This window comes from Cryptomeria japonica, chromosome 5 (assembly GCF_030272615.1).
Source record: "Cryptomeria japonica chromosome 5, Sugi_1.0, whole genome shotgun sequence".
Classification (NCBI taxonomy): Eukaryota; Viridiplantae; Streptophyta; class Pinopsida; order Cupressales; family Cupressaceae; genus Cryptomeria; species Cryptomeria japonica.
In genome coordinates this window covers 932,593,896-932,665,984 of record NC_081409.1, presented here as the reverse complement: position 1 = coordinate 932,665,984, position 72,089 = coordinate 932,593,896, and positions in this window count along the sequence as shown.

The following is a 72,089-nucleotide window of genomic DNA, read 5'->3' as shown; positions in this document are numbered from 1 at the left end:
AAGTAATACTTTACAAGATGCTTTAATCTTATGTTTGGATAATGTTAATGATTCTTGGGTAATAGATTCTGGGGCTTCATTTCATGCTACACTCCATAGAAAATATTTTCTAGATTATGTTCAAGGTGATTTTGGATAGGTATATTTGGGTGATGATGAGCCCTGTCAAATTGTTGGAAAAGGAAAGATAAAGATCAAGTTGTAGAATGGTAATGACTGGTTTCTGCAGGAGGTAAGACATGTTCCTAATTTAAGAAGAAATTTAATTTCTGCAGGGCAACTAGGTAGTGAAGGTTGCATAGTTACCTTCTCAAACAGTATGTGGAAGGTCACTAAAGGATCATTAGTAGTAGCTAAAGGTGCGAAGGTAGGCACATTATATCTGTATACTGGTAACACTTACTCCACCTTAGCTGCTACAGATAAAGTTACTACAGGGACAACAACAATAAATGTTGCAAGAATAGATTCGATAATGTGGCACCATAGGCTTGGGAACATGAGTGAGAAAGGGATGAAAATCCTTCACTCTAAAAATCTATTGCCAGGACTAAAGAAGATTGATTTAGAGTTCTGTGAAAACTGTGTTTATGGTAAACAGAAAAGAGTCAGATTTCTCAAGGTTGGGAAAGAGAAGAAGAGTGAGAAGTTAGAGCTTGTACATTCAGATGTATGGGGACTGGCTTAGGTATCAGCTCTTGGTGGCTCTTGTTATTATGTTATTTTTATTGATGACTCAACCAGAAAAACATGGGTATATTTCCTAAAACAAAAATAAGATGTTTTTGAAACTTTTAAGAAATGGAAAGCTTTGGTTGAGAATGAGACAGGAAAAAAGTTGAAGTGTCTCAGATTGGATAATGGAGGTGAGTATTGCAGCAAAGCATTTGAAGATTACTATTCCTTAAATGGGATTCGAAAGCAGAAGACAGTTCCAGGAACTCCACAGGAAAATGGTGTGTCAAAGAGAATGAATAGGACCATCATGGAATGTGCGAGGAGCATGAGATTGCATGCTGGATTGCCCTTACATTTTTGGGCAGATGTTGTACATACTGCTATCTATTTTATAAATAGAGGACCTTCAACCCCTTTGGATGGTGGTATTCCAGAGGAGGCATGAACTGGTAAAAAGGTAAATTATTCTTTTCTAAAAACTTTTGGTTGCGAAGCTTTTGTCCATGTTGATAAAGAAAACAAAACTAAGCTTGTTGCTAAATCTCAGACATGTACCTTCATTGGATATGGGATAGATGAATATGGCTATCGATTATGGGATTTTGAAAATAAGAAAATAATTAGAAGTAGAGATGTTATATTCAATGAGAAGGTTATGTATAAAGAACAGATGCAGGAAAAGAAGCATGAATAGGAAAAACAAGAATATGTGGTGTTGGATGAGATTCCTGAAAATGAAATGCCACAGGTACCTGATGCTCAGCAACAATAGATTATCTCACAAACTCTTGCAAGTGTTAGATGTTCTACGAGGACAAGTAGACCCCCTGAAAGATTTTCTCCTTCTTTGTATTCTATTTTATTAACGGATTCTGGTGAACCAGAAGAATATGAAGAAGCAATGCAGGTAGATGCCAAACAACAGTGGGAGCCAGGCATGAAAGAGGAGATGGACTCCTTGATAAAAAATAAGACTTGGGACTTAGTCCCTTTACCTGCAGAAAAAAGAGCCTTGCCTAACAAATGGGTTTATTGGCTGAAGGAGGAGGAAGGAGGTCAGAAAAGATATAAGGCCAAACTTGTGGTAAAAGGTTTTGCACAGAAAAAGGGTATAGATTATGATGAAATATTTTCTCCAGTTGTAAAAATGACTTCAATTAGAACTGTACTTAGTCTTGTGGCTGCAGATGATTTACATCTTGAACAATTAGATATCAAAACAACTTTTCTCCATGGAGATTTGGAGGAGGAAATTTACATGTTGCAACCACAGGGATATGAGGTCAAAGGTAAGGAGAACTTGGTGTGCAGGTTGAAGAAAAGTCTGTATGGCCTAAAGCAAGCATCTCAACAATGGTATTTAAAATTTGATAGTTTCATGGCTGAACACAGTTATCATAGATGTCATTCTAATCATTGTGTATATTTTAAGAGATTTGATAACGGCAGTTATATTATCCTGTTGCTTTATGTTGATGACATGCTTGTTGCTGGGTCTAACATGCAACATATAAATGATCTTAAACAAAAATTAGCCAGGTCATTTGCTATGAAGGATTTGGGTGCAACTAAGCAAATTCTCGGTATGAGGATTACACGAGACAGGAAAAATAGAACCTTGAATTTGTCCCAAATTGAGTATATAAAGAAGGTGTTGAAAAGATTTAACATGCAGGATGCAAAAGCAGTTAGTACACCTTTGGCTAGTCATTTCAAATTGACTAAGGAGATGTGCCCAAAGACACAGGAAGAGGTTAATCAAATGTCTAACATCCCGTATTCATCAGCTGTTGGCAGTCTGATGTATGCAATGGTATGCACAAGGCTAGATATTGCACATGCAGTGGGAGTTGTGAGCAGGTTTATGAGTAATCCGGGTATGGAACATTGGAATGCTGTAAAATGGATTCTTCGGTATTTGAAAGGAACTACTACGAAGGCATTATGTTTCAAAGGATCTAATGCTACTCTAAGCGGATTTGTTGACTCTGATCTGGCGGGTGATATTGATTCACGGAGGAGTACTACAGGGTATGTTTTTACTATAGGGGGAACTGCAGTCAGTTGGATTTCTAGGCTACAAAAGGTTGTTGCACTTTCAATCACTGAAGCTGAGTATGTTGCTGCTACAGAAGCCAGCAAAGAGATGATTTGGTTGCAATGTTTTCTGAAGGAATTGGGTCAGACACAAGAGGATAACCCATTGTATACTGATAGCCAGAGTGCCATTCATCTTGCGAAGAACTCTGCTTTTCATTCAAGGACAAAGCACATTCAGCTCAGGTACCACTTCATCTGGACTATTTTGGAGGAGGGCCAGTTACAGCTTGAGAAGATTCACACAAGTGAGAATCCTGCCGATATGTTCACAAAGACAGTTTCACAGGAGAAGCTGATTTCTTCATCAGTTTCTGTTGGTCTTCTTGATTGATAATTGTGGAATTATACTAGTCAAGTCCTAGTGTTTTATCCAGCGGATGTTGCATGTACAGTGGTGTCGTGTAATATTAGTCTCCAAGTGGGAGATTGTTCAGTGTGGAGCCTGATCAGTTTCTAAGTGGGAGATTGTTGAAATGTGGCGACTGATCAGCAAAGTACTGTACACTTAGCACGTATCCTCGCCGGGGTTCGGGGCGGCAGCCCCCGAGAAATTTTTTTTTGCCATTTTTTGTTGATGAAAATCGACATTGTAATAAAACCCTAAAAAGGCCAACTTTGTTTGTTGCCCTAAAAATGCATGTTATAAGCGGCTGGGATGCTTAAGGCATTGTAAGGTTGATGTACTATTTTTGCTGGATAATAAGAAAGATTGGACAGCTGTGTATGGTGGACGTAACCCATTCTGGGTGAACCACATTAAATCTCTGTGTTATCTGTGTCCTGTTTTATTTCTTTATCTTTTTGTATTTAAATCTACATATAATTGTTAGTTCATATTTGCTTCGGATTTGCTTGAAACCCTAACATGTTGGCCTCTGAAATCGGCAAACGTGATCGAATCTGTGAACCAATGCCATCACTACTGACTACCGCTGCTCTATTCTCTCTCTACACTCTGATCTCTTAGATGTGTGGATGACAATGAGGATTTTTTCCCCTCGTAGTTTATTTTATAGACTACCCTAGCCCTAGTCTCCCGAGTCAGTCTTCTTTATCCCGTGACTCTGTCACCCTATCCTATCTTGTCAATCTTTTCTAGCCTTTCTTTCTTATTGAGAGATTGTCTGCAATCTTTTCAGACATTTTAATCCAATCTCTCATGGGGGCATATCATTCCCATCTTGGGGAAAATTTGTATCAGTTCATCTTATCTTCTTTGAAACAACGCGACAAGCTGCATTGTCTTAAAGAGGGGCAAAATGTAGACACCTAAAACTGTCCAGTCTAATTAAATAAATATCTTTATTTATTTAATTATTTTGGCCTAATTCTTCCATTAATTAAATAAATATTTATTTATTTAATTAATTCATTTATCCTCTTCTAGACTTATTTCTCATTTAAATAAATACATTTATTTATTTAAATAATCATTTTCCTAAATTAAATAAATACTTTTATTTATTTAATTGATCCCACTTCCTCTATTAATTAAATAAATTTTTATTTATTTAATTAATTCATTAACCTTTTCTACCTATGACACATGTCATTCATCTCTTAATTCATACACTACCTACCCTCTCATTATTTTATTATTTCCTCTACCTACCCTTTAATCATAACCGACCATTTATCTTTCACACCTCTCAATCTTATCCCTTCATTTCTTATAGTGTCTTCTATATAAGGAGATGCTTCCTTCATTATCAACCCCGATTAGTTGACTACTCGACTACATTACACTTTCGAACTTTCATATGCGATCAAGCCTACTTGCAACCACATTTCAATTCTTTGTTGAGCTCTTGTGCACACATAAAATCTGAGAGCAAATATATCAAGCAAGATCAATGGAGATAAGAAGAATGGAGATTCAAACCCTATTGGACATGTGATTGTATAATCTTTGTGATTTCATTTGATTTGCATTGTCTTAGGTAATCTTCATATGTTATGGTGGATCTTTGTTGTTGTTAGGCTAGGGTTTTATGGTTGAATTCATTTAGCCTTTCAATATTGTTGTTTCCACTTTTCATTATAAACAAGTACATTACAATCATCATATAAAGTATATAAATCATCCACAACACACACATCACATCATCTGCATCAACATCTGCAAAAAATGTCTAGATCAAAAGCATATCATATAGCTCATCAAAATCAAAGTATCTACATCCATAACATATCATCATATATATGTGTGACCGCATGTTGATCCAAAGGAAAAACAAGGATATAAGTCAGAAACATATCATCAGTGAAGTCATCAAATGACCAAAGTCCCTAGATATATATCAATAACAAATTTTCATCATATCACGTAGCATCAATATCAAGGAAATCAATACACATCAATAAGACCATCCAAACATCATAAGGGAACATCGTTGAGTAGCATATCAATAAGCTCAAAGTACAAAAATGTATCATATCAGGAGTATCAACTTGAACACCTCCAGGACCTACCGACCAAGAGCTCAAGCTACCCGTACCTATGCTACTGCTAGGAGCATCCCTCCTAGGACCCACAACCCCCTCACTGCCCCTCTATCTCTGAGAACCCCTACGCTGAGAACTGGCAGCATAGGTAGGAGCATGTCGGTCTGGTGGTACAACCTAAAAATATAGAGTCCTGTAATACTCCACCCACCCTGTTTTCTCAATAAGAATATGGATGGTGTCCCCTGTAATACCCTATGTGGTTGCCTGCTGCAATGATCGCATTGTCTCCTCTGCCTAGCCGCATCGCTCTATCTCTACATCTCTCTCTGCCCGAGCAGTATCCCGCTCTAGAAACACTATCACCACCTATCTCTGTAGCTATGCAGCCTGTGCCTGGGCTTGTGTAAGCTGAACCTGTACCCTATACAACAAGGATTGTAATGCTACTATCTGTGCCTACTGTTGATGAGGAGGCACTCTAATCTGCAAACCCTGTGGTTGCAAAGGTTGTGGATCCTGCATACCAACCTGTCGAGGGGTAGGAGGGGCCATATAAATCCTCCTCCGTCAGGCAAATGGTTGCACATCCTCCTCCTCCGCTGCTGCGCTTGCCAATCCTATCAAACCTACTCCTCCACCAACCTCCTCAAACTTTGTATCCTCATCAGAAGAATCACCATTCTCCTCCTCAAATCCATCACTATCTGATCCCTCCTCAACCCCCACGGTAGCAACATCCTTCACTTGCACTGGTCCTCCCCGCCCAACCCGATCCATCCTCCATCCTCCTCCTCTACCTCTCACCACTCCTCCTCTTCCGCTCACCACTCCTTCCCCATCTTCTCTTCCTGCCCCACCACCACCTCCTCCCTGATCATGTCCAACTGCACCACCCACATCAATCCTACCACCCCTCCTCCCTCTACCCCTCCTCCCACCTCAACGACCTCCACCCTGATCATCATCATCGACCTCCTCTAGTGCAGGAATCAACTCTCCTGGCCCTATCAATTGAGGGAACCTATGTATCAGAAAGTACTCCATATACTCCATAGTTATCCCTGCATCTGCTATATCCTCAAACATTCTCCATACACAAAAGGGAAAAGAATAGAACTCAGCCCAGACTATCGCAAAATCCAATGTGGGCCCCCAATTTGTCCTCTCCTTGTATACCCAAGCGTACACAGTCATCCCCTACGGCATCGACTACACACACCCAAACTGTCGGTAAACCTAAGAAAGAATAAACTGTTCTATCACATACAGTGTGCAACCCAAAATAAATCTTCTCATAAATAAATGTGGCACCTCAAAATCATCCTCTGGCCATGGCTCAAACAATCGATGGGGCCTCCACACCATTATATCCATATCATCCAAGCCCCGCCTCCAATAATCTAACTTCTCAAGCATCGGCTGGGAAGCAACCTGGTTGTACATCATCACAAAATGTTCCCCTGCAAGTCTGAACCTTGGCCCAAGAGGACGGGCCATGACAATATGCTCCCATGCCCAAATCTACAGTAGAGTGCATCCGGAAGCTAGACTGGTCGCATCATCATAAACCACCTGATGAAGCTCATGATATAAATGGGCAAGAAAATAAATACCCCACGCATATCATGTGCATACCTGTACCATCTATTAGAGCATTAACCCCATCCAACTAATAAACCATGTGACCTCCTGTCCAAAATCAAGAAGCTGCCAATCAAACCTGCCAAAACTAAGGGGAGTGGGGCATAGTTGTCTACCATGTCCTGCCACACCACTGAGTAACCTGCAATATGGGAATTGACAAACACCTCCCGCAGAGCATCGGTCATGTCGGCCTCCTCCACATCATACCCCACAAGCTCACCTATAATTGAAATCCGCATAATCCAATAGATGTCCTCCAACGTCACTGTGATCTCACATGTTGGTAAATGGAAGGTGCTATGCTCACTGTGTCCTCCCTCGGCCAACGCGGTAAGTAGTGCCCTATTCTTTCGATAGGGCAACATGTGTAACAAGTGGATGAGACCACAAGCCTCTATGACTGCCAAACCATCAACACTCAATCGATCTCGCATCACAAAAGTCTTCAGGAATTTCTCCTGAAGCACGAGAACTCCTCAACAGACCTATATCAATACATGGATATCATCCTATTAAAAATATCTATTCTACACAATCTAGCAATCAACAAATCAAGTGATGACAGTCACACAATCAACCAACATCTGTTAAATCAAGCATTCAATCAATCAATCACGCCTCATATCGACATTCAAACAACACACTTCATATCAGGACTCATATCAAAAATCAAATACCATTTTAAAATGACCAAGTTCCTTAGCGAAAATCAATCTAAAAAACAAATCAATCAAGTTTCAATCAATCTAGAAACATATTGAAATCAACCATCGTAACGCAATCAAGACCCATATCGAAATCAGACCCATATCGAACAACAATTGACTCATATCGAATCAAGACCCATATCAAAATCAGACTCATAACAACAAGTTGACCCATAACAAAAAATTAACCCATATCAAAAAATGATTCATAACAAGAACAAAACCCATATCGAAAGCAGACCCATATCGCAAATAGACTCATAACGACTTAGACCCAAATTGATCCCAACCAAAATTTGAATTGACACAACAAACTCATAATGACAAACATCAATCAATGACCAAAATCAACACATTCGATTCAAAATGACACTTTGACAGGGTGTAAAACTTCATAATGAATCTAAAAATCAAAATTACCCATGTCAAAAACTATCCAAAAAATAAAAAATTTGCTCACTGTGTCATATGCGCTAAAATAGTCATCAAATACGCAATTTTATATGCTCTATTTAATCTATCATATGCACTAAAAAACACATCATATGCGCTGGACAGTTTCTTGTATGCACTATATTGTTCTTCATATGCATTGTTCTAACAATCAAATGCGCCATTCTAAAAATCATATGCGCAAAATTCAAAATCAAATGCGCTACGATAATTGTTAAATGCTCAACAAAAATCATCACATGTGCTAAAAAAAATCAAATGTGCAAAAAGAAGCAAAAATTAAAAACACGTGGGAAAAATCCCTAGCTAGCCTAAAAATTCAAAAAATTTCCAAAAAAGCCTAAAATCTAAGCTAAAAATTTACAACACGGGTTAGAATATCAACTTACCGGTGGTTCGTACTCTGCTGGCCTCTCGAATCGACGAACTCGCTTAAAATGGTAATGATGATAGGGGGTGCCATCTCCTCTCTCTCCTCCAAGCTCCAATGCTCCAAAGACAAGTGTGCAAATGAGGTAGAAATGGGCCCTTGAAGGCTTATATAGCTCATGTGGCTGTGATGCCTCGGTGGACGTGTGGGGCATGAACGTGCTATCCCCACACAGTCTTCACCCCATTTTTTCCATATCCTTTTTAATAAATCTATCAGGCGATAAAAACAAAAAAACAAAATCCAAAAAGATCAACATTTTTTTTCCAAAATATCGCCGTACTTTGCGTCGCTCCCTCGAAAAATGCAATTTTCTCAATTTATCGCCTGAGGGGGTATATCATCATTATCATAATCAATATTTCAATATCAGCTCCAGCATCGGTTTCATATTGACACCAGTTCCATCTCGGCATATCATATCAAAATCAATTTTCATATCCAGGGAATCAAATTGACAACTTTGGCGGCAACATCATATTGAAAAATTTTGACGACAAATTGAGCGTTTTTCTTTGAATCAACACGTAGTCACACGTTAACTCAAAGAGGGGGAAAATGTAGACACCTAAAAGTTGCACAACAAATTAAGTGAATTTAATTCATTTAATTATCCCTATTTCTTCCAATTAATTAAATTAAAATTTAATTAATATCCCTATATCTCTAAATTAGCCTATTAATCAAATTAAAGATTTGATTAATATTTCCCTTCTCCCTCATGGCCATTTAATTAAATTTACATTTAATTAAAATCTCCCTCATAGCCATTTAATTCAAATTCCCCTTTTAGTCATTTTTAATTAAATTTACATTTAATTAAAACCACCCACTTGCAAAATAAAAAATCACATTTAAATAAATCAATATTTATTTAATCTATCAAATGCAAGTCGCAACCAAAATTAAAATAAATTAATTTTATTTTAATTAAATTCTTTTTTCCCTCACCCACTTGCAAAATCTTACTGTAGACGTATAAAAATGACCATATTCCTAAATGAATATTTTATGTTCATTTCTCTATTTGATTAAATCTAATTTAATTAAATTATCCACATTCTTCTATTTTATTAAGTAAATTACTCTATTTATTTAAATAAAATTCACTATACCCATTTAATGAATAAATCATTTTATTCAATTAAATCCCCCCTATCCACTTTTAATTAAATTCAAATTTAATTAAATAGTTATCCTAAATTGAATAAATCTAATTTATTTAATTGCAACCAAATTGAATGAAATTCTTTATTTCAATTAAATCCTATTATCCCTCCATCCACTTGCAAAATCCTACATCTCCCACTTGCCTTCCTAAACCCCTTTCTAATCCCTTCTAGAATCTTCTAATCGCTTCTAATTAACCTAACCCCTCCTCTAAACTTTGTCACATCTCTAAGCAAAGGGAAGTCACTTCTCAAAACCTCAAAGTCTTTGATAACCATTAAAGGCTTCAAGTCTTCAACCACTTAATTCCTCAAAGTCTTTGATAACCATTAAAGGCTTCCAACTTTCAACCACTTAATCCCCCAAAGTCTCCAATAACCATTAATGGTTAACTCAAACCCTCTTACATGGTTAAAACATTTGTTTTAACTCAACCTTCACCCAACCTAAGGGTCTCATCAGGCCTTTAATGCTTTGACCATGATTATCTCTTAATCATTTGCACAAAGGTTTATCCTTGGATTAACTCTTAATCTAGTGGGTAATCCTAACTTAGACTTGACCCTTACCCTCTAGATAACCATGAGGTCTTCTCAGGCCTTTAATGTCTCCAACCCCTTCTCTCAACCCAACCCTATGTTGACATTTGTCACCATTTCATTGGTGCAAATTGTGCACATGGATCCCCAACTTTCAAACTCAACCCTTGATTGAATCTTTCAATCCTGGCCATCCATTGCTCTGTTTTTGCTATAAATAGAGCTCTCATTCCTCCATTTTAATCAATCCAAATTTGTAGCATCACACTTATGCTCAAATACATTCAAGCTTTCATATTTCATTTTATGCTCATTATTTAGCCTCTTTTAAATCAGGAACTAGTCTAAATATGCATGTTTATAATACTTTCCTTATCATTTAGCTCAATCATAGACTAAATATATCATGTTAGGATAGTACTCATACTAACCTTGTCATCTTATCATCTAGTTTATTGCATTTTAAAATCATGCATAGCTTAGAATGCATCTCATATTAAAACCAACAAAAGCATCCCTCGTTCTTGCATTTGCCATCCCTAAACCATTTTGCTCAGTGATCTGAGAGTAAAAACATTGGTTTGAGGGACATTGTGAGATAGAGAACCATGGGACCAACCTTGGGAAGCTGAGCAATACATCGTTACTCCATAGCTTGCACCAAGAAGTCCTGTGTGTGTGTGTGGACTAGTATTTAGCAATATTTTCACATATTAAGTTTTATCAGCCCTATGTATAGGTTCTAATCTTTTTTGTGCAGGGGAAGGAGTTAGTTTAGAGGGTTTAAGTCTCTTTTTTTACTTTCTTTCAACAAAAGTTGGTTAAAAAGAACTCACTCTCATTTTTTGCACAAGTTAAAATAAACCTCATCATTTCATTTGGATGCATAAAATGAACTTCATGCCTTCCTTTTTGGTTTTTTAAAAAAAAATTCATCTTTCTTTATTGCATGGTAAAAAGAACAACAAAGCAAACCTTTCATTCCTGCAAGTTAGGAAAAACACTTCATTTTGGAAGCTGTAAAAAGAACCAACAATCTTTACTTTGGCAAAAGTTTTAAAAAGAACTTCACCATCCTTTGGTGTTTAAAAGGATTCACTTTATTTTGCAAAGTAAAAGAGGGAAAGTCTTCCCCTATCGACTTTAATTTTGTTGACCAAAAATCATGATTTACTTTTGTTGACCAGGCTTATTTTACAAAAGTTTTGGAAATACACACTTTGCTATGAAAGGTTAAAAAGAACATCATGCTTGTTGGAGCAACATCTCCAAATAGAAGTTAGCAAATCATTGTCTTGAAGGCTAAAAAGAACAACTTGATTGCCTTGTCTCGAAAGTGGAAGGTATATGCTCTCCCCATAACTGGGTGACCAAAAACCCAAACCACTATTAAGCTTTCTGTACTTCAAGCATTTACATCCTTTAGCAGGCCTGCCTTCCCGAGGGGTTGAAAAACTCTTAAAGCCATTCTTTGGCCGGTGTGAAGGGAATGACCTAAGTGGGGAATGACTTTGAAGCCAAGTGTTCCAACCCACTATAATCAAAAGTGGAAGGTGACGAAAGTCTCTTTCAACGGTTGTGCGCAGCGATTAGCCTTCCCCTAGTATCTTTACGATACGTAAAGCCTTTGTTCTAAAGGTTGGGAAGCCTCCTGAGGGAGTTTATCATTGACGACCGAATAGGAAGCCTGATTACGAACCATAGCATTAGAAACTTTGAGCTGAGTCAGTCGCCAAACATTGGCAATATCATAGTGCAAGGGTGGGGAAGAATCCGCCCCCAAGATCACTCGCCATATATCTCCCAAGATAACTACTCAATTGTGAAGCAATTCACTTTGAGTTAATTTCTGGAAAAAGGCAAAAAAATGGGCGCCCTCTAGGGGGTGACAAGGCTGTTTGAGTTGACGGAGTATCGAGACTAGTGGGCTATGATATTGTCAATAACCTTTGAATAAAGAGTCTATCTGATGTGTCTTTTGTTGTAGATCAAACCAGTGATAACATCGAGGATTTGAACACATCCTCAAAAGAATATACACTCAATGTTTAACATTAGGATGATCATTGTCTTCATGTGTGCTATGTATTCTTGTCACAAATGTTAAAATATCTTGCAAAGTATCCAACAATCAAACTCAAAAGTTAGTTCAAACAAGGAAGAATCATAAAGTGGAGAAGATTTCCAAATCCAACAAAGCATCTTTTGAGATGGTTATCAACATTTCAACTATCTTTAGGAAAGACTTTCATCCAACAAGATTAGGGGAATACCAAACCAAGTAGTCAAAATTTTATCTATTCAACTTAGTAAGCTTGAGTATCCAAAAAGAAATATCCATCAAAATCACAAGTGTTAAAAATTTCAAAAATCATAGAAAAACAACCAAGTCAAAATATATCAGGGCAGTTTAGCGCGTGAGAGCAACTTCTTAGTGCGTGGGGACCATCTTTTAGTGCATTAGACCTTCACCTTAGCACATTAAGTCTTAACATTAGCGATTCATAGAAATCCAATTCTAACAGTTTCAAGTAGAGCGTTTTGAAAACAGTTTAGCATGTTGAAGCATCAGCTTAGTGCGTGGAAGCCAAACTTTAGCGCGTAGAGTTTAACAGTTAGCGCATTGGTGGCCCATATTGGCGCATGAACTTTTTGAACCAAGGCAAAAGAAAAATAAACCAGTTAGCGCGTATCAGGGGGCAATGTAGCGCATGGAGTCTTTTCTCTAGCGTGTTGAGAATTTTTTTAGCGCATCTAGTCTCTGGCTTAGCGCATGATCAAAATAGAAAAACAGAGGGCAAAACTGGGAGGAATTTTAAAATTTTCAGAAACATTTTCAGAAACTTTTTTTCATCAACATCATTTTCATCAAACAAGAATAGCAAAAACAAACCGTTAAGACTATTTCTTGAGCTAATTTGTGTCAAAACAAAAGTTGTAAATTCCTAAATGAATCGCACGATAAAAGATGTCTCTCTTATCATAATGCGGAAACCTCATCATCAGTATCAATAGAATCCTTTACCATCTTACGGATTTTATCTCACAAACACCACTTGTTTAAAATTTTCAAGTTGTCAAATCAAGTTTCCATATCGGGAAGCTTCTATCCATATCATTTGACACGCTTTGTCGTGAAGGGACATCTAAACCTTCACTCTGATAAAGTAAGATTTGAAATTTTTCAAACAAGATCAACTGAATCCAAACCAATCAAAGGAAACCACTGATCACTCATGCATGACTAATCCTCATATTCTACGAAGAAAGAACCTTTATCATAACATCACGTTGAAGAAACAACAACCTAGTTTTTCCAAATTCACCAAAAGAAACAAGTTCTTATACATCAATCATCAACTATTCAAATCTCATCGGGTATTCCTTCATCACATCAAACGCTATATCCAAAACAAATCCAGTGAATTTGACAAAGAACCCTTGAAGACAAGAGCATACTGTCAAAAGTCTGCTTTTAAATCAAATCAAAACACCAGAGAAATCATTTCCAAATCAAACAAGTCAGTCTTAGAACAAAAGTTGTCAAATCCAAAACTAGCTAAAGATAAGACTTTATCCTATCAAAATCAGGTATTATCATCACCTTGATCAAAAGGTCCATCATCTAAAGGATTCTATCAAACAACATACCAAGTTTAGACCTTAAGTTGTCAAATCAAGTTTCCATATCAGGAGACTTTATCCATATCATTTGACACACTTTGTCATGAGGGGGCATCTAAACCTTCATTTGATAAAAGTAGACTTAAGTTTTCAAACAAAGTATCTCAATCCAAACATCGAAGGAAACCATTGATCATTTGTGTATGACCACTCCTCATATTTTGAGACGAACAAGTCTTCATCACAAAACTAAGTTAAAGAAGAGACAACCTAGTCCTAGGGCCCTTATCAAAAGGAGTAAATTTCTCTGCATCAACCTATCAAAAGCATCAACTTTGATCATTCATCATCAAACCGAGAAAAAGGAAACTCGGTCAAAGGAAAGGAGTCCTAACATAAATCAAGATCACAATATCATGACTTCCCAATCTGATCCCATCTTCGATCAAGATCCCACCTGTCAAGAATCTTATGATGATCCCCTAAAATTTTGGTATTCCATCCATGATGACCCTCTTTCATCTCAAGAGCAGAGTCCCATTCAACATCCATATCCTAAGCAAGAGCATGATATCCCTTCCATCTCCTCCACTATTCTAATTCAAAATCAAGAGAAAAGCACAAACTCAAATGATCCTACTCCAAGTCAAGATCAAGATCAAGGAATCTCTTCATCCTCCAAATCTATCTTAGGTCCTTTCATTCCAAAGTCAATCTCTTCATCCTCCAAATATATCTTAGGTCCTTTCATTCCAAAGTCAAACTCTTCTTCTTCTAAATCTATCTTAGGTCCTTTCATTCCACAATCAAACTCTCCATCCCTTTCATCCATCTTGGGTCCTTACTTCCCTCCATCCACAAATACATCACCTCAAATGATCCATAAGAAAGATCAATGAGGCACACATCTTTGAACTTCTTTCAACCCTCTATCTAAACATCTTTCCAAAACTATTCTTCTATCATTTCCTCTATCTATTTTGGGTCTTTCTGTCCCAAAATTCAATTTTCCTCCATCTCTTCATCACTTCTCAAGTACCAACACTCATCCTAAAAACATTTCTATCTATCCTTGCACAAATCTTCAAACATTCTATCTATTATCCAACACCTCTTTTCTATCCTTCCAACCCTTTGATTCAATCCTTTGCATAAATCCTTCATCTGTGAAATAGGAATTTGTGTCATTTTGTCACATACTTGCCCATGTTAGAATCTATTGTTCAGTCCTTTTCCTAGATATCTATTCATGAAATGCTTCAGAATCTGAGGTTGTTCCTCTTTAACATTTTCTTTTGGTTGGGATACACACTCAATCCAGAAAAGAACCACTTATCGTATCTTGGTACCGACATCTTTTGATTACTATATCTCATACACTTAATTAATTGCTCTAAATCATTGTGATCTCTTAAATTGAAGACATGACTAGTGAAAAATCTAAAATCTTGCTTCAGCACCACTGTAATTATCAGACCCATGTAAGTTTCATCACTTACAAGCCAATGCGAGAAAAAAAAAGAAAAAAAGAAAAAAATATCAAAAGCATGAGCAAGAAAATGAATATCAAGAAAAGCAAAATGCAATGAAATGCAATATCAAAATGATTGGCTATGGGAACATGCAAGTAACTCCATTGGGGCTATGGACACCTGGCTGGCAATGGAGCAATATTTGTGAGATTACAGCGATAACCTCGTCGGGGCTATGGACGCTCGCTGGCAGCGAGGCTCTATCCAGGATGCTTTTGAAGTCAAGGTAACTCATGTAGCTAGCCATGTTGGATTCTGAAGATTACAGTGATCATATGAGCCAGAATGAACCCACTTGCACACACATGGGTAATCAAAGACTAAGTACCTTGATCCAGTTTGGGATTCTTATTCCCTTTTGAGTCTGCTTCCTAGTTGCTAGAAATATTCAATTGAAATTTCCAGCAGTTCTAAGTGTGGGATGGGTCTCTATCTTTGAAAAGTTCGAGAACACTTATTCAGATGGTGCTAAATGTTGTGACAATCTTACATATCACCTCTTTGCAAATGGAAACCTCTATGCTTGGGGGTAAAGTTCATCCACTCTATTCTTCCTACCATATCTCCCATTATCCTTCCTCCAATATCCATTACCCTATCTAACTTCATCATTATCTATAATCTTGCTTCACTCTAATCCATATCCCTTATCCTATCTATTCATTTCTTCTATCATCTAATTCTTTCTACAATCTTGCTTCACTCTAATCCATATCCCTTATCCTATCTATTCATATCTTCTATCATCCAATTCTTTCTACAATCTTGCTTCACTCTAATTCATATCTATCTATCCTATCTATTCATTGCTTCCATCATCCAGTGCTATCCATATCCTATCTCTATCCAATCCTCTTTTCCATCCCTGATCTTGATCAAAACTATGGACAACAAATCTATTTCCACCTCAATGGTTCAGTCATCCATTCATCCATTCTTTGTCTTGATATACATTGGGGCAACCAAATACATCTTTCTTCTAATCCAAAAACTCAAAAAAATCAAAATATCCAAAAACTCAAAAAAATCAAAATATCCAAAAACTCAAAAAAATCAAAATATCCAAAAACTAAAAATCAACAAAATAAAAAAAAATCAAAGCATGAACACATGGACCATCCATCAAATCAGATCAACAACAGGAAAACTCTCAAAGTCTGCAATCAAACTTATCACATGTCTTGTTAATCAATTCATTACTTGAAACATCAAACATGTCTTATACAAGGACAGGTACACTCGAAACCAGACAGATCGGTCTTATACGGGGTACTCACTCTTTGAAACCAGAAATTCCTATCAATCATCAAGTCTTGATAATCAATCCATCTATCAACATCAACATCAACATGTCTTATACAAGGATAGGTACACTCGAAACCAGACAGATCGGTCTTATACGGGGTACTCACTCTTTGAAACCAGACATTCTTATCAATCATCAACCAAATCATAACAATGACATCAATCAGTATGACTGCTGGATTTTGTTCTAGTTAGCCTTATCTTTATCAATTAATGGTAGTACATGTTTCGCAAATCATATTGTACATATCATATCCACCCATATAAGGTATCACCAGAAATTCACAAATGTTTATCAATCTTGGACATACTTAGTGTAGTCACTGTCCTTGGTTTATCTGAAACAATTATCCAAATAATATCCCACCATGGCTAGGTGATCAGTGTACATATCCATATCAAAGTAGTATCAACAGCAAGGGGCAAAATCCTGACCTCACTAGGGGCATTTCGCCTTCAAGGTTTTCAACATCAGACCAAAAACGTAGCAAGACAACAAGGATCAAAACAACTAACAAATGCCAAACAACAATGCGAGAAGGCTAAACATCACACACTTGAACTAATTTCAACTAAACAAATATCTATTTGCAAGATGTTTTAATTAACAATAATATATTTCCAATAGCATGCATGCTTACTTATGGTTGTTAATTTTTGCTTATCATATCTCCTAAGTGACTCAAGGATGTCTTACGACTAGAGAAGCAAGGAAGGAATGTGATGTTTTATTTGTCTTCTATCTGTGAGTGAAGTCTTTTACCATGCAAATTTGTCCTATGAAGAAATCAGGTGGCATATCGCTGAGGACATTTCGGATTTGTATGGGACAAAGGTTAACTCTTGTATGTTTACGCAATATGCACTCAGGTCATCCTGGTTCAATTAGACCTTAACGCTTGTGCTATCTTGCAAATCACACATCATGTAAATTTTTCTCAGGTCATTATGGTTCAATTATAGCATTATGCTTGTATAAATTTTCAACATATCCTAAACAAATCAATGCTCAATGATGATATCTACAAAGAAAGCAAACAAATGGCTATATTGGATGGCAAATGCAGAATGAGGATGCTACCAAAAACATAGTTGCATATCATTTTACAATTAGTTGCATATCATATCATACATCTCATTTTCAAAATATCATTCATCATTCATCATTGCATCCCTCGCATGCATATCTATCACATCATCATGGAATCTTTCTTCACTTTCATATCTTCTATCATTCTTCTAAACTATCTTCTATCATTCTTCCAACCTATCTTCTATCATTCTTCTAAACTATCTTCATCATTCTTCCAAACTATCTTCTATCATTCTTCTAAACTATCTTCTATCATTCTTCTAAACTATCTTCATCATTCTTCCAAACTATCTTCTATCATTCTTCCAAACTATCTTCTATCATGTCTTATACAGGATGTATCTTTCTTGCAACCAGATTTTTTGATCAGCTCTTATACAGGATATATCGTTCCTGAAACCAGATATTTTGATAAGCTCTTATACAGGATATATCGTTCCTAAAACCAGATGTTTTGATCAGCTCTTATACAGGATATATCATTCCTGAAACCAGATGTTTTGATAAGCTCTTATATAGGATATATCGTTCCTAAAACCAGGCGTTTTGATCGGTCTTATACAGGATATATCGTTCCTGAAACCAGACACTCGATCATCCATATCTTATACAGGCAGTATCATTCTTGAAACCAGATGCTCAATCATCCATGTCTTATACAGGTGATATCATTCCTGAAACTAGATGCTCGATCATCCATGTCTTATATAGGAGGTGTCATACCTGAAATCAATCTTAATCTCAATCCAATCAATCTAATCAATCTTATCAAACCCATGCATGCCATCACTATCTACTCTTCTATCTTTCAAACAACATTCTTCTTCTTTCGAGAGATCATTCATGCTTTGTGTGCACGAACGATCTCCCGAGGGGGCATTATCATATCAAATCTCAACATCAAATCCAATATCAGTTTCCACATCAAAACAAAGCTATCAAAATCAAACTCACATCAACAACATGAATCCATTTGCTCATCTACATCAAGTTCAAAATCCTATCATTTCATATCAACTTGTAAAACAACTCAAGTTATCAAAAACCATATCAAAACTTGTAATACAACTCAAGTCTCCACAATCACATAAACTTGTAAAACAACTCAAGTTTCCCACCCATATCAGCTTGTAACACAACTCAAGTTTCCAACCCATATCAGCTTGTAACACAAATCAGGCTTCACACATTGAACTTGAAACAAGGTACGCAACTCATCATATCAAATCAAAAATTTTCAAAAAACAAAATTGATTCATCTCCCGAGGGGGCATCACCATCAAAATATCGAATCTGGGGCATCATACATCAAATCAAATTTGGCATCACCATCAAAATATCGAATCTGGGGCATCACACATCAAATCGAATCTGGGGCACGACTTGCAAATCAAAAGAGCGACACAAAGATTGCATTTGATCATAAATCATGATAAGGCATCATTTTCTTTGAAATAACATGTGCACACACGTCACTTCAAAGAGGGGCAAAATGTAGACGTATAAAAATGACCATATTCCTAAATGAATATTTTATGTTCATTTCTCTATTTGATTAAATCTAATTTAATTAAATTATCCACATTCTTCTATTTTATTAAGTAAATTACTCTATTTATTTAAATAAAATTCACTATACCCATTTAATGAATAAATCATTTTATTCAATTAAATCCCCCCTATCCACTTTTAATTAAATTCAAATTTAATTAAATAGTTATCCTAAATTGAATAAATCTAATTTATTTAATTGCAACCAAATTGAATGAAATTCTTTATTTCAATTAAATCCTATTATCCCTCCATCCACTTGCAAAATCCTACATCTCCCACTTGCCTTCCTAAACCCCTTTCTAATCCCTTCTAGAATCTTCTAATCGCTTCTAATTAACCTAACCCCTCCTCTAAACTTTGTCACATCCCTAAGCAAAGGGAAGTCACTTCTCAAAACCTCAAAGTCTTTGATAACCATTAAAGGCTTCAAGTCTTCAACCACTTAATTCCTCAAAGTCTTTGATAACCATTAAAGGCTTCCAACTTTCAACCACTTAATCCCCCAAAGTCTCCAATAACCATTAATGGTTAACTCAAACCCTCTTACATGGTTAAAACATTTGTTTTAACTCAACCTTCACCCAACCCAAGGGTCTCATCAGGCCTTTAATGCTTTGACCATGATTATCTCTTAATCATTTGCACAAAGGTTTATCCTTGGATTAACTCTTAATCTAGTGGGTAATCCTAACTTAGACTTGACCCTTACCCTCTAGATAACCATGAGGTCTTCTCAGGCCTTTAATGTCTCCAACCCCTTCTCTCAACCCAACCCTATGTTGACATTTGTCACCATTTCATTGGTGCAAATTGTGCACATGGATCCCCAACTTTCAAACTCAACCCTTGATTGAATCTTTCAATCCTGGCCATCCATTGCTCTGTTTTAGCTATAAATAGAGCTCTCATTCCTCCATTTTAATCAATCCAAATTTGTAGCATCACAATTATGCTCAAATACATTCAAGCTTTCATATCTCATTTTATGCTCATTATTTAGCCTCTTTTAAATCAGGAACTAGTCTAAATATGCATGTTTATAATACTTTCCTTATCATTTAGCTCAATCATAGACTAAATATATCATGTTAGGATAGTACTCATACTAACCTTGTCATCTTATCATCTAGTTTATTGCATTTTAAAATCATGCATAGCTTAGAATGCATCTCATATTAAAACCAACAAAAGCATCCCTCGTTCTTGCATTTGCCATCCCTTAACCATTTTGCTCAGTGATCTGAGAGTAAAAACATTGGTTTGAGGGACATTGTGAGATAAAGAACCATGGGACCAGCCTTGGGAAGCTGAGTAATACATCGTTACTCCATAGCTTGCACCAAGAAGTCCTGTGTGTGTGTGTGGACTAGTATTTAGCAATATTTTCACATATTAAGTTTTATCAGCCCACTTTTCCCGCATACACTTACATCTCCCACTTGCCTCCTAAACCTTTTCTAGAGCCTTCTAGATTCTTCTAAACCCTTTTAATTAGCCTAATCCCTCTAATCATGTCCTTTCTCTAAATTTGAGGAGGTCACTTCTCAAATTTGGAGGAAAGTCTTCTAAAAGCAATAATGGCTTTATCCATTCAACAAGCTATCTTGTTGAGTTCCCCCAAAATTGGAAGGACTCTTACAAATTTGTCCCCAAAGTCTTCTTAACCATTAATGATTAACTCAACCTTCCCCTCATGGTTAGAGAATTTCTCTCTAACTTAACCCTTATCTAACCCAAGGGTCTCTAATCAAGCACTTATGGCTTTGACCCTAGTTATCCTATTAACCCTCGCACAAGAGTTTACCCCTTGGGTAAAAGCTTTATCCAATGGATAAATCTAACCTAACCACAACCTTACCTCCCAAGGTAACCTTCATGTCTTCTCAAGCATTTAATGCCTCTTATATCTCCTCTCAATCCCTCTCAAGGTGACATTTGTCAACTTGAGATTGGATTGAATCCCTCTCAAGGTGACATTTTTCAACTTGAGATTGGATTGAATCCCTCACATGGATTTATAACTTTCAATTCTAGCCCTTGTTGAGATTATTCAATCTCAACCCTCCATTTCCCTATTTTCTCTATAAATAGAGCTCTCATTCCTCATTCTCCATATATCAAATCTTTTGTGCATCTAAATTATACTCACATTGTAGGTTAAGGAGATCTCTTTATCAAGCATCCATATCATAAGCATTTTTAGTTTCATTTAGCTTAGATGCATATCCTTTTCTAGCTTAATTAAGTCATCTAGTATCTGTATACACCTAAAAATGGTATGAAGATAATTAATGAAATAAGCAATTATTTAATTAATCCCCTTCCTAACTTAATTGAATTAATTATGCAATTTGATTAAATTCTCCCTTTCATCTACTTATTAATAAATCTAAGGATTTATTTAATAGGTTCTTTTCCATAGTCCCCTTTGTTTAATTAATTCAAATTAATTAATCTTCCCCCACACTTCAATCAATTATTCTAATCCTCTAATTAATTAAAACAAATCAATTTATGAGTTGTTGAGAATTAATTAGTCTTTTCCTATTTTTAAAATTTTTAAAATTCAAATTACCCACATGTCTCCTAACTTCTAACCACCTAACCTAACTATCCCTCTAACCTAACCCATTCCACCTAACCTTGGGTTTAACTAACCCTATCATATCTTGCACATTCTAATCTCCTTATCCTAACCTCCTATGGTGTGGATATTTTCTTCTTGAGACACATGGTACTTTGGCCGCATGTCTCCTCTCTTGGACACTTGCCCTTTTATGAGAAAAGATCCTTGACACTTGTCACCACAGAGATGACAAGTGTCTCCTCCTCCAACCTCTTCTCCAACTTCCTCCAATTTCACCCTTGATATCTTCAGACTCAATCTTGACCGTTGATTCCTGCCACCTCACCCTTGGCCTTGGAAATCCTATAAATATCCCCCATTTTGGAGCAATAAGGATCCCATCTCATTTTCATCTTATGCATTGTTACTATAGGCATATCCATTCTACTATATCATTTGAGCATTGTTATTATAGGTAATTGCATCTTAGATTTAGTTTAATTTGATCATTTTGTAGCATAATTGTTGAATCACATAGCTTAATCATGCATATCATTAGCTTAATTAGTCTCTTGGATCAATCTATCATAATCAATCTCATCTTTGCATATCATTATCATTTCAAATCCTCCATCTAGGTGTAGTCAAGTCACTAGGATTGCTTATCTAGATCTGAGAGCAAATCCATAATCGCATCTCTTAGGAGGTAATAGGTTGCTTTGTCATGGTTCATCTTTGTTTGCTTATTATTTGCTAACCATGCTTGTAATGATCTATTGAGTGTTTTGTGTTGCAACTGCAGGTATCACACTTCACAAGCATGACATTTTGGTTGCTCAATTGGCAGATAAATGTCAACCATTTACTCATCTATTACACAAAAAAGTTTATTTTAAGTGGGACCATCAATGTGAGGACACATTCAACAAGATCAAGGCATATCTTATGCAACCACCTGTCCTAATGTCACCAATTCCAAGAAAGCCATTGTTACTCTATGTATCGACCACTAAAGTATCATTAGGAGTTCTACTTGCACAACATGATAATGAAGAAAAAGAACGAGCCATCTACTACATTAGTAGAACACTAGTGGGATACGAGCTCAACTATTCTCCAATAGAAAAATCATGGTTGGCAATAGTTTTTGCTTCTTAAAAATTAAGACACTATCTACTATCTCACTCCATCAAGTTAATAGCTAAAATAGATCCACTGAAGTATTTACTCAGCAAGGCAACATTAACAGGACGATTAGCAAAATGGATCATGATCCTGAGTGAGTTTGATATTGAATATGTAGACAGAAAAGCTATCAAGGGGAAAGTCATTGCAGACCAACTAGCCGAGGCACCACTTCAAGATAATCATCCTTTGTAGATTGAATTTCCCGATGCTGATATCCTAATGGTCACCACAAAAACATGGCAATTATACTTTGATGGTTCATATACACAGCATGGATCAGGAGCAGGTATTCTATTCATCACACCACAAGGTCATACAATTCCAAAAGCATACAAATTAAGCTTTCCATACACCAACAATACATTAGAATATGAAGCTTTGGTTACAGGTATCAAAATGGCTATAGAATGGAACAATACACAACTTCAAGTCTTTGGAGACTCTCAGCTCGTCATCAATCAAATCAATGATGATTATCAAACAAAGGATGAAAATTTGATGCCTTATAAAAGATGGTTGATGATATCAAGAAATATTTTGTAGAAATAAATTTTCAGTAGATTCCAAGGAATGACAACAAAGCAGCAGACGCCATGGCTACACTTGCTTCTCTCCTTCAGACATAGGAAAATCAACAACATTATGAATTCCTGGTGGAAAAGTTGTTTTACCCTGCTCATAATTGTCCTGATTTCCAAACTATCTATCACCTTGTTGGGCATGATTCCTCCCGCTACGTCCAAACTTACACATACCTAAAAGATAATATCCTCCCTCCTGAATTATCAAAAAATCAAAAGAAAAACTTTATTCGCCAATCCTCCCATTACACTCTCATTACGGATACCCTATCAAAAAGTCACTCTATGCACATTACACAATTTTCAATGGATGATATCTTTTGGATAATGATTTTAACATGCTTGTTCAACTGTTCTATCTTGATTTTCGCTATCATGATTTATGAGTAACTCCAGGATGTCTCTGACTAGAGGAAAAAGGAAGGAACATGATATTTTTCTTGTCTGTTGTCTATAAATTAATCATTAATATGTGCAAATTTATCTCAGGACATGATCATCGGAGTATCATCGAAGACATTTTCGATTTGCATATTGAAATGATTAATACTGCTTGTTTTACGCAAGCAACACTTAGGTCATCTTGGTTCAATTATAACTCGATGCTTGTGCTAACTTTCCATATCAAAATCCAGGAAAGTCATGCTCAAGTCATCATGGTTTAATTATACCATTGATGTTTGCACTCACTTCCCACATTTTAAAAAGCTCAATGATGACAAAACGCAATAACCCAGTGACTGGCCTGGTCGTAGCTTTGCATTTAGCTTGCATTTCATTCTTGCATGAGATCCCGCATGCTCATTTTATCCAAGGTTAAATCTATCGTAGGAATCATCAAGGTATCATTATAAGTGTATACACAATCAAACTGATGACTCATCTCTATCCAGATATTGTCGACTCAGGGAAAATCTTATATTTCCCCCCTCAACAAAACCAACATTAGCATATCTAAATTTTCCTGCAACTTGATATCAACAAATTTTTAGTTCTTTATCTAATCAACTTTATCAATCATATCAATCGATCACATCTCATCTATTCTATCATGTCTTATACAAGATGTATCTTTCCTGAAACCAGATGTTCTGATCATGTCTTATACAAGATATATCGTTCCTGAAACCAGACACTTTGATCATCTTTATCTTATACAAGAGGTGTCATTCTTGAAACCAGACCGAATCTTGATCTTATCAATTTAATCAATCACGCTTTATCAATGATCAAGAACCACATCACCGTGATCATAGAACTCGCATTTTCATCAACCATAGTTGTAGAAATCAAATCATTTCTAATCGGGATATCAATTTCGCAAAGATCCAAACACTCCAAAGGTCATTTATGTCAATTGATCTCCCGAAGGGGCATCATCGTATCACAATTTATCAATCAATAGCTAGGGCATCCTATCGAACCAATATCATCATCAAAATGAGATTATTCTTTGAATCAACGTGTCATCACACCTCACTTCAAAGAGGGGCAAAACATGTACACCTAAAAATGGTCCGAAGATAATTAATTAAATAAGCAATTATTTGATTAATCCCCTTTCCTAATTTAATTGAATTCATTATGCAATTTGATTAAATTCTCCCTTTCATCTACTTATTAATAAATCTAAGGATTTATTTAATAGGTTCTTTTCTATAGTCCCCTTTGATTAATTAATTCAAATTAATTATCTTCCCCCCACTTCAATCAATTCTTCTAATCCTCTAATTAATTTTTTATTTTTTATTTGGAAAAAGTGCAAGCCACTGATATATATATTAATAAAAAAGAAAAATTGATTCAATATCTCAATAGGGAAAGAACCAAGAAGAAAACCCTATATCCTTGCTCAGATACAATGAAAAAGAGGAAAGGGGGCAAAGAGAAGAAGCCACCCAATCCAGAGAGAAAGATAGGGGCTGCTCATAGAATGAGTCGCTTAGGGGCCAAAATTAGAGTAACTGGTTAGGGCAAGACCAGAGGAAATCATAAATAACCAACCCCCTTAACCGGTTACCGTGGTGATTAGGAAGCGTGACTCTGAATGTCCCAGCACTGAAGAGTTGCGACAACCAGTTGTTCATTTTGCTATACCAGTGCTTTGATACCAGTATGAAGTCCTGATGACCGGTTCATAAAAAGAAAAGCATCCAATACCGGTATTAGTCGTCAAGAAAAAATGGTTCCTCTATCGGTTCTGAAATACCAGTGGCAATAAAAGCAAGAGCCAATCACCGGAAAGCTAGGGGCAGACATAACATAGTGTCATACCGGTTATCGTTAGTTTTTTCATCCATAAAAAAGAAGCAATTTTTGGATAGCAAAAACAAAGCCTGAATGACTTTACTCTTCCATGGCAGTGTCTTCCTGGGTCTGACTTGCGGGTGCATCGAAGATGGGCATGAAAAAGGAAGTCCATCCCGTGGCTTCATCCTGTGTCGGTACGTTGAGGTCAGGAACCCTATCTGTGGTCCAACCTCTTTCCACAGGTTGCAATATTTGCAAACAGGGGTCAACATTTTCTATTTCCAGGATTTCCATTAGAGCCCCAACTTTAATTTTGACCCTGTGCACAGTGTGGTCATCCAATTGTCTGCCGAATTGATGCAGACCGTTCTTCACATGGAGAAAATTTTGCCATTCAAGGCCATGCTTAATTCGGTCATAGAGTACCATGTAAGCATGGTTATATTGAATTAAGTGACACAGAAAAAGGCCCCCAAGGAGAGCCGACCCCTGCCATAGATTATATTTTGCTAGAGCTTCATGGAACGAGGCTGAGGGGAGCACATCTTGTCTTACCACCTTGAAGAATACTAATTCGAGCAGAGGAATAGATTGCAGGAGATCTAGAGCATTTGATAGAAAGGAACTGAGAAGTTGGTGGGGATACAAAATCCTTTTAGCTTGCGGGGATAGCATATCGTCACCGATAAAGTCTTTGACAACCCTTCTCAATTGTGAATTATGTAGCAGAAAAAGATGGTCGAGGTCCCTGTCAGTGATGTGTCCATGAAAAGCCACCAAGGATTCTAGAATTTGCACTGAGACCCAGTCATTCCATGGCATATAATCCCAATGAATTTGCCTGCATCCTCTGCAAGAACCGTTTTCCATATTGCAGAGCACTCGTGTGAAGTGACATATTGAGAATCCCCACGTACTTCGCACAAAATTTCCATACATACCATTAGCAAAATGCATTTAAGAGCATAAATGCAAGTGTCCTGTCAGCCTTCTTGATCACCGACACCGGTTATATGCTTTTATGCGAGTATTTAATAGGAAGCTTGTGATAAGAGTGTTGTACTTTCCTTTTGTACTAATTCGAGCAATTTGGGAAAAGAAGACAATTTAGTAGGAATTGCGACTGACTCCATAGAGATTCCATCATAGCCCATATTTGCTAACATGTCAGCAATGGAATTGTCCTCTCTTAGTGTGTGACTAATAGAGTAGTCCGAGAAAGTGTCGAGAAGATCCAAGGGGTGCTTCAAAACATAAGATAGTTGCCATGTCTTAGATCTTTTCAAGGTAATTGAGTTGATAATTACTAAAGAATCCCCTTCTATGTGTATATTGGGGAGGCCACACTTCCTTGCTAACACCAGACTGGCTAGTAGGTCATTTGCTTTCGCCAAGTTATTCGTACCCGAAGGGATTGGTGAAGCTTGGAAATCACACATTTTTCCAAAGTGGTCTCAAATGCAGACTCCAATTCCTGATTTCCTTGGATTTCCACGAGAAGAGCCGTCAAAGTTGATCTTAAAAAAATTCAGAGCTGGGGGTGTCCATTTAATGGACGACCGGTCTTTCACATGGACTGAAGACCAGTTTGGGGGAATCCCTATTGGTAAAATAATACCGTGCCAAGATTTTGCAATTGCCTTATCCCATCGAGTAAATGACTAGATGTCCTTGGAATTAGTAAGCGAAGAGTTAATGATTTCTGCAATTGAATTTTCCAGTTTGATCAAAACTTGATCCAGAGATGAGGATGTTTTTTTGAAGATCCTTTTGTTCCTCTCCCACCAGATTGCCCAAATGATGTGAGTAGGAGCACATTTCCAAATACCTGAGAAGGTTGATGTAAAAAATAAAGGAAGCCAAGAGTTAAACATATCCCATAGTGATTTTGAAAAGGGCAACATGACTTGGAGTTTATTCATGATGAAGAACCAACATTGGGAGGCAAAATAATAGTGTAGAAATAAATGATCAACTGTTTCTTCCTCTGAGTTACAAAATACACAATTAAAATCTTGTGAAATGCCTAGTTTTACTAATCTCTCCGCTGTTAAGATTCTTTTATTCAATGTTAGCCACGCAAAATAACCCGCTTTTGGTAAAACAGTGTCATTCCAACAAAAATAATATGCCCTATTACTTACCTTACTGTTGCAACCCTGCTGTAAGGCATTGTAACCTTCTTTAATTGAGTATTGCCCTGATTTTGAAGTTGCCCAAAATAAAACATCATCTCTGTTAGACATGATAACTGATCTATTCAATAGAATATTGGCCAATGAGGAAGATTACTGGAAGGATATTGGGAGTAGAGTAGGGTCTTTCCAGATTATTTTCCTTGAAAACATTTCTACAGCAGACACATAGTCACTCAATTTTGTACCCCAATGGGCTATAGTTGTATTCATAATGTCTTCCATGCTATCCAATTTAGCAATAGGAGGATGGCCACACCATGAGTCTATCTAGAAGTTAGCACTGAGACCATTGTTGATTTCCCATGAGACATACTTAGATATTAGATTCCTTGAATCCATCATGAAATTCCAAATAGCAGACCCCTTTGGAGGGTCTAAAAGTGTCAATACTCTTGATGGTTGAGTGTTGTCCAAATATTTATCTTGCATAATCTGGCACCATTTGGAAACCGGGTTAGTGTACATTTTCCAGATCATTTTCCCTCCAAAGGCCTTGTTGCGGTGCTTCAAATTGTGAAGTCCCACTCTCCCTTGGGACTTTTGACATGACATATTTTCCAGAGAAGTTAAGGGGATTTTCCTTTCATTTGTCATATTGTTGTTCCATAGGAAATCTCTAATGAGTTTCTGCAATTGTTGGATGATGGATGAGGGAGCCTTGAGGACAGACATGTAATAGTTCGGTATTGCTGTTAACACTGACTTGATAAGTAGGATTCTGCTGGATAGTGAAAGCCACCTTACTTTCCAAGCTGAGATTCGTGCTTGAATTCTACCAATGACAATAGAACAATAGGACGGTTTGTTTAATCCCATAAAAAAGGGAATGCCAAGGTAGGAGGATGGCAATTGGTCCATTGAGAAGCCCAAAGTCTTGCATATTCTTAAGGATATGATTGGGGATGTGTTGAAAATGAAAATCTTAGACTTGGCAGCATTAATTTTCTGACCCGAAGTAGAAGAATATATATCCTGAGCTTGCTTGATGAGCTTGGCTTCTTTTAGAGAAGACTTACCAAATAACAATGTGTCATCATCGAAAAGAGAGCAAGTTACTGTTATTGAGGTACCTGGAAGGGTGGCCCCAAGCCAAAGCCCTTTTGAAGATTGAAAATTGATGTATCTGCTCAAGGCATCTACCATGATAATGAAGAGAAAGGGTGACATTGGGTCACCTTGTCTTATTCCATGTGTACCCTGAAAAAACCCTGAGGGATGACCATTTATTAGAATAGAGAAATGCGCACCTGAGATACAATTTTTGATCCATTTGCACCATTTGTTTGAGAAGCCAAATTTTGATAATACTTTAAAAAGAAACTACCACTTAACCCGGTCATATGCTTTCATCATATCAAGTTTGATAACAAAATTTTATTGTTGGCTCTCATGGACAGAGTGTAAGACCCCATGTGCTACGAGGGCTCCATCCATAGTCTCCCTACCCGAGACAAACCCCCCTTGTTCTTCTGAGATGATCTTAGGTACAAGGAAGTGCATTATAAGGAAAATGGCCTTAGTTACAATCTTATATATTGTGTTACAAAGAGAAATGGGTCTGAACTCTACGAATGAAGAAGGAGAAGGGGTTTTTGGGATGAGAACAATATTTGTTGCATTAAATTTTTTTAGCATAGCACCCCTTTTCTTGGATTCTTCCATTACCTCTAAGAGGTCAAAACCAATCATATCCCAACACTTTTGAAAAAAGAGGGCGGTGAATCCATCCGGACCTGGGGCTTTATCTAGGGAAAGGGAAAATACCACTTTGTGGACTTCTTTCAAAGTGAAAGGGGCCAGAAGGGCTCTGTTGTCTTGGTCGGAGATTAGAGGTGGAATAGACTACAGTAGAAGCTCAACATTGTCCTTCCAAAAAGGATCTAAATTAGAATGTGGTGGGGCTCGGAGATTCTTAAAAAACTTAACTCCTTGTTCTTGGATATATGCTAAATTTTGAATCAGTTCCCCTGAATCCTCATGCTTGATTGAAAATATAACATTAGATGCTTTTCTTTGTTTTGTGGAAGCATGAAATAATTTTGTGTTTTTATCCCCCTGTTTCAGCCAGAGTTCTCTTGATTTCTGTCTCCAGTATTCTTCTTCTCTCTTATAGACCTCTTCTCACTCACTTTGAAGGCCCTTTTGTGTAGAGTGTAGAAGATGGTCCAAGCCCTTGGAAATTATGGTTTGGTTAACTTCTTCCAGTTGTTGAGAAATAATTTTTTTTTGAGCAAAGACATTCTTAAAAATCTTTCTATTCCATTCTTTAGCCTAGATCTTAATAAACTGAAGTTTCTTGAAAAATTGGAACATCTTTGTTCCACTACATGCAAGGGCAGAAACCCACCATTGTCTTAGTAAAGCCTAAAAATGTGGGTGTCTAAACCACATGCGCTCAAACTTGAAGGAGGAGCCATAAACTGACATGTGGTCTAGTTTTTGCCATTCCAGGATAATTTGGACTGGAAAGTGATTTGATTCAGAAATGGGAGAATGTTTGAGTGATAACTGACCTGATTGAGGTGTCATTCCAAAGGAACAAAAAACCTATGGAGTCTCTCTGCAATATGAAGGAAGCTTGATCTCCTGTTAGTCCAAGTAAAGAGACCATTATTGGGATCACATCTAGTAAGTTGTTTTCAATGGTGAAATTTAGAAAATCTTGCATAGATCGTGGGGGTGGGCAGATTCCTCCTTGTTTTTCCTTATGAGACAAGATTGCATTAAAGTCTCCTCCAATGATAAAATTATGTGCTTCCTCTTGTTGGAGTAACGAAGTCAGTTTGTCCCATAGACCTTTCTTTTCCAGAGTGGGGATGGGACTATAAACATTAAATACCGTAAAGGTCATGTCATAACATACTGCTTTCAATATTTGCCAGTTAAGATCTTGATCTATTAAGTGAACTTGAACTTTTTTAGGATTCCATAATGTAAGCAGACCACCCGAGGCCCCAACCCCTTGCATGTGGGCCGATCCAAATTGTGTCCATTTGGCCACTGATTTGTGATACATTTCTTGTGATAGCTTCCTTTCTTGAAGTAAAAATATGTCCGCCTTTGAAGAATCAAGGTGAGATTTGATTCTCCCTCTTTTTTCAGAGGCATTAATACCCCTGACGTTCCAAGAAATCATTTTCATTGTGAAGAGGGAGTGCCTTTTGCACTCCTTGTAATTATTTTTGATACTTTAACTTTTCTGTCTAAGGTACTTTGCACTCCTGCCTCTATTTCTTCTTGAATTTTCACAGAGTTTGGTTTCCTACCTCTCTTTTTTAGGGTTGTAAAGCCATTTGATTTCAAAATGGGGCTTTGTTCAACCGATAAGGATTGTGCATAGTCAAATATAATTTTTTTTTCCTCACCATCTTGTGAAGGGATTTCCACTTCTTCCTGCCTAATTTCCAAGGGGAGTTCCCCATTATCTAAGATGCCAGTAGATGAACAATAGCACCTTTTTTCTCGTAAGGGGAACATTACATTTGTCATACTAACACCTTCCTCTTCTGCAATTTACTCAATCATAGTGGCAGCTAAGGTGGTTAGGATATCGTCTGCTACTTCTCGGATATGACCCTCCTTACTTGAGGAAGTTGTCCCTAAAACTGATAAGTTCTGCATTAAATTCTGGATGTCGATCGGGGATTCGTTGAACATTAGGTCCCGAACTATAACTCTGTCACATAATTGGAGGACTGGTGTGGACAAGGAGGTAGATTTGTAGCTATCAAGGATCCAGTTGTACATGATAAAAAAATTGGTCAGCTGGTTAATCCATTGAATATAGGATGGTTCAGAGGCATCCTGAGGTTCATAGGAATCATTGCATGCTTGTACAGGATTAGAAGGCAGAACTACCTCATTCTGATGGGCAGGACATAGAAGAGGGTCTGAGCAGTGATTTTTACAGACTAAAAGCTCTAGGCGCTCATGGCCACTACAGGAATTCATGAAGTGGCCTAACTGTTGCTGATATTTGCAGATGACCTCAGCATTATCCAATGCGATGTCTTGATGCCACAAACCCCATTTTGATGAAATGGTTAGATGCTTTGGCAGTGTCTTATTTGAGGTAAGGAGAAGACATACCCTAACGTCTCTCTGGGTTGTTTCAAAGGGTATGAGATCGTGAGCAAAAAAAATGCCTAGTTGGTTGGCCATGGTCTCCACAATATTTGGGTCTTTGTATTCCAAAGGCATACTTGGAAAGGAGATCCAATGGGGATAAAATCTACAGAGATTAGCATCTGGTTTGAAGTTTGGAATCCAGGATAAGGTGAAAAGACCCGCCCCTTGACAAAACCAGCCTTTATTTTTGTGAACTGCATCTCTATCTTCTGATGAAGAAAACAGGGCTATAAAAAATTCCGAGTGGCTGTCAATGAAGAAAATATCACGAAGACCCAAGCAATGACTATTTGTCCATGAAAGCATAGTTTGAAGCGGGATTAAAGAACTAAACTTACCAATGAGAGCTGATTTAAGGAGAAAAGAGACCGACTGGGAGAGAACATGGTTAGGAAAGGATATCTTGATGATGGAGGTGTCCTCAACCGGAGCCCGAGCCAAAATGGGGAAAGAGGAGTCTGTCTCTTTAAACTTTGCCAATTTTCTTTTCCATACAGGGGGCGCTGGTTTCGACTTTCTATGATCTCCTTGTTGGTCTGCTCCAGTTTTCCTATTAGCAAGGCGGGTCTTAAAAGAAGGCTGATGAGGGGTGGAAGGAGATACTTTGCAGATGTCAAAAATTGGTTGTTTCTTATGGCGTTTTGTTCGGGATGAATTTGGAAATGGAGACTTTTTTTCAGGATTATGAAAAAAAAATTCCCGCCCAAATGAATTTTGAATTTTTTTCCCCCCCAAATGGATTTTGAATTTCCCCCCCCCCCAAATAGATTATGAATTTTTTTTTCCTGCCCGAATGAAGGTGGACGGTGGCCTGGATGTTCCCTGAGGATCTTGCGAGCCCCATGATTGAGAGATGCTCCCTGGATGCAAGTGTTGGATTATAAATGATTCTGAGGATTACCATCTGCTTTATAGGGATGGGAATGAAATGAGTGGGCCGGATGAGCAAGAGGACTATTGAAAAAAGTATCAGGTCCATCTGGCTGATCTTATAGACATGCGAAGTGGTTATGCCATCGGTTTCCTAGGGGTAAATCTAAAACCGGTTTGATAAAAGGTTTTTCTCTGAATATTTTAACGAAGGGGTTGATGTCAAATTTTGGAGATTGGCTGAAATGAGGGGCATCCTTTGGCTATCCTTGGTGAGCCTAATGGGGGACATTGAAACCTTGCCACCATCTACTGTTCCCTCTAGCCCTGCTTTGAGGCCTTGCCCCGCCCTGCCATGTTACACTATCCTCTAATTAATTAAAACAAATCAATTTATGAGTTGTTGAGAATTTATTAGTCTTTTCCTATTATTTGAATTTTTAAAATTCAAATTACCCACATGCCTCCTAACTTCTAACCACCTAACCTAACTATCCCTCTAACCTAACCCATTCCACCTAACCTTGGGTTTAACTAACCCTATCCTATCTTGCACATTCTAACCTCCTTATCCTAACCTCCTATGGTGTGGATATTTTCGTCTTGAGACACATGGCACTTTGGCCACATGTCTCCTCTCTTGGACACTTGCCCTTTTATGAGAAAAGATCCTTGACACTTGTTACCACAGAGATGCCAAGTGTCTCCTCCTCCAACCTCTTCTCCAACCTCCTCCAATTTTACCCTTGATATCTTCAGACTCAATCTTGACTGTTGATTCCGGCCACCTCACCCCTGGCCTTGGAAATCCTATAAATATCCCCTATTTTGGAGCAATAAGGATCCCATCTCATTTTCATCTTATGTATTGTTACTATAGGCATATCCATTCTAGCATATCATTTGAGCATTGTTATTATAGGCACTTGCATCTTAGATTTAGTTTAATTTGATCATTTTCTAGCATAATTGTTGAATCACATAGCTTAATCATGCATATCATTAGCTTAATTAGTCTCTTGGATCAATCTATTATAATCAATCTCATCTTTGCATATCATTATCATTTCAAATCCTCCATCTAGGTGTAGTCAAGTCACTGGGATTGCTTATCCAGATCTGAGAGCAAATCCATACTCACATCTCTTAGGAGGCGATAGGTCACTTTGTCATGGTTCATTTTTGTTTGCTTATTATTTGCTAACCATGCTTGTAATGATTTATTGAGTGTTTTGTGTTGCAGCTGCAAGTATCACACTTCACAGGCACGACAATATCATCTTAGCTTTCAATTTTGAACTCATCTAAATCTTAATCATCTAGTTTTGCATTTCATCTTCATTATCTCATATTAGAATTTCCCTAAGATCTTAGTTGCATTTCCATTTAGATCTTAGAATCATCACATATCCCTTTTTCTTTTGGTAGTCATCCTATAGATCAAGTGCTCTTCCAAGCTGAGAGCCACCTTAATTTGAAGGATCCTTGGAGATAGAGAACAATGAGACAGGCTTAAGATATTTATTTCATTTGTTTGTTCTAATGATTTTTTATCTCTAACATAATGTCCCATTGGTGTGTTTGTGTTGTTTGCCTCTCTCATGCTGGTACCACAATCTGAGAATACAGATGTAAAGTCAGCAATTTTGAATGGAGAACTGAAAGTGTAGACACCTAAAAGTTGCATAATGAATGAATTGAATTTTATTCATTTAATTATTCTTAATTCTTCCAATTAATTAAATTAAGATTTAATTAATATCCCTATTCTTCTAATTAGCCTATAAATAAAATTAAAGATTTGAATAAACCCCTTTCTTCTAAAGCCTGATCAATTAATTAAACTAAGGTTTGATTAAGTATCCTTAGCCATTTAATTGAATAAATCTTATTTATTTAATTAAAATCCCCTTTTCCCTTTTTTGATTAAATTCACATTTAATTAAAATCTTGTTTTCATTTAAATAAATTAAAATTTATTTAAAAAACCCCCCACTTGCAAAATCTTACAAATGCAATGTAAGTGACCTAGATCATAGAGCGAAGGTGGCGAATTCAGCAGAGGCAGCAACAAGAATAGGCTTCTAAGCAACGAGCATGTTGTTGTAGCTTTGATCCAAGGTATGGGAGGTCAGGGGTAGATTAGATCATGGAGCGATGAAGTTGATGAAGCCTTTCCAATCAAAGCAATGAGGAACCAGATTGTCCGCAAGTGACCAACTCTTGAGTCAACAACAAGGAAAGATCAGATCCCAGGCCGACCATGGAAGGTGGATGTACCTAATCCCATGCAGAGAAGATGTAGGGATCTAAGACCATAGAGGAAAATAGATATTAGTCATCCCTACACAAATAGAAACCTCAGGCCAATAAATTTGCAAGCATGGAAGAAGAATGGCTTTTCATGGAACAATGAGGGTTGGTTTCGCAATGCGAAGCTTCCTGCTACTGAATTGGAGCGCAATTGGAATTCAATATTAAATCCTAATTCCTCTGTATCAGAGATAGAAAGATTTAATATCTCTAATTATCATAGGAAAGGTTTCAAACCTCAACCGGGTAATGGACCTAAAAAGTTTTGGAATGGGTGGTTTAGGCAAGATAGAACTTCGCGAGCCGATCGTGCAGAGGTATGGCGGTCCATTGCTCTGGCTAGAAACCATCGATCTAACTTAGATCGAGTGAGGAAAAATGAACCCTGGCAAAGATACCAACCATCAGTTTATCTAGATACTCACAAACTGGTAAGGAAAATCTTGAGACCCACTGTTATTTTGGATGATAACAAGATCAATTTGGCTAGGTCAAATCTTCAAGATTACTATTTTTTTGCTAAATGGGGTGGAGGCAAATGGTTAAGGGGAAATTTTGAGAAATGGTGTAGATCGCAATGGGGGGAGGACATTAAACTTAATGTTCTTTTGAATGATTACTATCTAATTGAGTTTATGAAAAAAGAGGACATATGGAATGATAAAAATAAAGGTCCTTATACTTTGGATGGGATTGGAGTGCATATTATTGATTGGAAACCTAATTTCAATCCTCGGTTTCATACCTTACCAGAAAGAACAGTCTGGTTAAGGCTATACAACTTCCCATCGAACTATTGGCACATTGAGATTATTAAAGACATCTGTAAAGAGCTTGGCAGTTTTGTTTCTATTGATGACATTTTGGAGGATAGGGTTTGGGGTAGTTTTATCAAGATATGCATCAACACTGGCCAAATTTCTAGAATCCCAGAATAAGTCAAAATTATTGGTGCTGACAAGATATGGTTTCAAAGGATCGACAGAGAAGATCAGTTGCACCTTTTCCCCAAATGCTTCTTAAGGGAACATATTGGTCTTGAATGTGTAGTTTCGGCCTCTATCTTAAGAAGTTATGCTTGTGTGCAAACTAAGTCGACAGATGTGAAGTCACATAAGGAAAATACAGAAAAACTGGGAACAAATGATGTAGAACAATCCTCGATGGCCAATATGAAGGGGGTGAAAATTAATAATCCTGTTGATAATTCTCCCCTCGTTGTATCTAGCTAGCAACAGATCCATATTGACAAAAGTAATAGTGCTCAAGCTCTACTAAATCTATTGGAAGATGCTAAATCCCTTCAAAATGAAATTGCAACAGAGCTTGCAGCTTCTCTTTCTTCAGAATCCACTAAGGACGGTGAATTTAGGGTGACGGAGGATGAGAATATTCCCCCTCTACCAGTTGATCCAAACACCTCTGGTGATTTGGGCAAGAAAGGCATCACCACTGACTTGGAAGAAGGAGAAATTGTTTCCTCTACCTCAGAATGGGAAGAAGATTTTGAACCAGTTGCCAACCTTATAATGGATAATACTATGAAAGGTTTTGGGAAGACTGCTTCATATATTAATGTTCCAAACTTTAAACCAAAGGGCAAAAGGGGGTGCAAATCAAGGAAAACAATGCTGAAAAATCGTAGGTGCGGCTAGTGGGTAGTCCAAACTTAATTTAGGGAAGGGGACCCCCTTCCACAAGATAAATTCAAGGCTACTATCCTGGAATGTCAGGGGCCTTAATGCCCCTGACAAATGGCACTTAATTAAGCATCAGATTGATGAGACTAAGGGCGATATTTGGGTATTACAGGAAACTAAATGGAGTCAGGCTGAGATAGAAAAAAAATGAAAACATGGAAACAATTGAAAGGTCTATTGAGGCAATCCGAGGGGCCTCTGGTGGAATGGGAATAATCTAGAATCCTATGACTGTTAAAATCACATCCTTGGAGAAGATAAATATTGGCAACATTGTCTGGTCACTAGTTTATGCAAAAATGAGAGTTTCAATCTTTTTAATGTCTACGGACCTTCTACTGCTAATGACAAATGAGAGCTTTGGGCACTTCTATGAAACAGATTCCAAAATATTTCTACGGGCAGCTGTGTGTTTGCAGGCGACTTCAATGCTATCCAGGCAGGTAATGAAAAGAAGGGTGGTATTCAAAGGATTGGTGTGGTTCAGAGAGACTTCTAGGAATTTGTAGAAAAGAATCAGCTATTAGATGTTGCCCCAAAGAATGGAACCTTCACATGGACAAATAGGAGAACTGGTTTCACTAACATTGTAAAACGTCTAGATCGATTTCTGGTGGCCGATGATTGGCTTGAACAAAATCTTATTCTTGAATCAACTATTCTACCCCTTGTAGGATCAGATCATTTTCATATTTGCCTAAATGTGTCTTTAGGAGAATCTGAGGGTGGCATTCCTTTCCGATTTGAGATGATGTGGCTCAGAGTGTCGAAACTACATGAATTGATAGCAACATGGTGGAATGAGCCGGTACTAGGAAATAAATCGAGGTTGTTCAAACTAAATAAGAAGCTCAAGTATATTAAGATCAAAATCAAAGAGTGGAATTTGAGTCAATTCCAAAACATCCATAAGGAGAAACTCAGGGTCACGACTGAGCTGGAGGAAATAACCAATTTTGTCATAAAGACAAACATGAATGAAGAACTTTTCAAAAGGGAGAGCTCTCTTAAGCCTGAACTAAATGAAATTCTTCGGCATGAAGAAATTCACTGGAGGTAGAAATCGAGGGAACTTTCGCTCAAGGATGGGGATAGAAATACCAAGTTCATCCACAGATCGGCTATTGCCAACTGAAACGGGAACAAAATATCAGAGATTATGAGGCTAGATGGTAGTATTGCAAGGGACTATGAGGATATTGCCCGAGAAGCAGTAAGACATTTTGAATCTTTGATGAATGGTAAATGCTAGAGTGTTCAGGAAGCAAGAAACATAATTCTAGACTCAATCCCTTCTATAATCACTGAAAGACATAATAAAGAGCTCTTCAAATCTATTGACTTAGATGAAGTCAGGAAAGTTACCTTCTAGCTGAATCCTGATAAGACTCCAGGTCCTGATGGTTTTCCTATGGCCTTCTTTCAGCATTTCTAGGACATTATTTCCCAAGACCTACACCTAGCAGTAGAAGAATCCAGAAAAAGAATGACTATGCTGGGAGCTATCAATCACACCTTTCTAGCTTTAGTCCCGAAAAAGAAGAACCCTTAGCAAATGGGTGATTTTAGACCAATTTTATTATGCAATTCAATCTACAAAATAGTAACAAAGATCATTGCCAACAGAATGAAACCTCTTCTAAAACATATTATTTCAGATGAGCAGAGTGACTTTGCCCCTGGATGCTCTATTGTTGAAGGCATCATCACTGCTCATGAAACACCTCACACTGCAAGAAAAACTAAAGATTCTTGTATGATTTTAAAGTTGGATATTATGAAAGCATATGATATGGTGGATAGGGAATTTCTTGTAGAAGTATTGAGGAAATTTGGATTTTGCAATGAATGGATCACATGGGTCAAGAATTGTCTATCAACACCCAAATTCTCAGTTTTGGTTAATGGTTCATCTCATGGTTTCTACTCTTCAACAAGAGGTATTTGCCAAGGGGATCCTATGTCGCTATTTTTATTTATAATTATGGCTAAAGCCTTAGGTCGGTTGATCAAATCTCTTCACCATAATGGTCGCTGGCTGGGTGTCAATGTGGCTACAGGAGTTGAACATTCAACCCACTTACAGTTTGCTGATGATAATATTCTATTTGGAGTCTCTAGTATAAGAGAGGCAAGGACTATAAATACTTGCCTAGATGACTATTGTAAGGCATCAGTGCAAAAAATCAATTGGAACAAGTCAAAAGTTTTCTTTATCAATACTTTGCCGAATATGCAAGGTGTTCTATCAAGGATCCTCAATTTAAGAGTTGCAAACTTTCCAGGTAAATTCCTTGGGACTCCTCTTTTCATTGGCAGTAATAAGATTTGCTATTGGACACATCTTATTGAGAAAAGTAAATCTAGGCTTGAAAATTGGAAAGGGAAGTGGAAATCATTTGCGGTAAGCTTACTATGATAAAATCAGTCCTCTCTGCCATACCGGTTTTTTCCATGGCTTGCTTGAGACTACCGGTTGCCATAGAAGATGAGTTAATTACTATAATAAGGAATTTCCTTTGGAATGGGTCAGATGACAAAGGGAAATTTCCCCTGATTGCCTGGAATAAAATAAGTCAACCAAAAAATGCTGGGGGTGCTGGAATTCGACAGATTTCTATTATGAATTTGGCTATGAGAGAAAAATTGGTTTGGGAAATTTGTAGAGGTGGTAGTCAAAAGTGGGTAAGAATCCTAAAACACAAATATTTGGAATCACTTGAGCCTAAAAGGATTCTCATAGTTATCAACCCACCGAGGGGTTCAACCACTTGGAATTTTATTCTAGAATGCAGAGAAATCATAAGCGATCAAGTAACTTGGGATGTCATAAATGGGAGGAATGCATCCTTCTGGCTAGATTCTTGTAGCAGCAAAGAAGCCTTGTGTCATAACCCTGCTCTTCAATCTATAATGAGAGAAACATGTCAGATTTAGGGACACAAAGTCTGTGATTATGGTCATTCAGTTAAGGAGAATGGTATTGACAGATGGGTGTGGATTTCCCTGGACCCCTTGGACTTAGTCCAAAATTAGAAAGAGATTTTTGTCAGTATTCTAAGGAATTGAATCATTCATCCATCCCCGGATGAGGACATCATTAGATGGTGTAGCTCGTCTAATGGTAAGTACAAGGTATGTTTTGGCTATAAATTGAAAGAAGCTCCTGTAGATAAGAAGGATTGGCTGGTTAATTTGTTTTGGCACAAACATCTACTTCATAAAGCAGGTTCCTTTGCTTGGATGGCTTTCTAGAGGAAGATTCTAACTGGTGAAAGACTCCTTAAATTGGTATTAATGGGCCTAGTAGATGTGTATTATGTCAAAATCAAGAGGAGACAATTGATCACCTTCTGCTTCATTGCAAATTCTCTAGCAACTGTTGGTGGCATTTTGTGGGTAAATTAAATCTTGCATGCCCTTTTTCAAAAGGTTTGGATGATTGGTTTCTACTATGGCCTAAATCAAAATGCAGGGCATTATTTGGGTATTTATTTGTCATCCTACCCTTACTGCTGACTTGGGAAATTTGGAAAGAGAGGAATCAGAGACTTTTCTAGGATAAAGATATGGGCCAGATTGCCCTCTGTGGGAAAATTGAGAATCACCTGGTTGAGCTCCTGAACGAATCGGCTAAGTCCAAATCACTGAAAAAGAATCTATTCATTGACTGGGATTGGAAGTTAAAGCTTGCATTTCCAAATTTGATCATCCCCCTACTTTTTGGAAGTGGTAACCCTGTGATACCAGCTAATCCAAGATTGGGTGTTAAATAGGAAATCCTAGATCGAGGGTGGCATAAGATTAACTTCGATGGTGCCTCTGCAGGGAATCCAAGGCGGAGTGGAATTGGATGTATTATTAAAGATTATGAAGGCATCTATATTAAGGAAATATATGAAGATATCGGTATGGCCACTAATAATGAGGTTGAATTCCGAGTGACATTAAGAGGTTTGCAATTGGGGATAAAAAGAATCCATTTGGAGGGTGATTAAATGTTACCAATGTTGTTGGTAGTAACCAAACCCCTAGTTGGCGTCTTAACCTATGTCTTCAACCGATGGTGGATTTGCTTGAGACCGTTGAAGAATTTTGGATTAGCCATATGTAGAGAGAAGGTAATATGGAAGCAAACAAACTATCTAAGATGACAAGTGTAGATGGAGACCTTGATCCGGGGCATATGGCTAGGGTATAGATAAATTTTGATTATAGAAATGAATATGGTTAAAGTGCTCAACCTATCTTAGCAGAAGAATGAACCGACTTTGTTTCCCCGATGGTCTTGGTTTCTACCGATTTGTAGTACTTACCGGGAGATGAACTCTTATCGAGTGTGGGTTTTTCTTTGATTGTGGTATCCTTCTGGCTCCTACCGGTAGGGGTATCCCACTTGACTGCGTGACCTCTATTGGTTGGCAATGTTGTCATTTGCATAGGTCTCTTGCACTTGTCTCTTACCGGTATTTATTACGTCCTGGTAATATGGTCTTACCGGGGTCATTTACTCCAGGTTGGAGTAGATGCTATCAGGAAGATAATCTAGCAAAATTTCTGATAAGCGGCTGCAATCGGTTCTCTCCTCAAGTCACCCTGTGCGGATGGAGGCCTTGATTCGAGACATACGGTTAGGGCACAACTATATTTGATTATGGTGGTTTACGTGATGTAACCTATCTTAGTCTAAGAATGGAACAACTTTGTTTCTCTGATGGTCTTGGCCTCTATCGGTATTTTTTATGGTTCCGATAATATGATCTTACCAGGGTCATTAACTCCAGTTCTGGTGCAAATGCTGTTAGAAAGTTAATCTATTGTCCATTATTACTATTAGATATGATAAAGTCAGATGATGACTGACATCAAAGAGGCAATCAATTGCGCATAAAGGTGACATGCTTAAGTTGTGTTTTGTTTGTACAAAGTAATTTGGCACGGTTTAGCCAGGTCCTCGAGCTCCTCAACCTTTATGAGCTGTCGAGATAAATAAATGAAGGTCTACTTAGTTTAAACATATCAAACTCTTCCCCTTTCTTGCTCTACTGTTTATACAATGGATACACTGATATTGTTGGAGGAAACATGCCATCAGATGGCGTTTCTTGGCAAAATTTCTAATAAGCACCTGCAATCGGTTCTTTCCTCAAATCACCCTTTGATTTTGTACTGTGTAAAAAGAATTTTTGGGAAGGAATTCTTAATTGTATACCACAAATATAGAGCCAATGCAGACATTCCAACTTTCTTTCTAGTGATGCTGCTCTACGTGGGGACTAGCAAGCAAAGGTCGAAGCTGTTCACTCAAATGGTGTTCGAGCACCACTTCCTTGGGGAAATTGACATCGTACTAGATAATGTCGATGACAGTCTCAGAATGCCTTTCCCCAAAATTATTATATGAGTTTGGGAAATGGTGTGGAGGTGAGGAAATAGGTGATAGTAACCTCTCTTGATTTAAATACCTTGGAGGCCTCCTGGCCTTTCATTAACAGAAATATTGAGTTCCTTTTCAAGGTTGCCGAAATACTGCCCGACTTCATGACTGCCTAGAGAAAAACATATATTCAGGATGAATGGCTTTCGGGCAGAGGAGACATTGGTATTTTGGCCAACAGTGACATTGACGATGGCAACTCTTGGGGTCTTGGTCGTGGAGAAGAGTGGTTTCCAGATGATGTTCACCATTCTTGGGAAAAAGAGGAATCGATGGCTCATTTTGCTTGCAGAATGATTGCCCGGTAATATTGGGTGGTGTTGCTGCTCCTATACCAGATGACAAGGACCCAGATTCAAGCTCTGAAGATTCTTGAAATGTCTTGACCTCCTCGGCTCTATGTGTCGGTTCTATTTGGAATTCCATTTCTCAAGTTCTTTGTACTGTTAAGAAGATTGTAGGCCTTTGGCCAAATTAGGCATAGTAAGAGCCAACATTTTGTTCTCCTCCGGTTGGTTCTGTCTAGCAATGTAGGATCCTTGCTAGCTTGGTTGGTTTTTGGTCATTTTTCGGAGCAATGGTAGGGGGTTTTCTTCCTGGTTCTTTCCCCCTACGACTCTTTCTGAACTAGGTTTGTATTTTTCAAATTTTGATTAATACAAGGGTGCTGTCCCTCTGTAGTTATTAATTTATTAAAAACAAAAACCTTCAAATGCAAGTTGCATCCCCTTTTTGGCTAAATTAAATTATTTTGATTTACCAAAACTACCTATTTTCCCTCACCCACTTGCAAAATCCTACATTCCCCTAATAATTCTTCTAGAAGCCTTCTAATCCTATCCTAATCATGTCCTATTCTCCTAATCACGTCCCATCCCTAAAATTGGGGAAGTCACTTCTCCAAATTTGGGGAACGTCTTCAAAATGTTTTGAAGACTCTACCTTATTCAACAAGCTAACTTGTTGAGTTCCCCAAATTTGTAAGAGCCTTATAGATTAGCCCCAAAAGTCTTCTAAGACATTTAATTCCTCTTACAAACCCACACCCCTTAGCCATAATGGTTTTCCCTTAACCATTTACCCATGTTGCACAAGAGTTTACCACTTGGGTAATAGCATGCCTCCCTGGTTAATGACATTATCCATGATGCCACTCCTTGAGGTTATCCCTTATTGCTTGATTAGAATCCAATGCTTGTTTAGCATCCCCTCAAGCCCTCTCAAGGTGACATTTGTGAAATTGGGATTGGATTGAATCTATCCCATGGATTGATAACTTTCAATCCTAGCCCTTGTTGAGATTACTCAATCTCAACCATCTATTTCTCTTTTTTCCCTATAAATAGAGCCCATTCCTTCTTCAATTCATCAAGTCTTTTGTGCATCAAAATTATAGTCACATTTCAGGTTAAGGAGCTCTCTTTATCATCACCAAGCATCAACATCATCCTCAAGCATCCATAGCACATAGTTTAGCTTCATTTAGTTGCATTTTAATTTTCCATCCTAGCTTAATTTTACTTCTTTTATAATTTTTGCATTCTCATCTTAGTTTTATTAACTCACATAGCATACTTAGCTTTCAATTTGGAATATACTTTGCCTCCTAGTCACCTAGCTTGAATCCTTCATCTTCATCTTCATCTTCATCTCTTAGCACTCACTAGAATCTTAGCTGCACCCATTTCGATTCTAGTTGCATTTTTTATATAACTCATTCTCTAGGTTGTCATCTTGAGGATCAAGTGCTCTTCCAAGTGAGGGCCACCTTGAATCTTAGAGATCTTTAGAGATAGAGGACAATGAGGCAATTTTAGAGTATTTAATCTATTCATGTGTTTTGATTTCTAACATCTAATGCAATGCTTCATTGGTGTTTTTGAATTGTTTTCCCTCTTGCAGGTGGAAGACCACATCTCCAACATACATTTTTGGCGCCCATTGTGGGGCTTGTAATACCCTAAAAATGATCATCTAAACCATGGGCCCCTAATCTCGACTACATCACCAAGGTCCTAACCAAAGACAATTAAATCAATCTTGAGCATCTAATTAATTAATTCCTCGGTCATCAATGTCATATGGCAAATAAATCATTCTAAATTAATTAAATATTTATCTAATTAATTAATCATTCCAAGTAAATCATTTTAATCAATTATCTTATTTATTTAATTAAATATCCTAGCATATTTAATTAATAAATAAATTTGCCATTAAATCATAAAAAATGAATTAACTGAAAAATGAATTAATTTAAAAAAAGGAATTAATTTGAAAAAAAAGGAATTAATTTGCAAAAAGGAATTAAATTGAGAAAAGAAATCAACTTGAGATATTTCTTTTTCTAAATTTGAGATAACTTTAGAAATCTTAGAAAAGCAAGAAAAGAAATTAAATTGAATAAATCATTTTCTCTAAATTTAAACTCAAAGCAATCTTGAGGAAAGGATTTAGTTGCATTAAAATGGCTTTTTCTAATAAAACAAATCTTGAGCAAAAAAAAAAAATATGCATGAAATTAACTGATTTTTATCTCAAGTGCATGACTTCAATTGATTTTATCTCCAATGCAAACTCAGACTTATAATCCAAATGCATTAAGTCAGGCTTTAATTGAATTTATCTCAAAATCAACTCAATCTTAATCTCCTCTGAAACTGAATCAAAGCATCCAATCATTTCAATTCACCTAGATTGCGCTTTCTCTTGAGGAATCTCAACTTCTCATCATTAATCAATCTTGACCGTTGGTCTCTCAATCAAAAAACCCCCGGAGATTTATTGTTATTATGTTGTTTTTGCTCTAGAATCATTGAGAATATTGTGTATTGGGATTATTGCATCTTATCTTTTTGCATATTAGTTTAATCATGTTAGCTTGATTAGAATCATATAGCTTGATAATCATTGCTTGCATCCATTTAGCTTAATTTGCTTAATCTTGCATTCATTTAGCTTAATTTTGTGCTCATATAGATTAAATCCTCCATCTTGGTGTAGTCTAGTCACTAGTATTGCTTTTATAAATCTGAGAGCAAGTCATTGGTGTAGTCTAGTCACACACACATTTTGGTGCCCACCGTGGGGCTCGAGAATTCAATTTTTTGGCCTTGCAATCATTTCCTTTTATTTTTTAGATTTCGTCCATACAGTCTCTGCAAATTGTCGTACAAGCTTTGGTATCACATAGTACAAGTTCTGAGTTTTATCGTATGGTTATGTGGGAATCCTCATATGATATTCTGCATTTGTCATTTTTATTCAGTATTTACTCATCTAGTTCATTGCGAATACTCGTTTAGTTTTGTCAGAATTATCGTACGAATTTCTGATTTTCTCATTTTAGAAACATTATACTTTTTAGGGTTTTTCTTGAATTGAATTTGATTTATTAATGCTAACCCTGATCTGTCTTCTGTCTGTTGAGATATTTTCACAGCATAACCGGTTTTTTGCAGAATGCTTGTCAAAGAATTCATCAATCAAACTTATGCCTGTCAAAGAATCCATTGATAAAAAACAACATGACTACTGATGCGTTGTTTTTGCAAGTTGCCTAAGGCAAATCAACTAAACATTGTGTATTCTTTAATTCATTTCTAGGCATTTAATTTGTGATATGGTTAATGAACAAGTCTACTTTTCATGTTTGGGAAGAGTCTAAAAGGTAGGAGTGTATGCTCTTGTCTGCATAGACAATCAGAAATCCAGACCCTTGAAGCTTTTCTAGTTTTGAGATTTGTGTTCCTTTAGCGGGCCTATCATAATGGGAAAAAGTAATCACCATGTGAGAACAACCCAAGTGAGTACAACTAAACCCAAGCATTCCAACTCACTATAATAAATAGGCCTTTCGGGATTAAAGTCTTGAAGGACGAGATTGTTTGAGTTTTCTCTTTGAGATCTCTCATATCGGGCATTTTGTAGGGCCTCGTGGTCTCAATCACACTTGTGTGACTACAACTTGTTTCAGTACCTTGTCGGGCTATAGGCCTTAATTGCGTTTGCATGACTTCAAGGAGTAATTTCAAACAAAAATCCTTACTAAGAACTTTAAAATAAAAGCTACCCGGTTCACCTCCGAAAGGGGGATAATCTTTGTGCAAGAGAGATAGTAACTCTCTGAAGATACTTTCCATTTCATGCCCCCATTAGCATTTGGAGTTGGCTAATACGGTGTTGAGAATCCATTGGTTGAGACTTAGCGGCCGTATTCTGATTAGCTATTGGGTGTGTACCTTAGTTTGCAAGCAAAGGTTTTGTCTCCCAGCCAACTTCCTTAGAATTAGCGTGTTGTGTTTGAAGTCACTTTGGATTTTGCGTGTTTGTTGTGTTTTTGTCCTGGAAACTAAAAATTGAAACTCTGAAACTTGAAAACAATCAAAAACATCAAAAAATCAGTGTGTTGGATCTCAAATCAGTAGATTGGAGGATTCTAAGAATATGCCAAATTCTATCTTTAAATTCCCCAACTGACTTGGTCAACTATAGAGTTATTAACTCTCTCACTTTAGGCTTTGCAAGACCTAGGCGGGTGTACCTATTCACTAGTTGTTAACTTAGTGTTGTTTATAGCAGATTGTGTGATTTTACTCAAGCTTGACTCCTACCTCAGAATGGCATTGGGTTCTGGGATAGAGATATAGCAGACGAGTTCAAGATTGTCGTTTAATGGAAGTTATTTGGTCTTTGTTATCTATTCTATAAATCTAAATGTCTATGCTACTCACATTCCTACCTGATATCCTAATGGAAACTATTCTATGCTTGAAAGTAAAATTGTTATTGATCTGAAAAGGTTTTCACTCTCAAATGATCAGTGCCTTACCTCTTGTTGGGCTACAAAGTCTGAATTTCCACTAGGACTTAATGTGCAACTCTTATGGGACAATGTTTAAACCCACCCTCATGATGAATCTTTCAGTTATCCTTCCTCCAATAGATCTATTTTAATCAACTTTTTTAATAGTTTGCCTAAATGAGTTTAACCCCTATCCTAAGAGACCATTCAAGGAAGAAATGCAGGGAACAATTATATTTCACAGACACTTTATTCAAACTGATAACAATAAGGAAATCAACTTCACTATGAAGATTTTAAAGTAAATCTTATCTCTTTGAGATAATACCACAAAAGAACTGCCTACAGGAAAGCAATAATCTATAACACTATAGAAAGAAATGCAATTGATTATATTGGAACCAGTTTCTGTAAGTACAAAATGTCTCCAAAGTTATTATTCTGAAAATCTTATTCTAATATCCTCTTCTTACAAAAGTTCTTATATATATATGATACCAAAAGATGCCTTCTTGAAGAGGTACATCCTTTGGGACATTTGATTATAGTTTATTAACCACTGGAAGCGTTTAATTAATCCCAAAAAGTTTATCATTAGTACACCGCCTTCGGGTTTCATCCCTTCGAATATTTTAATCTGAAGTTCTTTTTACTTTATCGGCGTAGGTCTCCCCAATCATTCCATCCAGCATCGACACAACATATTCATCTCTCTTTTGATGGACCAAGTCATCCCGATGAATCCTCCCTCGATTGAGTTTTACTTTTGCCTTTATGTCCATTGGAACAAGTTATTCTGATACATCCACCTTCTATCCCTCTATGGCATTCTGCCCATCAGGCATCGACACAACTCAGAAAATGTTTCTCCGATGATGCACGTTACCCTGATAAGTCTTTCTTCGTGGTCCACACCTTGCTTCCCTTGTCGGGTCATCTATTCGGGCATCACAATGACTCAATTTATGTTTCCCTGAAACATCATTTTCCATTGATAGTCATTCTTTACTTTGGTGAAACTGACATCATCGCTGGCATATCTCTTGATCTCATTGATATCTTCTTCTTTGTTGAAGCTTTACTTTAGGTGTCCATGTCAATGTAATATTTCATCGAAATCTTGCTTTCGATGAAATCCTTTCCTCACCAAGTCTCTCCATTGTTTTATCGATGTTAGAATTCCATCGAAACAGTTTCACTATCCAACCCTTGTACCAGTATCGATGAAATTCCCCCTTTTGGTGAAAGAAGGAAAACTTCCTTCGATCTCTTATGTTCGATCGATAACAAGTTATTGATGGAAATCTCTCATATTTATTCAATGCCATGCCACATGTCACCTTGTGCTTGACTCACAGATCCACCTATTTGCCACTTGGATCTGCCACTGGACCTGCCCCCCCCCCTTGTCGCCAAGTCGCGACGGTATCTGGCGAGTTGTTTCTCCTTGCGTAATAGAGACAATTGTTGTATTATCCGCAATCACTGTCCGATCTTCCCAACTCGCTCAACCTTTATCTCTCATCCTTGCCAGTCTGTATAACTTTGGTTTCCATGGGATGTGTGCGTGCACGTGGGGTCCATTGGATTGCCAAGATCCCTTCATGCCAAAAGCTATTTATCTTTTGATACTTTCATTGTGTGTGGATTTTCACTTAAATGCAAAATATTCTCTCCCCACAACCAATGTGGGATAACACCTTATGCTTGAATCCTGCAGGCTTCTCTTTTCTCTTGCTCACTATTTTGCGTTCCTCGGGGTAACATAATCTGCTCGAATTTCCTTCCTTGAGCCTAGCTGGACCATCCTCATCAGTGTAACTCATTGAGCCCTTTCCTGCCATTTGCACCCTGGGAAACTGCCATCAGATTCATCAGTATAAGTTGTACCGATCAACATGCACCCCTTTTCTCTTCAGGCGATCTTATCAAGGTAACTTATGCCGATAAGTCAACTTTCATTTTCTTTGCAGGATATGATTTCTTTCTTGAATACATAAGTTTATGAGCTACTCAACGGATTTCATAGGAACTAAATCAAAGGTGCAGAAGGCATATAGACCATAATATTTGAGGTGCTTGATGGACTAAAAATTTATTCAATTAGGATTTGTGGATGTATTTTAGAAGTGTTCACAGAATCATTCTACTCATGGGACCCTAAATTTGCCAGAATTTAAGGTTCCAACAGTGGCTTTGTCTGGGGATGGGGGTATGCTATGGGTACCTTCAAGAATCCAACATCTTTGGTTTAAGGAAAACATACAAATGAAAAGGCCATGGTATATTCAAAAAAATGGGTCCTAATCTAGTATACATGGAAAATATCTTGTTATTCAAGAAAAGAATTTTTTAAGGAACTGTCCATGTACTGGCAATTCCTAAATTTCTCTTGTAGCACTCTGTAAAAAATAGGAATCCTCTCTTGCTTTGCCCATAATTATGTATGGTCCTAACCATAAGGCTTCAAACTTTCCATGCTTGCCCTTGTCCTGATTTCTGGCATCCCACATTTAAACCCAATCTCCTTCCTCAAATTTTCGGTCCCCGGCCTTTTTGTCATATAACCTCTTCATTTGCCTTTGGGCCTTGATATTTCGCTCCTGAGCTTCGATTCTTACCTCATCTAACTCAACCAATTGTTCAAACCTCTCCTATAGAGGATCAACCTTATCGATTCCTTCTTGAATCATGAATTTATGGACTCACACCAGGTTGTCAAGAGGAATTTTGGCTTGTTTTCCATACACTAATTCGAATGGAGACTTTCCCGTAGATTTTTTTACTGTAATTCTGTCTGCCCAAAGTGCTAAATTCAACTTTGAGTCCCAAGCCCTTTTGTTATGTCCAAGTATTTTCTTAATGATCTTAAGAATGTTTTTATTACTAGATTATGCCTGTCCATTGGATTGAGGATGGTATGGAGACGAGTGTGATACCTTAATGCTGTATTCCTCACAGAAAGTATCAAATTCTTTGGATCTGAAGCACATACCATTATCAGTAATTATTCTTGCAGGGGTACCAAACCTGGTAAAAATGTTCTCCATCATGAACTTAGTCACCACCTTACTAGTAGCTTGTTTGGTAGGGATTGCCTCTACCCATTTAGTAAGGTAGTCAGTGGCCACCGATATCCACTTGTGCCCTCCACTCAAATGATCTATTATCTCTCCAATGAAATCCAAGCCCCATTGATGGAAAGGTTCTTCCACCTGCATAGGTCTTAGAGGCAATGCCCCTTGGTATTTCATTTTCCCTGAAAACTTCTGGCATGCCTCACAGTTCCTGACATATTTATAAGAATCATTAAAAACAGGTGGCCAGTAGTACCTTGCCCTTAGTATCTTGTGAGCAGTGATTTTGGTAGAGAACTGTCCTCCAAATAGTCCATTATGCACTTCCTTCAATACCTTTTCAGCCTGAGACCCATCCAAGCAAAGTAAAAAGATTCTATCCCTATTCTTCAAATATGGATCTCCATCGACTATCACATATTTGGCTGACTGTAGCTTTAGAGTCCTCTTCTGGGTGTCATTCATACCATCGGGACATTTCATGTGCTTTAAGTAATATACTATATTTGCATACCAATATGTATTTTCAATACTGAGGTTAGTTTCTTCCAACCCTACTTCATTTACCTGAGCCTCTTCCATGTCTTCTTCGGCCAAAGAAAAAGAAGAGCATTTTCTAGAGTTGGGAAAACAAGGCGCTAAACTTCCCATTGATTATAACATTGAAAGCCTTATCACTAAAGAAGAAGATACTCCACTAATGATGGTAAACAAACAATTGCAAGCATTACAAACTAAAATCAAGGAACTGAAAAACAAGGATAAATCATCTACAAAGTATTCTTTGGACACGATCTACCCTTTCCCATTTGACAAGAACCTTTACATGCCTCCATTTCCTTTAAGAGTGGAAATTCCTAAGTTTGACAAATATGATGGTAACTCAGATCCTCAAGACCATGTCCGAGAATTTCTAGGATTTATGTATGGATTTCATGCATGAATAGACATATCTCATGCATCTCTTTCCAAGAAGTCTAGGAGGACAAGCTATGGAGTGGTTTTCAAGCCTGCCCATGGGCATTAAATCTTTTGAAGAATTGGTTAAATTGTTTTTACAATAATACTCCTATAACATTCATCATCCGGTCACAATGATTGAGCTCTGTAATACCAAACTAGAGATAGGAGAACCTTTTCTCACTTTCCTTCAACGTTGGAGAAAGATGTTTTCTAGATATTCACGACCCATTCCTGATTTTGAGAAGATGGACATATTTGTTAATAATCTGATTCCTGAGTTGAAATATAATAGCCAAATGCAAGTATACCCTTCAATCAACAAGATGGTGGACAACGCTCTCAAAATGGAAGACGTGCTTGTAAGGAAAGGAGATATATCACTTTATAAAGAAACACATCAAGGCTCTAGTTCCAAAGAGAAGAACAAATACTCGAAATATGACAAAGATAATAACAAAAATGTTGTTAATGACAGAGTGGTTGATAATGTCAAACCAAAATCAAAACCCATAGTATTCAATCTAACTAGCGACACACAAGCCCTCAAAGCAGTTGAAAGCACTGCAGAAAATCCGCCTAAGAAATCAAAAGTGATTTAAAGAGAAGCCTTGGGTTTCAAAACCTAAACGTGATTTTACTCCTTTGGGAGAATCATATGAGTCATCTCTTAAGACTCTGTTGGCAAATGAACTGATCATATTGCCTGACAAATCCAAGCCATATGATCCTAAGGTCAAACCCAAATGGTGGAGGGAAAATGAGGACTATGAATATCATCAAAACAAGGGTCATACAACAAATAATTGCATGAAACTCAAACATGAGATTCAAGACCTCATCGATGCTGGAAAAATTATTGTTGGAAATCATGCAACCAATGCTTATCACAAAGCTTTCAAAGATCCCTTACCTTCTTATGAGCAGGGCGATTCCTCAAAATCCAAGGGAGGTGCCAAAGTCAATTACACCTATACCAACAATGATAATATGATCAACATGCTTTAATCTTACCAATCTAGATATTGCAATGTGATCATAGTCAATGATAAACAAAACAAAACACGAACTATGAGTGTCTAGACCCATTCTCAAAAAAAGGTTACTCTCAAAGGAGCTAGTTCCTCCTCTCTTGATTAGACATCATCAAATCTATTGACAACATCAAACCTACCGACTTCTTCACATAAACAACCAGATATGATCACAACTAAATCTAAACAACTAGTTTCATCATCTTATTTTGGTTACAACATTGTTGAACAATTAAAATGAACTACCACTCAAATTTCTATTCTTGAACTACTTAAAATCTCTTATGCTCATAGAGAGATTCTGGACAAAGCTTTGCTCGCTACTAACGTCCCTAAAGACTTAGATTTGAGTCGATTTGAATCTATGGTGGGTCATCTAACTTCACCTCACTACCTTTCCTTCTCTAAAGAAGATGACAATTCCCTGAATCATCCACATAACCAACCATTGCACATTGAAGCTATGATCCATAAACACCAAGTCAAGCATGTTTTGATAGATGGAGGTGTTGGGTTGGATATTTGTACCTACAATTTACTGATGCAGTTGAGATTTTTTGATAATGTCATTGATCCAACAAAGAAAATAACAATCAAAGCTTATGATGAAGAAGAAAGAACCTCTAAAGGTTTGGTACTATTACTGATCAGGGTAGGACTTGCGAAAAGAGATGTTATTTTTTAGGTGCTTGATCTTCCTCTATCCTACAACATCTTGTTGGGCAGACCATGGATTCATGAAATTCAATAAGTGTGATCTACATACCATCAATGCTTAAAATTTCCCTACAATGGAGTTGAAGTCAGTGTTCCTGTTGATACAACCTACACCTGTAATGCTTTAAAACAGTGTGCTGATACCCTTGTTCCCCATAACAGAGTAGCCTCTACAGCTAAAAGTTTAGAAACTTTGATGAAAGACTTAGAAAAGAAATTGAAAATCACAGGTACTAGCATGGATGGATACAAGATAGAACCTGTACTCTCACTAATTTCATTTCCACCATCACCAAGACAGTCTGGAAAACTATCTAAGGCTATGAAGCCACAAAATTCAACTACAAACGTCATCTATGATGATATTTTTGTACAGTCCTCTACTTCCCTTGCAGATGAAATAGAAGAGGCGGTTGTTATCAAATGGATTTTCAAAGAAGAGAGTGAAAATAGAGAAGGTCAACACTGTGATATTTCCCCTGAACAATATGGTCCAGGCTATAAGATGATTCAACGCATGGGATATTCAGGTACCGGTCCTCTGGGAAAGCACCAAGAAGGAATCATCAAACCTATCAAGCTACAAAATAAGTCTACAAATGATAAAACTTGACTCGAATACCATCTAGAAGAGTCATCAAATAAAAAATACACTTCTCATTCACAACCTAAGTGGAGGAAAAAGACACTACATCAAACATCATAAGAAGTAAATAATCAACAAACTCAGTAAGAGTATGAGAAAGAACAAGAAGAATTGGCAGTCAAGAGATAAGAAGCAACTTGTAATCAAGTTCCAACTGTATCAACAGTAACACTACAAGAAGTATATATTCCAGAAGACATAAGAGAAGAGGTGGAAGAAATTAAAGACATGTTTGCACCACTAAACATTCCTGTCACATATACGGGAAGAATACAAGAAGAGGATTTAGAAATAGACTCAAATGAGTATGAATGGGATCCAAAGACTCTATCAGATGCATCTACCGAAACAACTTCTAAAGAGCCTAATGATATCATAGATGAAGCACAAGAGATAATACGCTTGAAGCTGCAATGAGAAATAGAGGAAATCAGACTAAAAAGACAAGAAGCTTATGAGAAACAACTGAAAGAAGGAAAAGCATAGGAAAATTCCTCACCTACTGTATCTCCCTCTAATGAGATAGAGAAAATCAGATATGGGTGTGTAGGGGAAAAAGTGAGACTAAGTATTGAAACCCTAATCCCACTCTCATACACACTTATGGAATATGAAAGAGTCTAGGGAGGTAACACACTTCAGCTACTTCTTATGAGAAAGAGAGTCATGGTTTACCTCTTAGGTTTTCTATTCCTTTGCTGTAAATGAGGGAGAGGAATGATGCAAAAATGCAATCTAACCTAGAATGCAAGTAAGCAAGCAAACCCTAATCCAAGAATGTAGATCAAAGGACAACTGATATACTACTGAAAAGTACAGATCGGAAGGCAAAATCAGAGGTGCACCTATTTTTGAAATATGAGCAAAAATGTCCCGGACCAGGGTGCCACACCACTATCCCAATTCTAAAATTTTGGAGCTGCAACTGACAAGATGGATTTTGGAGCCTGCAAGACATTGTTCTGCCAAATCCTGCTGACAGAGGGCAGGACCATGGTGCCATGCCACTGTCCTAGGTAGGACCAGGGTGCCACGCGTCTGTCCTTAGGGTTTTTGCTAATATTTACAACCCAGAACTATCCCTGTGTGCTCTTATGGTCCCAAAACTTCCAGTGACACTCAGATCTGAACTTGTACCTGAAGCTGAAAAATAGGGTTTGGGGTGGCTATATAAGGTTTTGCCTTAGTCAAACCCATGTGTTGGTGATTTCCACCTCCACAAATAGCCGATAATGTACTAAAAATGTGTGTGCAAAAACCTTGTGTGTGTGCAAGATCCTAAAATGAAAGCAAATAGTCTAGAGCAACCCTAAAGAGTAAACCCTAATTGCTTATAATTGACAAAGTAAATGCTCTAAATCCACAATGCAAAGTGATCTATAGCATGAATATGAATCAAAATGAAGCTTATGCAAAGCTATGAAAACAACATGAAACCATACCCAACCCCAAGGGAGAGGTACAAGCCAATCCTTAGTCGGTGATCTCCTATTGATCTTCTACATCTTCTAGAACCCCTGATTGATACAATGATGCTTGATGAATGTTTTATGGATGAATGTTGTTGAATACTTTAAAGATATCTTTTGTTGCAAAGAAGGCTCTAATGCTCCAAAAATCTGCTCTTAGATTCTTAGAAGAAGACCCCTTCAAATGAAGAAATATAACTCTTAAGTATGAAACCCTAGATCTTAATTTAATGTTTAGTGCGACCTAGGATTTGAATTTCCTGCTGATATTTTGGGGTTAAGCATAATTATATCATAGGATTCTGCTCCCGAAATTTTGGGGAAAAATTCGAGGACCATTTGCATTCTCGCCATGGTCCGACCAACTTTTCACCAAATTTTCATGGTCATTAGATATGATGATATTAGAGGGCATCCCAAAGTTACAACTAATTTTGAGATGTTTTGATATGTGAAATCAGGCCTAAACTGTCAAAATAAGATATAATTAGGGTTTATGATTAAATGATTCATTGGAGGAATAAGATGAAAAGGGGAACACTTTGGGTAAAGGGCCCAACTTTATAACATGTAAAGTGATGAAACATGACCTTAAATTTAATTAAATTAATTAATTAAATGCTTAAAAGGGAATTAGAAATGCAAGATGCAAGACACATTAAGGCGGGTGCTAACCTATGTGTGAAACTGTACCACCCTAGCCAGGTTGTACAGTTTACAACACTACATTTAGCCCCCATTTTAGTGGTCATATGGTACTACGTGCTTATGCAAGCTAAAGTACAGAAAAGTAAACATCATTTGAAAAATGATATAGCCATAAGTTGTCGGACGAAGCCCCCAGCGGTATCTGTAGTACACAATTAGGAACCAGACCCTACAAAACCACATGTTAGGTCACAAAATCATCTAATGCTTACTAAGGAAGGTGATTAAATTCATGGGTAGCTATATTCTATTGGCATTTCAATATCAGAAAGATTGTTGATATTCAGTAAGGATATTGAGAAGGTTGTTGAAGATTATTGATATAACTGAAGAAGGATGATAACTATCTTTATAACATTATTTTGTCATTGATGTCAAGAAATTGATTATCTGATTCAGTATGATGTTGCCATATCTTGAGAAGATTGATTAGAAGAGAATTAAGATGTCGGTAAAAGACACAGAAAGAATGTGATGAATAAAGGGAGGAATAAGTTATTCAATGGGCAACTATTACCGAGTTAGACAATGATGAGATCATGATGTTTAGATTGTTTTGATATTCTACATATGTTGATTGATTGTAAGGTTAATACTATACTATGTCACTAAGGAAAGAACCTAGTCGGTAAACCCTAAGAAACCTAGTCGGTAAACCCTAAGGTTATCGATATCGATTAATGAAGGTGGAATGTCTACCGAGTAAAGTTTAGTTTTTACGGAGTTGCAACCGAGTTATGACAGTGCACATGGGATGGATAAAAGCATTATTTAATGAAGGAAAATGATTAGCTGGAGATGTATAAATGATTGGAATGCCGCACATGAAGTTTGTTAAGGATCTATGGCAAAGGAAAATCGACAGGAAGATCTACAACGCAGATTGAACCGCAATAACCTTGTGCAAGTTTCAAGAAAGGACTGCAAGTCCCGAGGCAAAGTAAAACATTTTTAGATCGGAAGATACATTGAACCTAGTCAAGTTTGAAGATCTGATGGCTAAGATTGATCATGGGAAATGTGATCAAGGAGATTAAGTGGTTAGCAATTGTTTATAAATAAGAAATTGTTAATAAACAATGTACGCGGGAAAGTGTAAGCATAGGGATGCTACATAGTGATTACCGAGCACAGAAGCTTGAAGACCTGTTTGAATAACAGAGTAGAGAGCCCAGCAGAGGGACAAGATAAGTCCTATGACTAGATTGTTTTGAGCAAATAAGAATTTGCTTTAGCATTTTAGATGTGAAGTTGCAGATAGAATTTTATTACTATTATTTTGTAAGTGACAGAAAATATCTTAACCGAGTGGACTTAACAGTCTTATATGTAAACCCTCTAGCAAGGTAACATTCTAAATGAGTCTTTGAAATCCTTTGACAAGGTCACTTCTAACAAAGTGAAGATCCTAACAGATCTGAGGGAAATCCTTTAACCAGGTCACATCTAGCAATGTGTTTGTAATCTTTAACAAGATTTGCTTTTAACCGAGCATACTCTAGAAGAGTATATTTCTTAGTGGGTCCGAAATCCCACAGTGGTTTTTCCCTATTTGGGTTTCCACGTTAAATCTGGTGTTATGATGATTATGTGTTTATGAGTTTTCATGTTTAGTAGTTTTGGTTATATTGCTGAAGTATATGTTACCGAGGTTGAATCTGTTGTTTTTATGGAAGATTAAGTTTGTATGATTCACCCCCCCCCTCTCATCTTATTAGCTATTGGCATCTGTACTTACATTAAGTATTAGAACTATCAATTGGTATCAGAGCTTTGGACTCCAGAAGAAAAGTTTAAAGGTACTTGAGGCAAAGATCCGAAGATGTATAAAAGGGATGCACCAAAGTTGAACAAGTCAAGTTTCTCCACATGATAGAAAAGGATGAAGCTGCATTTATCAGGAATTGGAGAATATGCAACATATTATCTGGAGAATGATTACATTGCACCGAGAACCAACCCTATGACCTTGGAAGAGATAAAGGAAAAGCAAGAACATATTCAAGCTATGATTGAAATTACATCAGTATTGACCGACTCAGAGTTTAATGATCTAGAAGGCTGTAATGATGCAAAAGCAATGTGGACTAAGCTCATATCTATGTATGGAGGTGATGAACATGTTCAAAGAGAAAAAGTAGATAGTCTAAGAGGACAACTTTAATCCATGAGGATGAATGAAGGTGAGAACATAACACAATATAGTACAAGACTAAAGGATATTGTCAATCAAATTAAAGAAGCAGGTGGAACTATTGAAGAGAAGGATATAACAAGTAAGTTGTTGAGAACCCTTCTACTAGCTTATGCTATTCGAGTCTCTGCAATCAATGAAATGAGGTCTGTACCTAACATGCCAATTTCTTTGGATGCTACTATTGGTAAGCTACATGCATTTGAGTTAAGTAATTTTGATAACAGTGGGTCTTCGGTAAATAAAGTAGAATTTGCATTCAGTTCTTTTCATATTGGTGAATCTGATGATTACAATGATAGAATGAGTAAGTACTCTGAAGGGGATCACAGTGGAGAAAGTGAAAGATTTTGCAAGAACATGGAAAAAGTGCACAAATTGTATGCCGAAATCAAGAAGCAAGAAGAGTTTGAAGAAATATTAGCTAGAAGGTTACCGAGAGGAAAAGGTAAGTATAAAGGAAAGCTACCTTTAAAATGTTTCAATTATGATAAAATAGGACATATGGCTTCTAACTGCCCTGACAAAGAGTCTAGTGAAAAGAGAGAATACCGAGATAATAGGCAGAAAGATAACCAATACAGAGGACACCAAGACTTCAGAAGGAGAGATAGAAAGACATGTCTAATAGCTGATAAGGAATCCAACGATGATGAATCTGATGAAACTGATACTAAGGAAGTTGTTTATGTGGCTATTAAGGATGGATCTGATGAGGAAGGGTATGAAGAAAAAGCCCTAATATCTCACATAAATAATAATGATTCTTGGATCATAGACAGTGGATGCTCACATCATATGATAGGTGATAAACACAAGTTTGTTAAATTAGAAGACTATGATGGAGGCTATGTAAGATTTAGTAATGATGCACCATGTTCGATGAAAGGTAAAGGATCTATAACACTTCTTGACAATGCTAAATGTGATGATGTATACTGGGTTGAAGGTTTGAAATACAATTTGTTGAGTGTAGCACATCTAAACAATACAAGATACCGAATAGAATTTCAGAAAGGAATTGTCAAAGTTCATGACAAGCATGGAAAGTTAGCTGCTACCGGGACACAAACAAAAGGTAATACATTTCATCTTGACTCAACTTGGAACAAGTGTCTTTATGCAAAGATAGATGATACCTGGTTATGGCATAAAAGGTTTTGTCATGTAAATTTTGATAATATGATCAAAATAAGTAAGAAGCACCGAGTAAGAGGTCTACGGAGTCTTGAAAAACCTGAGAATGCTATGTGCCGAGGATGCCAGATGGGTAAGATGACAAGATCAATATTTACAAGTAAGTCCTACACTTCTAAAGGAATTTTAGATCTAGTTCATACTGATCTTTGTGGTCTTATGAAAGTTCAAAGTTATTATGGTGATAAATATTTCATATTATTTGTGGATGATTACTCAAGAATGATGTCAGTCATGTTTTTAAAAGAAAAATCAGAAGCTTTTCAAATGTTTAAATGGTACAAGGCAAGAGTTGAAAATGAAACAGGAAGACAACTGAAATGTCTTAGATCCGATAGAGGAGGAGAATTCACTTCTGATGAATTTAACATATTTTGCAATGATCATGGTATAAAGAGGCAAGTATCTACATCGAGAACACCTCAGCAAAATGGGATAGTCAAGAGAAGAAACAGATCAATTGTGGATTGTGCAAGAACCCTGATGATAGAAAAGAGGGTACCTCAAACATTTTGGAGAGAAGCAATCAACACTACAATTTACACCCTAAACCGAGTTCAACTGAAGAAAGGAACTATGAAGACACCTTATGAAATCTGGTATGACAAGAAACCTAATAAGTTACTATAAAATCTTTGGAAGTAGATGCTATGTTCACAAAGATGACAGAAATGGAAAGTTTGATCAGAAAAGTGAAGAAGGAACATTTCTTGGTTATTCTTCTAGAAGTAAAGCATTTAAATGTCTGATCAAATCATCTAACAAAATAGTGGAAAGTGCAAATGTGAAAATTGATGAATTTGCAGAAAGAAATGATGAAGGAAATTCCAAAGAACTAGAAGATTTTGAAGAATTCGTTTATGTTCAACCGAGAAGTCCTACCGAGAAAGCTGCTGAAGAAAATGAAGATAATGTCCAGTTACCGAGTGATGAAGAAGATCATACAGAGCCTACCGAGCCTATATTAGCCAAGTATGTCAGAAGACATCATGCATCAAGTTAGATTATAGGAGATAAGGATGATCCAGTGATGACAAGGAACAAACTGAGACAACACATGTCTAATTTCTGAATTTGAACCAAGAATAGTAAAAGAGGCATTTAACAGTGAACATTGGGTAAATGCTATGACAGAAGAGATTGATCAAATCAAGAAGATTGACACATGGACACTAATCCCAAGACCAAAGGACAAAAATGTAATCGATACAAAGTGGATTTTCAGAAACAAGCTAAATGAAAAAGGTGAAATCATTCGCAACAAAGAAAGACTAGTTTGCAAAGGTTATGCTCAAGAAGAAGGAATAGATTATGGTGAGACTTTTGCACCCATGGTTAGACTTGAGGGAGTAAGAACATTGTTGGCATATGCTGCTTTCAAAAATTTCAAGGTATATCAAATGGATGTCAAATCTAAATTTTTGAATGGTATACTAGAAGAAGAAGTTTATATAGAACAACCTGAAGGATTTGTTGAAGACAAGAGTAAAGATCAGGTATGCAAACTGAACAAAGCTTTATATGGTTTGAAACAAGCACCTAGAGCATGGTATGAAAGACTGCACTCTTATTTAATCAAGATTGGTTTTATAAGGACAAGTGAAAACAACAATAGGTACATGAAGAAAGATGAGGACAATGGAATACTAATCTCAACCATATTTGTTGATGACATTATATTTTGTGGAAATGACTCTCTATGCAAGAACTTTGGAAATGAAATGTGCAAAGAATTTGAGATGTCACTAATCGGAGAGATAAAGTATTTTATAGGTTTACATATATTGCAAAGGAAAGATGAGATTTACATTACTCAATCCAAGTACATAAAGGAAATCTTGAAGAAATTTGGAATGGAGTATTCTAAACCAGTAAGTACTTCTATGACTACTAACTGTAAATTATCAAAGAATAATGAATCTGCATCTATTGATGAGACACTTTACCGATCTATGATTGGAAAATTGCAATATGTTGTGCATAGTAGACCGGATATAGCACATGCAGTAGGTATTGTAGCAAGATTCTCTGCAGATCCCAAGGAGACGCATATGACAACAACCAAGAGAATTTTTAGATACCTGAGAGGCACTAAAGATTATGGCTTAGTATATGCAAAGAGAAATGATTTTGATTTGAAAGTTTATACTGATGATGATTGTGATAACTCAATGATGAACCACTAGTACCAAACCGATACGAGGAGGGGGGGGTGAATCAGTACAAACACAAATACAGTCCAAAATCGGTTTGACAACAAACACTCCGAATGACTGATAAATAGAGATATCGGCAAAACAAAGTGCAACCGGTAACATCCAGTATAGCTCAATCAGTCATGAACCGGTCACTCAATAAGCTTTTCTCTTAGCTCAATACCACATTATCATAATATTCACATGCATGAACTAGTAGACTTAACCATCAAATCTGCACAACATTGAGTTCAATATGTTTTATAGACAGGCATAAAACATAGAACCTTCATGTGCATAACAGATAAAAGAAAGCATCGCAAGACAAAAGCATTTCACATGACACACATATTTTTTCACGTGGAAACCCAACTGGGAAAAACCACGGTGGGGATGAATACCCACAAGCTACTTTTTGAACTCTTTAGAAATCCGCTTTGTTAGGAGCCTTGTCTGATTAAGAACATTACAATAGGTTCTAGTAGGAACCGATCCTGTTAGGGATCACCTGGTTAAGGGATACCCGGTTAAGGGTTAAACCTGGTAGGGTCACCTTGTTAGAGGATTTTAAGAACTCAATAGCTGAAAGGATCTCCTAAGCTTCTCTAGCTTCTCAGAACTCATTAGCTTCGAGTTACCCGGTTAACACCACCCAATTTAAGGGATTTTGAATCAAGCCAATTAAGGATACCTTGTTAGGGGATTTTACAACTGTTGAAGTGGTTAGAGATCAACAGGTATTACAATGATCTGTTGACAACACTCAATGCTAATGCAAATTTGTTTTGGCTCCTCTTCACCTTCTACACATTCACTTTGCAGATACCTCTTCTCTCCTTTGGTCTGGCAAGAATCACGTATCACTTCCCTTGGATACACACTCACAACTTTTGCCAACAACCTCAGATAGAAACCTAACATCGACCTTATAGGGAACATACAGGTTGGTAGCAAAAACCCTAAACCCTAAACTTGTTAGGTTGAGCAATTCAAACGGTTCGATCCTGACCATTGAATCATGCTACATTAAATGCACCAGTCTTGAGTCGATCTCAAGACATTCTCCATCATCCGTTATCCACCATTTTCATGGCGGCTGATAAGCCATCACGCGTTATCACCATTTGATAGACTTTTCACATTCCCGAGGTAGATAGGAATAGTCTTATTCATGCAAGATCCTTCACGCGCACAGAGCTTACATGGCAACATGATCTGTCCTCCATCATACTGCTAACTTATCACACAAAGATCACCGATTGAGTCACACAGACTTGAGATACTCCAACCAGAAACCCCGAAGTGGAAGCTGCCTTACTAACCAGTAGTCATACAGTGCTTCCATGTGCCGATTCCCATAACTGCATGCCGGTTCACCTTGAACAAATGTGCCGCTTCAGTTTGGCATATACCAGTTCACACATATGCTGGTACCTCTTGCTTCACTTATCACATGTGCCGGTTCACACTGTGTCTCATATTGACACCAATGACAACATACAACATCATTATGTCTTCATGCCAGTTCACATTCACATAAGGCTCATGCCAGCTCACATAATGCCAACAATCTCCCCCTTTGGCATTGATGGCAATATACAAAAGATATATTCTCTGCTTCACATCTTCTCCCCATTTTCTGCAGATATCTTTTTGCTTCACTCCTTCTCCCCCTTTGACAACAATCCCAAAGTGGAGGTACAATCATCACTGTTTCATCATGCTACTCCCCCTAAGGAGTAGCATCCTTAAACACACCAATCATCCAAAGATTTATCTATCCAGTACCTGACTGATATGGAACAATCACTTTTAGTTCACCTCTTGAAGGGGTAATACCTCTAATTCACCTCTCAAATGCACAAATGTTGTCTTTGGGAGAGGCTTGGTGAATATGTCTGCTAATTGCTCCTTACTGGACACATGCTCCAGTGCAATCTCTTTAATCTGAACCTTTTCCCTCAAGAAATGATACTTAAGCTCAAAATGCTTGGTTCTAGAATGTAAAACCGAATTGTTTGATATATTGATAGCACTTGTGTTATCACAGAATATACTTACCGGTTTAGATACAGGGATCTTGAAGCCTTCCAGTACATGCTTCATCCAGATTGTCTGAGTGTAGTTCATGAAAGCTGCAACATACTCCACTTCCGCTGTAGACTAAGAGATACAACTCTGCTTTTTACTCATCCATGAGACCAGTCTACCACCAAGAAAGAATGCACCACTGGTTGTGCTCTTCCAATCATCCACATTACCAACCCAATCAACATCTGTAAATAGTTTCAGATTGAAATTATTGCTGTATGGGTACCACAATCCATAGTCAATTGTTCCCTTCAGATACCTAAGAATCCGCTTGACTACACTTAAGTGAGATTCTCTTGGACTCTTCTGGAACCTTGTAGTGATGCCAACTACATGTGCAATATCCAGTCTGCTATGCACTACATAAGGCAACTTACCAATCATTGATCAATATTCCTTCTCATCAACCAGTGTAGAATCATCCTCCTTTGTCAATTTGCAACCGGTCACCATCGGTGTACCAACCGGTTTGCTATCTTCCATGTCAAGAGTCTTCAACACCTCTTTGACATATTTGGACTGAGTGATGAAGATTCCATCTTTCATCTGCTGGATCTGTAGTCTAATGAAGAACTTAATCTCCCCTATGAGTGACATTTCAAACTCTTTCTTCATCTCATCAGCAAACTCATGACTCATCTTGTCATCTCCACCAAAGATGATGTCATCAACAAAAACTTCACAGATCAGGATCTGATCTCCTTCAAACTTCAAGTAGATATTGCTATCTTCACTTGTTCTCTCAAATCCAATCTTCACAAGATGGGAATGTAGGCACCCATACCATGCCCCAGGTGCTTGCTTTAGACCATATAATGCTTTATGTAGCCTACATACCATGTCACTATCTTCAGATAGGGTAAACCCATCTGGTTGCTCAATATATACCTCCTCTTCAAGTACACCATTTAGGAATGTAGATTTTACATCCATTTGATATACCTTGAATCTCTTAAAAGCTACATATGCAAGAAGCATACGAAATCCTTCCAATCTGGCTACAGGAGAAAAGGTTTCCCCATAGTCTTCACCTTCTTCTTGAGCATATCCTTTGCATACCAGTCTGGCTTTGTTCCTAATCACTGTGCCATCCTCATTCAACTTATTTCTGAACACCCATTTGGTGCCAATGACATTTTTATGCTCTGGTCTGGGTACCAAGGACCATGTACCATTTTTCTCTATCTGGTCAAATTCTTCTTCCATTACCTTGATCCAGTCTTCATCATTATGAGCCTCTTTGAATGATTTAGGCTCAAATTCAGAGATCATACATAAGTTTTCTCTGATCTTTCTTCTGGTAAGGATTCCTGCATCCTTATCACCTATGATCTGCTTGGGATCATGATTCAACTTGACATACTGAGGAATGGTCTTAATTGGTTCTTCTTTCTTTTCTTCTTCATCCTCATCTTCATCAGTATCAGCATTCACCGGTTCAGGAACACTGTTACTGGTACTCGGTTGACTGACAACTGGTTCCCAGAAGGTTGCAACTAGTTCATTTACAACTTGCTCATTGCCGGTTTTCTCAGTCTTCTCAGAGGATTCATCAACTCTTACATTGATGCTTTCCATAATTCTCTGAGTCCTATTGTTGTAGCACTTGAAAGCTTTACTCTTGGTGGAATATCCTAGAAATATTCCTTCATCACATTTAGCTTCAAATTTCCCCTGATGTTCACTGCTCTTGATGTAACATTTGCTACCAAATACCTTAAAGTAGTTTACCACAGGGGTTTTACCGGTCCAATACTCATAAGGAGTTTTGTCCTTACCCTTTTTGATGAGTACCCGGTTCATAGTGTAAACTACAGTGCTCACCGCTTCTCTCCAAAAGGTGTGAGCAACCATTCCTTGGATCAACATAGTTCTAGCTGCTTCAACCACAGTCTGGTTATTCCTCTCTGCTAGGCCATTTTGCTATGGAGTCTGGGGGGCAGACAATTGTCTCTTGATACCAAATTCTTCACAATACTTGTTAAATTCACTGGAAGTGAATTCCCCTCCTTGATCAGTTCTGAGACATTTAATCCTTTTACCGCTTTCCTTCTCCACTAATGCTCTAAATGCTTTGAATTTCCCAAAAGCTTCAAACTTGTCTTTCAAGAATGTGACCCACATCATTCTTGAGTAGTCATCAGTGAGAATCATGAAGTACCTATCACCCTGCACACTTCTAGTTTTCATAGGACCACATAAATTAGTATGCACAAGATCAAGCAAGTTGTCAGTAGTGAAAGATTTACCTTTAAAGGTTGAGGAAGACATTTTCCCCAATTGACATTCTCTACACAAGGTATTATCCGGTTTGCTCAGCACCGACAACCCTCTAACTGCCTTGATCTTACTAGCCTTCACAATGTTGTCAAATTTCACATGGCAGAATCTCCTATGCCATATCCAACTATCATCAAGCTTAGCCATAAGACATGTACTTATATTTGCATCTAGATGAAATAGGTTACCTTTAGTCTGCATGCCGGTGGCTACCAATTTACCATCTTTACCTTTGATTCTGCAAACTCCATTGTTGAATTGCAGAGTGAGACCACTGTCATTTAGTTGGGCAACACTTAGAAGGTTGTGTCTGAGACTGTCAACCCAGTACACATTGTTAGCACTACTCTTTCCATTCAAAGAGATGGATCCTCTACCTTTTACCATGCAAGGTGCATCATTACCAAAGTGAACCACACCACCATCATACTCTTCCAAGGATAGAAACTTGCTCCGGTCACCAGTCATATGGTGAGAACAACCACTGTCAATGATCCATTCATTTGAATTTTCAAACCGGGAGACAAGAGCCTTCTTGTCTGCCACATCTTCCTTTATAGCAACAAACACAATGTCTTCATTTTCTTCATCTTCTGATTCCTCATCTGTGACACCTTCATCAACTGCCACAAAATAATTTCTCCGGTTTCCTCCTTTGAATTTCTTGAACCTTTCCAGTTTTTCCTTGTTGTCACTATTAGGATAGTTCATAGCAATATGTCCTATCTGGTTGCAGGAGAAACATTTCAAAGGTAGCTTACCTTTGTATTTACCAATTCCTTTTGGGAATCTCCTGGCTAGAATAGCTTCAAATTCCATCAGAAACTCTTCATCCTTCATTTCTTTGTTCTGACTAGGTTCCCCACTAGTGCTAGCCTCTTTTCCTTTTCTGGATGGTATAGCAAAAGCTTTAAAAGCTGATTCTGACTTTTGAACACTACCATCAAAACTATTCAGCTCATAGGCTATCAACTTGGCTATGATGGAGTTCAAGGACGCCTTAGACTTGTCTATTGATCTCAACTCCTGAATAGCAGCAACCCTTATTGCATAGACTGGAAACAGGGATCTCAGGACTTTACTGACCACAATGGAATCTTCTATTTTGCCACCTGCACTCTTTATTTCTCCAACAACTATTTTGATTCTTATTCCATACTGCTGAATGGTCTCTCCTTCAACCATCCTCATGTCTTCAAACTTTCCTCTCAATCTCTCTTCCTTAGCTTGTTTTACATGCTCATCACCACCATAGATATTTTCAAGAGCATCCCATACTTCTGTGGGATTTGCCTTGTCCTGAACATCAATAAACTCAATGTCAGATAGACTACTGATGAGGACTTCCATGACTTGCCCATTTTCTTGTATCTCTCTCTTTTGGTCATTGGTGAGAGTACTGGTAGGAACAACATATACTTTTTCAACATAACTCCAGTGTTGAACACCCATGCTTTTGATGAATATCTTCATCCTATCTTTCCATATACCAAAGTTTTCCCTGTTGAACTTTGGACCTTCCCTCTTCATCATTTGGCTAGGATCTTTTCCTCAAGCAGTTAAGCTTACAACACAGAGGACCTGGAGCGCTCTGATACCAATTGATAACTCAATGATGAACCACTAGTACCAAACCGGTACTGAGAGGGGGGGGTGAATCAGTACAAACACAAATATAGTCCAAAACCAGTTTGACAACAAACACTCTGAATGACTGATAAACAAAGATACTGGTAAAATAGAGTGCAATCGGTAACATCCAATATAGCTCAATCAGTCATGAACCAATCACTCAATAAGCTTTTCTCTTAGCTCAATACCACATTATCATAATATTCACATGCATGAACTAGTAAACTTAACCATCAAATCTTCACAACAATGAGTTCAATATGTTTTATAGACAGGCATAAAACATAGAACCTTCATGTGCATAACAGATAAAACAAAGCATCACAAGACCAAAGCATTTCACATGACACACATATTTTTTCACGTGGAAACCCAACTGGGAAAAACCACGGTGGGGATGAATACCCACAAGCTGCTTTTTGAACTCTTTAGAAGTCCGCTCTGTTAGGAGCCTTGTCCGATTAAGAACATTACAATAGGTTCTGGTAGGAACTGATCCTGTTAGGGATCACCCGGTTAAGGGATACCCAGTTAAGGGTTAAACCCGGTAGGGTCACCTTGTTAGAGGATTTTAAGAACTCAATAGCTGAAAGGATCTCCTAAGCTTCTCTAGCTTCTCAGAACTCATTAGCTTCGAGTTACTCGGTTAAGGGATTTGAAACAAGTCGGTTAAGACCACCCGATTTAAGGGATTTTGAATCAAGCCAGTTAAGGCTACCCTGTTAGGGGATTTTACAACTGTTGAAGTGGTTAGAGATCAACAGGTATTACAATGATCTATTGACATCACTCAATGCTAATGCAGATCCATTTTGGCTCCTCTTCACCTTCTGCACATTCACTTTGCAGATATCTCTTCTCTCCTTTGGTCTGGCAAGAATCATGTATCACTTCCCTTGGATACACACTCACAACTTTTGCCAACAACCTCAGACAAAAACCTAACATCGACCTTATAGGGAACATACAGGTTGGTAGCAAAAATCCTAAACCCTAAACCTATTAGGTTGAGCAATTCAAACGGTTTGATCTTGATCGTTGAATCATACTGCATTAAATGCACCAGTCTTGAGTCGATCTCAAGACATTCTCCATCGTCCATTATCCACCATTTTCATGGCGGCTGATAACCCATCACGCATTATCACCATTTGACAGACTTCGCACATTCCCGAGGTAGATAGGAATAGTATTCTTCATGCAAGATCCTTCACGCGCACAAAGCTTACGTGGCAATACGGTCTGTCCTCCATCATACTGCTAACTTATCACACAAAGATCACCAATTTAGTCACACAAACTTAAGATACTCCAACCAGAAACCCCGAAGTAGAAGCTGCCTTACCAACCGGTAGTCATACAGTGCTTCCATGTGTCGGTTCCCATAAATGCATGCTAGTTCACCTTGAACAAATGTGCCGCTTCACTTTGGCATATACCGGTTCACACATATGCCAGTACCTCTTTCTTCACTTCTCACATGTGCCGGTTCACACTGTGTCTCATATTGACATCAATGACAACATACAATATCATTATGTCTTCATGCCGGTTCACATAATGCCAACAGATTGGGTAGGCAACATAGATGATAGGAAAAACACAAGTGGTGGAGCTTTCTTTTTGGGAGAAAGACTATTGAGTTGGCTTAGCAAGAAACAAGGATGTATCGCACAGTCAACAATAGAAGTTGAATATGTTGTTGCAGCATTGAGCTGTACTAATATAGCATGGATCAAACAACTGTTGGAAGGTATAAATGAGAAAGTTACCAAGCTAGCAACTATATTCTGTGATAATACTAGTGTCCTTAACATTTCAAAGAATCCAGTGATGCACTCTAAGACAAAGCATATATCTATAAAGTATCACTATCTCAGAGAAGAAGTTCAAGAGAAGAAAGTTGTGCTAGAATATATCAGTTCAAAGGAGCAATTAGCAGATATCTTCACAAAGCCATTGCCAAGGGACACTTTTGAGTATCTCAGAAGCAAATTAGGGGTCCTACCCCTATCTTCTACTCACTGACCGAGTTCGGTGAAAGCATCAATTCGATCAATCTACAGAATATTATGTGTGGATTGATGCTAATTTACACACTTTAGAAGGTTTTCTAAAGTTGTGCAGGAAAATATGAATAGAGACAAGTTACTCTGACTGAGACTGAGATGTTACACAGCAAGGCAAATCACTTCACAGAGGAAGAAATCATGATTTAGTTGTTTTACTTTTTGGCATTGTTGTCAAAGGGGGAGAAGATTATAAATGGTTTGGCTAGAAGACTACATAGTTGACTGAATGGTAAAGCCCTGAATGGGAATAATAGAAGACTAATGATAGGGGGAGAAGATTGCAAAAATGGAGAAGACTAAATGCAAGTCAACAACTCAGAAGCCTAATGAAGAAAGGAAGAAGACTTCAGAAGATTTTAACAGCTCAAGGATAACAAGAGAAGTCTAACAACAATCTGAATCTAAAACAATTTGAATATCTTGTTGGTATTACCATTTAATTTTTGGTTTTGCCATCAATGCCAAAGGGGGAGATTGTTGGCATTTCAATATCAGAAAGATTGTTGATATTCAGTAAGGATATTGAGAAGGTTGTTGAAGATTATTGATATAACTGAAGAAGGATGATAACTATCTTTATAACATTATTTTGTCATTGATGTCAAGAAATTGATTATCTGATTCAGTATGATGTTTCCATATCTTGAGAAGATTGATTAGAAGAGAATTAAGATGTGGGTAAAAGACACAGAAAGAATGTGATGAATAAAGGGAGGAATAAGTTATTCAATGGGCAACTATTACTGAGTTAGACAATGATGAGATCATGATGTTTAGATTGTTTTGATATTCTACATATGTTGATTGATTGTAAGGTTAATAATATACTATGTCACTGAGCAAAGAACCTAGTTGGTAAACCTTAAGGAACCTAGTTGGTAAACCCTAAGGTTATCGATATCAGTTAATGAAGGCGGAATGTCTACCGAGTAAAGTTTAGTATTTACCGAGTTGCAACCGAGTTATGATAGTGCACATGGGATGAATAAAAGCATTATTTAATGAAGGAAAATGATTAGATGGAGATGTATAAATGATTGGAATGCCGCACATGAAGTTTGTTAAGGATCTATGGCAAAGGAAAATCGACAGGAAGATCTACAGCGAAGATTCAACAACAATAACCTTGTGCAAGTTTCAAGAAAGGACTGCAAGTCCCGAGGCAAGGTAAAACATTTTCAGATCAGAAGGATACATTGAACCTGGTCAAGTTTGAAGATCTGATGGCTAAGATTGATCATGGGAAATGTGATCAAGGAGATTAAGCGGTTAGCAATTGTTTATAAATAAGAAATTGTTAATAAACAATGTATGCGGGCAAGTGTAAGCATAGGGATGCTACATAGTGATTACCGAGCATAGAATCTTGAAGACCTATTTGAATAACAGAGTAGAGAGCCCAGTAGAGGGACAAGATAAGTCCTATGACTAGATTGTTTTGAGCAAATAAGAATCTGCTTTAGCATTTTAGATGTGAAGTTGCAGATAGATTTTTATTACTATTATTTTGTAAGTGACAGAAAATCTCTTAACTGAGTGGACTTAACAATCTTATATGTAAACCCTCTAGCAAGGTAACATTCTAAATGAGTGTTTGAAATCCTTTGACAAGGTCATTTCTAACAAAGTGAAGATCCTAACAGATCTGAGGGAAATCCCTTAACCAGGTCACATCTAGCAATGTGTTTGTAATCTTTAACAGGATTTGCTTTTAACCGAGCATACTCTAGAAGAGTATATTTCTTAGTGGGTCCAAAATCCCATAGTGGTTTTTCCCTATTTGGGTTTCCATGTTAAATCTAGTGTTATGAGTGTTATGATGATTATGTGTTTATGAGTTTGCATGTTTAGCAGTTTTGGTGATATTGCTGAAGTATATGTTACCGAGGTTGAATCTGTTGTTTTTATGGAAGATTAAGTTTGTATGATTCACCCCCCCCCTCTCATCTTATTAGCTATTGGCATCTGTACTTACATTAAGTATCAGAACTATCATATGCCCCCTATTTCGACTTGCTTATTAGTGAGGTGAAACATGGTATCATGTTTACTATAATGAATTATGATAAATATATTGATGAAGCAAGTTCACAACAAGGCTTGATTACTCATCCAAGAATGTTATGGAACTAATGTAGAGCGAGAGGGAAAACTCACAATTCCAATACCACCGATGGTACGAGAATAGGATCTTCCTAGCTCAAGATATGATAGATTGAAGAAAAAATGCAGAAATTAAGGTTTTAACTTAAAAACATAAAGTGAAAAAGTTCATAACGCATAAATATGAAAGTGACATCTTCATTTGTCACTTTTTAACTTTTTTGGCACTATTCACTACAGAGGAGCCCACATATTAGCCTTCATGCCTCAACGCCGACCTGAATGACCTACACGGATGGAGATCCTGCGTAAATCCGTACTCATTGACCGACCACTCGATGAGGTGAGTTGACCTTCCATTGACTCCATTTGACTTTTCCATGCTTTTGTAGTTTTAGAAAT